This window comes from Juglans regia, chromosome 6 (genome assembly GCF_001411555.2).
Source record: "Juglans regia cultivar Chandler chromosome 6, Walnut 2.0, whole genome shotgun sequence".
Lineage (NCBI taxonomy): Eukaryota > Viridiplantae > Streptophyta > Magnoliopsida > Fagales > Juglandaceae > Juglans > Juglans regia.
Window position 1 is genome coordinate 33547716 of NC_049906.1, and position 71722 is coordinate 33619437.

Sequence of the window (71722 nt, forward strand, 5' to 3'; positions counted from 1 at the left end):
GTGTATATATAGCCATAAGAGTAATGTTATTTATTATAATAAATGTTATCATTTTAGTTTGGGTATTATCAGGTATTTTCATAATACTTCACTACTATTCATTATTTTATTATTATTTTTCACATACTATTTAATATTCTATAATTAATTTTTTACTACTATTTACAGAATATCTGAGAATATCTCACTACCCAAACACAAGTACTATCTATTGATATGACATATATATTTTGAGTATTGGTTTTATGTGTCAATCATATTCAGTACTTCACATTCATCACATATCAAGTAAGAATTATAAAATATAATATAAAGATCAACATTTAATCAGGTAAACATATTTAGTCTATATCATTATATACATGTTTAGTGAAAACAATATATATATATATATAATAACAATTAGGCCTTGTTTATGCAGTTCAGATGAGATGAAATATTTTGTTAAAAGTTAAATAAAATATTGTTAAAATATAATTTTTATTTTAGGATTTGAAAAAATTGAATTGTTTATTATATTTTGTGTGAGAGTTTGAAAAAGTTATAATGATAAGATGAGATGTTTTATGTATCCAAACCGGGCCTAAGATGTTATGTTGCATGTGTGGAAGATTTGTAAAGAACAATATTTCATTATATATATATATATATATATATATATATATATATATAAACACATAATAATGAACACAATTACAAAATTCACAAATAAGATATGAGGTTTGGTAAAGGGCCTATACCTAGCTGGGGATCATAGTATATATAAGGACATTGAGAAAAAACTTTTCGATGGAGATGATCATCAAGATCAGGGGTTCCACAAAATTAAATGGCTCCCACAACCATCTAATCTTTGCATAATTATTATCAAAAGGCTTTCTTCCATAAACTAAAAGATAAACCCAAGATTATTTGGGCATTAATTATATACATGCACATGCTCTTCTTGAAGATTTTTTAAATATGTTTTTTTTTTCCAATTTGACAATGAAATAAAAAAAAAATCTGGTGTAATCTATATTATTTACAACAAAAAATATTAGAAACTAAATTAAGGGCTACGTTACATATTATTTGTGAATGATTATTTGCGATAATAACGACAATTTATGATAAAAATATATTCATTAATTTAGTAAAAAATAATTATTTTTATTGAAAATAACTGATCACAAATAACAAATTTTCTTACAGTGGCACACCAAAACTTAGCTAGCTAGATGCTTGTTGCTTTATTGTAGGCTTCTTTTTCTTGTCATTCTTTTTCTTGCTAGAGGGTCCCCAAGGTGAGTTGGTACTTAGTTTCTGACGTATTTTTTTCTTTCAAAGATGAAATGGAGATTGGTCTATTCCTAGGAATTGTATACAAAATGAATAAATCAAAAGTGACAATTACAATTGGACAATGAATTTACAGTAGTACTACTTCCAAAGAAAAAAAAAAGTAGAGAACTAATTAACTATATCATCAATACCTAATTAATAGGTATATATATATATATATATTATATATATGGATCCCATTATATTCAATGCTGAGTCAAGTAAACTATTTTGAGATCAATGCACGCGATCTACCCAAACTTGACACGATAGTCCAATATTTGTCCTTCCGAAGATCATCAGCAAGCTGCCGGTGATCATATAGCTTATTATATATATATATATATATATATATATATATATATATTTTTATATATATGTCGAAGATTTACAAGTTTTGACAACGTAAGTACAACAAGATTAGTGCCAATTTCATGTATAGAAGTTACATCTATAGTTATATATGTTAATTGAAGTACATGACGTTAGTCGAAAAGCCATAAAAATCTTATATATATAGAAAACAAATACATGAAATCGATAACATAGTTGAAATCTTATAGGGCAGAAAGCTGAAATCCAAGAAAACAGAGGGTAAGAAATTAATTAAGAAACAATGAAATATGTGATTATTAGAGGTTAGTTATGGGGAAAGAGAAACAACGCATTGGAAAACAAAACAAGATCTCTGATAAATTATAGGGATGCTACCCGCATGGTGGGAGCGGGGGCAACCCCTCACTGCCCCCTTTTCAATCCAATGTCTAAATTTTTTTTTTTTGTCAAAATTTTCTTTTAGACCCAAATTATAATATAATTTAAATTATAAAATAAAATTTATACATTTGAAAAAAATATAAATTCATTAGAGTTGTATTTTGGATTGTCTTGACTTCCTAGACCAACCATTATATATGATGTTAAGGCAATACAATAGTCATATTTAATCAACGTATGACTTATGATGTGGAGCGGGGGGCAGGGGTGGGGCCCCGCTCGGGTCAACCCGCCCCCCTCCCCTGCATGGGGGACGGGATCCCGCTACCCACCCCTAATAAATTATATGATTTTTTCAAAGTTCTTGTGCACTTTATCTTAATTTGAGGCCTAATTAATAAATATGCCATGGCCTGAAAGTACTACTTATATTCTTGCTCCAATATTTCTGGAAACTTTTCTGTAAATCTAAGGTTTCGTTTGGTTGCGCAGTTCAAATGAGATGAGATGAAGTGTTTTGTTGAATGTTAAATAAAATATTGTTATAATATAATTTTTTAATATTTTTTCTATATGAAAAAATTGAATTATTTATTATATTTTGTGTGAGAGTTTGAAAAAGTTATAATGATTATATAAGATGAGATAAGATGAGATAGTTTGATTTTGTGTAACCAAACCAGCCATAAGTACTTCTAAACTTTTCATAATTTTGTGCTTAATTTCATGAAATGGATACATATTTGAAACTCAAGTACTTTTTATATAAATAATTTTGTTATGTACAAGCAAATTTGCGTACTAATCTGTGTACTAATGTTGTTGTCTTCATATTCTAAATTTAAATTAGTATTGTTTTTAATAAAATCTACTTTCTGACCAATCATATTGAATAGGTGCGCAGAATCGCTTACAATTAGATTTTTCCTTATATAAAAGTCATGCATGAAATTATATATATATATATAGAGAGAGAGAGAGAGAGAGAGTGATTATTTAAGTTAGAATTCTTCATAGTGATTCTCCCTGCTGCTGACTGCTTAGCTAGTTACATATACATACATATTACATATATATATATATAATATATATTTATATATATATATATAAAGGCAACATAAATTCATCTACCACATAGACCGATCTATACACGTAATATTACAAATACACGCACAACCTTTTTTATAATTGTCTATATAATTATTTTGAAATTGATATATAATGATAAAATTTATATAAATTATTTATAAAAATGCCCCACATTTAAAACAGGTCAAGTGGTATAAAGAGTTGTTGTGAAATGTATATGTATATCATTTTCTATATATATATATATATATGAGAAATAAACACATGTAAGAGATTTTATAAAATTAAATTCATAAACTAGTTAGTATGAATAAATTTATATATCAATTTATAAATTTATTTTTATAATATCTTTTTATAATTAAAATATTTTACTTTCATATATATATATATATAAATAGAGTGGATGAGATGACGTAGTAATACTGTAGTAGTGCTGTACATGATATAAGCATAGCATGCTATCATAATTCCATGAGCTGCAGGTTATAATTCAATGAGAAATTATTGAAACTTGTAATTAATTAATTAATATGCAATGGGTGGGTAGTACGGACTGATCTCTTTGTACAACTTAATTTATATCTTCATTAATATATGTTTGCAAATTTAAACAATCGGATCCCAAAATTCCTCAGGCTATACTTATTATACGTACGTACGTATATTAACGTACTTCTTGGCTTGCAGATCAAGTAGCAGTACTGATTCCTAGCTCCATGATGAATGCTGGGCTGCGGCAATATCAGGCTGTATTAATATTATATATATATATATATATATTGCCATAAATATCATTACAAGAAAAATAAATTTTTATAATTATTTAATTGTGAAAAAAAAAATTATTTATAATTAAAACAGTAAATAATCATTTTGTTAAAATTAATTGACTATATATAAATAAACAATTTTTTTTATAGTGTATTAATATTAATGTTGATGATCGATCAAAGTGATGACATGATCATCATGACCAGCTGAAGAATCTAAGATCGATATACGATGGAGATAAAGAAATTAAACGTCACCCGGCCGACGACATTACTTCAAAAATATTCTGGGGGCCTCCTCCATCCAGTTTGGTGGCTGCCGGATTCAAAAAAGAAAAAAAAGAACGTGATGGGGGCCCCCTTACCATAATTTTCACCACCCTTATAATTATATATAATGATCTAATTTATATATTTTTTTTGGGATTAATTAAGATGAAAGCTAGCGCTATATTTGACGATCGATCTGCAGCCTGGCCCCATGCAATATTTATGGATATTGTATAATTATTTTAAATATATTGAATAAATATGAGATTTATATAAAAAGAAATTAATATTTTAATATTATATTCTTTTTAAGTGATTATATATAATACTTGCATACTTTATGATCGTATGTAATATTATTCGATATATATATATTATATGAGAAATGATAGTTATAATCATAAATATGTAAATATTACATAATTATTTAAAAAAATAAATAAATATAAAATTTAAATAAACATACTTACATAATCAATAACTATACGTAACATAGCATTATTCATATTTTAAATATATATTAATATATATATATATGTTTGATAGGTTTTGATGCAGTTAGGTACTTGATGATCATCATCATGATCAGATCATAATAAAAGGTTATAATTATATGTCGAAGTTATTAGATCAAGTTTGAAGACAGAAGTAGTACTTGGAGAAGATGATGGTGATGGCAAAGGACATATGTTCATTAATTAATTCACATGATGATCAGATGTTGTGTTTGAGAATCCGACTGATCCCATCATCCCCGGCCGGCCCCTATATTCTTGCTACAATTAATTAACAAATTAATACCAACTTAATTAATTGACTAGGCAGCTGGTTTTGCTTTTTTTTTTCGCTTTTTTTTTATCTCTTAATATTTTAATTTTTTTAAATATTCATTGTTCTTTTTAATTAGTTCAGATATATATAATATCTCCCTCCGTGCGCTGTTAGAGTATAAAAATAATGGCTTAGAATTAAGCTGACAATTAAGTACATGTCAAGCCCCTTAAAATATGTTTTATCATAGTTAGGGCTTCACGTGATCCGTGAATCTAAAATGAACATGACACAAAATTAATAAATTTAAGTTTGATATAAATAAGTTCGACTCAAAATAAGCTGATCTGTTAATATACGATCAATAAATTGATCAATAACAGATCAATCCGTTTAAATTTTATTTCAAAATTATAATATTATTATTGTCAGATTCTAATTTTGGTATTCATTTATATACTTATATTTTTATTGTTGGGATCATAATTTTCAATCTATGCTCATATTTGTTATTGTTAGATTTGTAATATTAATTTTATTATAGGTTAAAATCTGAAAAATACTGATATTTTTTTATTAGTAAATAGTCTTTTTTTTATAGATATTTTGGCTACTAATAAACATATATTTTAACTTTGAGAAAAGATACTTACAATCGTGAATTGCGTAACCGCTATGTAATCGCTTTGAAAAAAATGAATAAAACATGGGACCCACATGAAAAAAATTAATTTTTTAATAGTGGACTCCACTCTTTTTCAAAACGATTACGCGGCGGTTACGCACTTCACGATTGTATGTAAAATTACTCTTTAACTTTTATGTGAAATTATGTTAATCACTTCAAGTTGCTTAAGCGAGTCAGTTCAACTCATTTAAATAAAAATAGTTGAAATGTATGGGTCGTGTCATGTTGACCAATTTCTTAAATCATTAAACAAGTCAAAATAGGTCGTGTCGTGTCACCCGTTATTTAAATTGGTCGTGTTAGGGTTTGAAAGCCTGACCCGTTTATCTTAAAGATCAGTTTAGTACGCATTGAGTGTTCTGAACAGTGAAATTTTGTCTCAAAATGTATTTTTGTGATTCTTCAATATAATAAAATCCTCTGCAATTTTATGGACGTAGGCATATTGTCGAAGTATGTTAATTTTGTGTTGTATGCATGATTGATTTGCATGTGTTTTTGCTTTCACTTGTTTATCATCGTTGTTGCATATATACGTACCTTGGTTCAAATAATTTACAAGTAATGCGGGAAGAGTACTAATATCCTGACAGAATATTGACATTAGTTCCATTAGTATATACATATCATTGTACATATTATATAGTTGGGATCGATCAGTGCTAACAAAATATAGAATGATTACAACGATTTTTCTGGTTCTAAAAAATTAAACCAGAAAAATCGATCGGTACATATATATTGTATTGGTTTTTATATTTAAATAATAATTAGGTAATAATTAAATTAAAAAATTAAAAATTAAAAATTAAAAAATGTTATATATAATGTATTTGTGTGCTGTTGGAGAATAAAATTATAAAAAATTTAAAAAAATTTGACATACTTTCATGTTTGCCAAACATACCCTTATTTTAAAATCGTATAACACCTAATCCTTTTTCGATCATGTTTGCTGTGTGTATTTATATATATACATATATATATATATATATATATATGCAGTACTTAATGTGACTGGTAAAGCTTTCCAGCACTCAAGCTGATACTGATCTATCTGATCTTCAACACATATGTCAAGGATCTTTATATATATAGTTGTCATGCATGCAATATTTGATAATTTATAAGTTCGACCTATCGATGATGATGATGATCACGAGGACGTCGAGGAGATGGAGCTAGCTAGCAGCTTCTGACGATCCTCTCTTAAATAAAAGTACGTAGAGTTTTGATCCGACAGATCAAGACTGCATGCAGCCGCGTTTTTTCAAATTGATTGACTATACCCATGTTTTATATAAATAAATATATATTTATATAAATAGAAAAATGATATACATTTATAATGTTAGAGTGTGTAAGTTTCATTTATTTAAAAAAAAAAAAAAAATTAAGATCCATATAAAAGAATCATTATTTTTTTAACGGTAGACTTAACTTCTTTTTTTAAAAAAAAATAGATTTGTAAATTTTAAAATTGTATCTAGAATTATTCTTATAAATTATAATATATATAAATATTATATATTTTTTTTATATATAAATATTAATATATAATATGGGCTAGCTACTCATGGATGATCAGATATACGGATATGGAGATAGGGTATGAATGTTGGGTGAATAATGGTATTTCTGGCAGCCAAATAATTTCATGATGCAGGCAGGATAGGGCAGAGGTAATGGGCCCCCAGCATTGACATGCACACTATTCCCCGATGCCCTTGTCCATGTCTTTTATTTATTTATTTTAATTTTGTTTTTTTATATTCGTATATATTTATATGGCTCATATATAGCTAGCTATCTGAAACAAACAAACAAATATCATACTGCACGGAACCTCTCTCCTTGTCTCTTTCTAACATGAATGATTTAGAAAAAAAAAAAAACATTACTACACACGAGTAGTCTAATTAGTCAAGGTAAGAAAATTAAAAAATAAAAATAAAAATAGAGGCATTTGTTTGATGATAGGAACGTATATAGTAGTAGTACTGTACATGATTTAGATATATATAGATGTATGTATACATGTGTTTACATCGAAAAACTATATATATAATATATATGTATAATATACACATGATGACGACCGGAAGATCATATCATGTCGACAAATATTTATTAATTATGAAGGCCACACGAGGATGCATGTTAGGTGGAATAATAGACATGTTTTTGGTCCAAGAAAATTATAAAAATATCAACCCAATTATATTCTATATATCTAGTCGGTGAAATATTATTGCAGCTGGATCCATCTGCATCGTCGCGGCCTCCAGTTCGTCGGCAGGCCGATCGAGCTGGATCGATCGATGATGAATATCATAAAGAAGATCAAAATATATATCAAACACGTTCTCACACACACACACACAGAGATATATATATATATATATATATATATATGTTTTCGATTACATGCATGCAAAGCTTAACATGATTTTATTGATTTTCAGGTCTAATATTATTATTCTGATGATCTTCTATTACCTGGGCTTATATAATTCCTAACTAATTAAATTATAACCTGTTAAGATTTTCAATAGTACTTGTGCAGCTAGCTAGCTCTGATGATCACACAAAAATAAATAAAAGAAAATTATCTATATATATATATATATATATATGTCTATATGCATATTGCAGCGGGTCTGCATCCCGCTACCCCGTATGGTGGGGCGGGCCACACGGAAAAGATGCGGGGGTGCAAACCCTAGCTACCCCTCATGAGCGGGGGCGAGATGCAGGTAAGGGTCGACTTTGTCCCGCCGGTAGCACTCCTAATACTAATAAAAAATACTCTAGTCATAAAGTGATTATACAAAAATAATCTCACAAATAGATGTGGTTTGTCAGATTGTAAATTTACTTTTATTATAAAACAGATCTGATAGATCATATGAAGTCACATCAATTTATAAAATTATTTTTATATAATTCATTTATGATTGTAGCACTCTTCATACTTAATTGTGGTACCACATCAAGAAAAAAACAAAGAAAAAAGAAAGGCAAAATAAACAAGAAAAATTGTGGTACTAGTAGTACTCGATAGAAGCTTATAGGGAGCTCGCATGCATATATGGACTGGGTTTTCATTGTCCTGGCGTCGCCCTTTTTCATCATTCCATGAATATATAATATGAAAATTAAGAAAAAGAAAAAGAAAAAGGAGAGACAAAACTCGAATCTTCCAAACATATATACAAGGTATTAATAATGTTGCAGCTTTAATTTGTCCGGCTGTGGACAACAATATATTTAGACAGAGTCACAGTCTGTAAAAGTAGCTATGTTTTGACATCTTTTGACATTGTTATTATAAGTTAGGAGGAGCTTGCATTTACGATCCGATCGACTCGTTATCAATGATCTCTATATATCTGTGTGCAGTGTGATCTCCAAAAGCTAGCTGTTTTCACATTAATTAAGTACTTGTAATTAATAAAAAATGAAAATTCTTTTTTTTTAATTAATTAATTAATTAATGTCACACGTGAGACTGTAGCTTGGATTACCGACACCATTAATGGATCTTTTTTAAGGGTGCATGGAAACTGGGGGAGGGGTGTGGGGATATTTGAGCTTTCCCACCTTACTTTTTCTCACACCTTCTCAGACCACTTGATCCCAAAAAAGTTGCAGTCTGCATATTATTATCCTTATTATTATTATAGACATATATACATATACATATACATATATATATATATATAGAGAGAGAGAGAGAGAGAGCCTCGTGTGAAAATCATTACATCACGCTACCTAGCTAGCTAGCCACCAGCCATATATATATATATATATTATCACAAATATTTATTGCTTTTGCTGTATTATAAGCTAAGCAGATAGCAGAAGTACTGCTTGCTTTTTTCATCCTCCTTCAAATATATATATATATATATATATTTATATATAGCATTAATAATCTGGTTTTGCTAACCATATAACATGAGATCTTCAAATCTTTGCTTTTTATAACTTGTTTATATCATGTAGTGTGACGTCTTCTGCATTAAATATTAGTATAGAAAGTGTATTAATTATTCATGTCTTGAATTTTCTTTTGCAGTCATATACGATAAATTATCATGCGTTTATCTGCAGAACTTTTCTGCAGAAAAAAAAGTATATATAAATATATATATATATATATATATATTAAGTAGGGGTTAAGATCATTCTGATCTCTCGATTGAAAGTTTTCATAGTTGGTGCATGTCATGTGCAGAAAAATTGATGAAATGAGTGAATGATCTGAAGATAGAATGAAATATCGCAGATCAAAATTAAGAAGGTTTTTGAGTCCGTTCAAGTGAATATCAAATCTCACAGAAGATCAATACCCATTTTTTATTTTTTCTTTTGAAAATAATAATAATAATTATGCACTTTTGTTGTGATGCTACAGGTGCCAGAGTCCCACATGCTTTGAATCTATCATGGCTTTGACTAGTGTTGGGGGAAGGACAACATGATCGATGAAATATTAGATCCTTGGAAACTAGAGAGATCGATCAGATATATGTGCATATATGATCAACAATATATAATTTTAATTAGTTAGCTAATTTATATATTGGCCTATCAACATATTAATGAGACTTCATAACAATTGTTCAAATAAAATTATTTTTCATTATTCTTGAGTGCATGTAGTCTTAATGCAAGCCATGATCAAGAACAAAATGACTCTTATATTAAGATGTGATTTAAAAAATGATTTTTTTTTTTTTTTATATATTGAGATATATCTAATTATTTCTAAATTAAAAAGACCTATCTTATTTGTTGGCCTTAATTAAGTTACAAAACATAATCACGAGACACTTTAAGTAGGAACTCCAATTATAACTTTGACTAGTTCTTTTGGTATACGAAGCTCGCTCACATATGACTGAAGCACGCTTTTTCTTAAAGTATGGCTACATTATCATTGCGAGAAATTGATAACTTGATTACAATGATTTTTTTTTTTTTTTTTTTTAAGAAAAATGACAATATCCCAATTTTATCAATCATTTAGGTATATCAATTATATAGTACTTCCTAAATATTAATCAAGTGCATTCTTAAATATTGATCGATTAAGTGCACTTCCAATATGATCATGCTATGAATTATTCCTTTCTTATTATTACTTTTGGTTTTCATGTTAGTCCCATTGTTTATGTTGATCTCTTACATGCATGAGTGTTAGTCCATAGCCCTCTCATTTCTTTGTATCAAAAGCTCATAATTCAATATTTTCCCCCGAATTACATTCATATTATTTCGAGTTAATTGTGTGTTTTTCCCTCAATTATCTCAAATTTCTTTTGAGATTCATGATATATTAAAAGATAATATCTTGGATTATCTTGCAACAAAGTGTGTATATATATATGATTAAATAATCGAAATGCATGAAATATAATCACTATTGAATAGGACGTTATATTTTCACATAAAATAGTACTCCATATAGCTTCACATGATGACTACTTGTGTGATACACATATTCATGTACATGATTAATTAAAAAATTGACCAAATAAATCTCTAAATGATAAGGAGATCATCCGAATTAATTAGTAGTAATGAAAAACAAACTTAGATATGATTTAATTCGATCCATATTCAACTTAGATATGATTTAATAGACTGAATTTTGGTTCTTGACATCATGATCATGGACGAAAAGACTGTCATCATGGACTGATATTGTCCCATTTTCACTAGCATATATATATAGAGACAAAAGCCACTAGATTCCTTCCACGTACGTAACAGCCGTCAAAAACACTTGGCATCCAAACCACCATATACTTGGGACCCACATACAAGGGTTTGTCCAGCTGTCAGCATCATAGAGAAGGACATCTTGAGTAGTTCAAAGATCATTTGATCTCTCTCCCCTCTCTCTTGGTACGTAGGGTGATCCGATTAATCAAGTCCACATGCAAGAGTCTTCCAAGGACCCCACCCTCCGATTTCTTATATTTTCACTCACGAAACCTTTACTTCCTTGGCATTTTCTTGTGCATTTAGAAGTTTCCCTTGTCATTTTCGTCCTAACATTTTTTATTTGGCTTGGGATTAAACACATGACTGCATGCATGCATGAGTTCATGTTGATCCAACAAGACCAAAGGAAAAACTACAAAAATCATTGATTTGCTAAGAAAAGGATAGAGATTAAAACTAGTACTACTACTACGTGACATTGCATTATTATTTATTGCATATAATATGCTTTCAAGTACCCTCGGCCATTCCTTTACCCTCTTTTAATTCATTCGTTTCATTTGTCCTTGATCTACATTCTTTTGGCAATAATTTCTTGGCTGCCAATAGGGTTGATGAAGACTCTTGCTGAAGTGTAGCTTTCATTTTGGTAACAAACAAGGGTTAGAGGCTGGCCTAGCTAGTCATGATAATGCACGCAATTGGATCATGTGATTCCCTAACTTTGTGACCGACTTATAATGCTGGTTACTGTTATTCGGAAACCCTAAATAATGAATACTTTTTCAAGCTTTTTTGTGTAGTTCATCTCATTATAAAATAGGAGAGGTAGCCCCCCCATATATGGAAATCGCCCTATTACATATTATAAAGTCTATATATATATATATATATATATGGACATTGATCCTATGCTCATGAGTTAGAGAATAGATTAATTTAAGGATATTTTCATGGGTTATATATACGGCCCCCCATGTTTAAACTAATTGCTTCATTCTTTTCATTTCTTTTTTGGCTTCCTTTTTCTCCCCCACAACCAATTATTAGGAGCTAATGATCGATCGATGTTGGGAAATGGATATATTAATTTCACCTTAGCATGCACTTCTAAAGAGAGTTAATGGAATTTAGAGATCTATGGTAGGGTGATAGAACTAAGATATTGAAATAAAAAGACTCAAAAAGACTTGAATCCCTTCAGGGAAAGATGCATGGTCGCTGAAAGGAATATTACATATCCTCATGATCATCATGATATATAGATAAAGAATATGCAGATCAGATCTTCTTTTAAATTTACGCAATTAATTGAGAGTATCGTTGTATATTCTTGATCATCATATAAATATATATATAAATCACTGGCTGAAAGATAAGACCAGAAAATTATGTAAGCATGGAGAAATAAGGGGATGGGTGGGGTATGGAGTTGGGGGAGGTAGGGCCCGCGGGAGAGAGCTGGGGTCATCACAGAAGTTTGTGGAATATTGAGATAACAGTAGTAGTAGTCCAGAACATAAATATTCTTAAATTGTCTTGTCTCAAAGGGCCCTAGATCTACAAGAGTCTTTAACATTATTAATTCACGTATATATAATGTGTATGATATCATTGGTTTCTCTTGGAAGTATGTCCTGATGGAAGCCATATATATGTGTCTTTCTCATGTTGTCATGTTGATAAAATCCTCTCCCTGTTGGCCTTCTCCTAGCTTTTCCCTGCTCTTTGTTTGTATCTTAGTACTTGTATTATTAAATTATGGACAAATATAAGATCTCTCTCTCTCTCTCTCTATGATTATTTCTCTTGCCAATAGCCCTTCAACATATCAATGTCTTTGAACAGATTGTATTATATATTGCACAGGACAAACATCTCGTTCATTATTGTAGCGAATACAAACTGTGACAGTGGCTATAGGAAAGGAGGTGTGAGATGTTGGGTATGGCCATCATGTACTTGATCATGTTCTGTATAATATATATATATATATATATATATAATATATATGATGGTGAAATGAATTCCATCACTTGATGCCAGTACCTGCAGGTAGATCAATAGAATATATAGTAGTACTTATTCCACATTACAACCATGCACATGATGATGGAAAGCACGACAAAAGCTAGCTAATTAAGCTAACCTAGCTCCAGGTCTTAATTCCTAAAAGCCAATTAATAACTCATGTTACCCAAAATAAAAAATTCAATAAAGCAAAACTACTGATCACGAGTAGGGTTTGTTTCCCTTTAATTATAATATATAATTAGCTAGCCAGCAGCTTTCTTTTCCCTTTTTATTTTAATTATTTTTTGTACATGTTTTTTGTTTTTTACCCAGTAATTGTACATATATATAATATTTAATAATATTTCTTGAAGTATTTCTTTATTGAGTAGTGAAGGTGTACATGTGCATGTGTGTGTGTATATATATATATATATGTATAATAATATGTTCATATATATATATATATATGTATGATCAAGAGCAGATATATACTAGTTGGAAGTTGGAACATATATTATAATTCCTTGCAATATTGCACTCAACATCAGTACTATGCATGCAGGAAGGTTCGAGGAACTTTCATGTATTTCCCGGAGTGTGGAAACTAGTTGGCTAGCTGTTTTATTCAATTTTTTTTTTTCTTTTTTGTTCTCTTTCAAATGGAGAAATTAATATATATACCATTAATTAATTTCCTGGGAATTTGCCGAAGTTGACGTTAGGATATTTGGCATTTCATTTGAAATTGGACAATTAATACCCATTAATATTATTTAGCATAAAAAATGAGCTATTTGGGTTATTAAATTTCTAAGTACTAGATTGACATTAATATTTAAATAATCAAAATTGCATGTTTTGCATTCCATGAATAATATTATGAGATCACGATCCTTGATCCGATTTGAAAAGTATTTTAGTCACAGAGATATTAATTAATTAAAAATAAATTTATAAATTGATATGATTTAATATAATATATTAAATTATAAAATAAATTTAATATACCACTAAATCACATTAATTTATAAATTTATTTATAAGTAGCAGTACCAATACTCAATAGCTATATATTTAAATAAAAGGTGAACTGACAAATTAAAACAAAGTCCAAGAATATTAATTACCAGTACCACTAGGTACAAGGAAACGTACTAATTAGGAGATGAAAAGATATCATAATTATGTTGGTACTGATCTGAAGAAGATGGCGTGCCCCATTTTACAATCCACATCATGATCTTCAAAACTTATAGCCCAAATATTAATATATATTGATCTATATCGGACAGTTTTCACTACAAAATATTGCATGTATGTATGTACTTTGATAGGAACCCCGCGCGAATGTACGCACGTATTAGAAGAAAATTATTTATTTATAATCAGTTATTTTTTGTTAAAATGAATCTATTCTTATCATAAACAGTATGATGATGAGCGGAAACTGTCCAAGCCCTAACTAATTATATTTATTTGTCTTCCCCTGCACGAATTATATATATATCAAATTAAACTGCATGCAGTTCTGGAAATATTTTAATTGTCCACAATAAACGAAATAATCACTACAAGAAAATTACTTATTACGACCAGTTAATTCAGCGAAATGACTATTTATAACTAAAATTTATTACAAATAATATTTTAGTTGCAATAAATTAGTCACAAAAATTTTTTTTTCTTATAGTGAATTTTTCTTTGATGAGAAAAAACAATATAATTAATTAATGTTCTCAACGCAATGCAAAAAGGGTCATTATGGTATGAAAGTTGTTTAAGGGGTTTCTGGTAGTGGTAGGTACTTTGAATATGCACCAATATCCCAGCCATAACATGCATGAAGTCACGTACCATGCATGACCAACATTAATTAATCATCTACAAAAAATTTAAAAAAAAAAAAAAGTTGTTTTTCAAAGTGGCATTTTGTGAATAACTCTCATTTAATAAGAACTTGAACACACACACACACACAAAAAAAAAAAAAAGATTTATATATAATTCTTAAATATATATATATATATATGCTAGTAGTGCATACATAATTAGTAGGCCATATTGATTCTAAAATGTTATGTTCTGTTATGTTCCCCAGCCAAGACCCACATACTCTCAGTATAAAGCACTAATTGCAGGGAACTGGCATGGGGCATGCAGACAAGCAGAAGGGAGATCGAGTGCAAACAGATCATCCATATAGGTATAAAACACACACTAGGGTTACAAAGATAAGCTTATATATATAAAAATATATGATCAGTAAATTCACCCAGCTTAATGATGGAGATGAGCCAAACAAGAAAGAGACACAGAGATATGATCATCAATCAAAAAGATTTAGTGAATTCTTTGGAAAGGTTTGTCATTTCCTAACCTAACCAGATGATAAATCATGCATATATATGAAGTGCATGGTTTTGGTAATGAGCTAATTGGTTCGTTAAAAACCATGCCAAAGCCGGTATATAAACATGAAAGCCCATGATCTCTTTGATTATCTTGAATGCTGTTGATCTCTCACACACCCGGCCACTAGATTCCCGGCCTATATTATATTGATCATCTTCTCCAAAGAGGAACACTAAAAAAATAAACGTTGGGACCTTAAAGTACTACATGAATTATATATATAGTAGGACAGGGCAGCGTGGGTGTTGTTCTCTGCTTTATTTTCCTCTCTCTCTCTTCTTTTCATCTCTTTTCTCTTTATCTTTTTGGAACCCTTTTACGGGAGAGAGATGACGACCTTTTTAGTCTCCATGTGCCTCTCCATCACCTTCATAACACAAGGTAGTGGATCATCTCACATGAAAGACAAACAGTACCTAAAAAGTATGGAGATAACTTCCCCAAGGAGTGCATGAAATACTCAGATAAAATGGAGGTTGAGAGAATATGTACATCTCCTTGAGATCAGTACGTGTCGCTCCCCAGTGCCAAAAGCATAAAACTTGCATGCTTTCTATGGTCGTGAAGCATTTTTAAGAAAGTAAAAAACAAAAAGAGTCCAAAAAGAAAGCCATAAGTGCTAACATGTCACATACGCTAGAAAGAATAAAGATAATACAGGTGTTATTTACAACAAAAAAGCTTCCATGAATTGACACATGCTTTGCAGGCGAAGGATCTATAAAGAGCTTGGATCAACTGATCATCATGTTATATATATATATATATATATATATATATATGTTAATTAATGAGAAAAAGTTATATAGTCCAGCAAACCCTAATCATCAATTGGGATGTTGGGCACGGCTATCTTTTATCCACAGCCCTCATAATAATTTTCTCAGCTTCCAAAGTAGAATAGTGATATCTCAAGAAACAAACCATGTGAGTGGGGGAGACTTATCTTTAAATCCAAAAAGAGAAGTTTGCATGCCCTGTGCAAAGACCGAAAGTCAAAGCATCAAATTCAAAAGATCAAAAAGCCCATCTTTTTTTTAAAAAAAAAAAAAAAGAAAAAAGAAACAAGCATATATCGATCCAATTAAACATTGCAGCCTTCGTCGCACGTAAACAGTAAAAAAACTAGGAAACAGGCATGAACAGCTTGGTTCTCAGGGTCATAAACGTGGGAGATTTTGGTCGTTTCTTTATATTCATTGCAGTAACATGTATTTATTCTTTGACATCCCCAAACAGGGATTGATTTCAAAGTTTAGCTTCATGTACTAGCTACATGGCAGCTTTGAGCATGCATCATGCATGCATGAACAACATATATACAGCATATCCATGATAATTGATAAATGCATACGATCTCTCTCTCTCTCTCTCTCTCTCTCTCTCTCTCTCTATATATATATATATATATATATAACTGCATGTTAAAGATGAAACACTAGTTTGCCAATCATGTCCCGAGTGTATTGCATATATTGTCACTCATCACTGGAGATATGTACAGATAATTCATGAAACGGGTATTTTTTGCGTATAGTACTGATCGTAAACTACTTTATTTGATTTGGGGAGAGGTGATAGGTACCAGAGATATTATAGCAATATGCTGCAATACTTCCCCACACATGATATGAATCATGAGGCCCTGATTTAAACCTTTGTCCCACCTCCTGGCCTTCTAATTACCCCTCATTTTAAGGACCACTACTTCAGCAAACAGCTTGTTGGCCAATAACTTTCACAAGCTGCTCTCTCTTTCTCTCTCTATCTCTCTCTCTCTAATCTATAAATGTGGTCATAAGAAAAATAAAAAAGATATGCTCAAGATCAAACAAAGAGCAAATTATAAAGATCTCTGCGGCATAGTCTTTCATGATCTGACCATCTCGATGCTTCTTAATATGATAACGTGATAATATATATCAATAGATCATTGCCCACCAACAAAAACAAAAACTGGTAGGACCTTAATTTACACTACCCTTACACTTTTTTTTTTTTTTTTTTTTTAGGCTCAGAAGGAACGGAAGAAACTGAGATATGGACATTAATATGCGTTTACTTGTTCATGTTGAAGTAGTAAATAATATGGTTCTAATATTAGATAATATTAATGTCTCCTAGCTAGCTAGCTAGCTTATACTTTTATTAATGTTAGATGGCAAAGGAATTAATTATATATATGGAAGTGGATCATTTAATAGAAATATATATGATTTTCTTGTCCTAATTATATTGGACTCGTACTCATCTCGATCGATTGGTTCATGTTCAGTACTTTGATGGAGAGAACAGGCGCAAGAACTGTACTCTGTACGTCCAAAGAGAGTACTGCGATTCTACTTTGTTCAGTGAAACACGTCTTCCAAGCTGCAGCCTTGTGGACAACATTTAAAACGAGCTGAGGGAGAGAGAAAGCAAAAGAAAAGAAAAAGATCGAAGTTTCGTGCCCAACTTTTTGTTCTAGTACTCTCTCGTGTTACATGATGCATGCACCTCTCAACATCTCATATGATCCCTAGCTAGCTAGCTAGCTAGCTCGCTCCCTTAAGGATCCGTACGTACTTAATTGGGTTAGGATCGGTCAGGAGGACCTGTTCATAAAAGAAGAAAAAAATAGACTAGTGGGTATGCATTAAACTGGACGGCATACAAGCACTACTCTTTTCTTAATTTGCTCCAACACTGTCCTATTTCCTTACGTACGTAGTAAAGTAAATGGAAACAAAAATGCTATGATCTCTAAGTTTTAATTTATTGTACGACGTACAGTTAACCCTGGCTAAATGATATTGCTTCTGTCTGTGATGATTTTGCTTGCTGATCAACCTGTTTGAATTAATTAATGGTTAAGTACTAGTCATGTGTTGATTCTCTTTTAGTTCATCATGTGGGGGGGAGTATTTCTTTAATTGATCTTGAAAAAGAACAGTCATGGCCGATAGGTATAGCTATTAGAATTGATGAGCAATAGTGGCTGGCCCGATCTATATATATTCTGCCAAAACACGATTGAACAATTTAATTTTCAAGGGTCTATATATTGGGCGCTTATGCGTATACCTTTTGCTGTCATCTTCATCAATCCAAACTGGCTCTTGCACGCAATACACAGGCATATCTCTAGCTGCTCTTTCCTGCAGGGTGCCTATTTCTAGTGCAACTGATCTCAATGCATGCATTTATGGGACTAGTCACCCCAAATCTCATGTTGCTTATTGTCAGTCAAGCTGGCAAAATAAGATATAGGGCTTTCATCTAAAGTTGGGAGGGAGGATCATGCATGTAGTATCGATGCTTACACTAGACCTCATATTGCATGGATGAGAAACCAAACCTAATGGAAAAATCCCAACCTTTCTTTACCATCTTATTCACTACCTTGTTTGAATAGAGCACTTAATCCAGATGAGCCGAGCTTTACTGTATAGAGGCCCAAATGAAAGGAGAGCATACTACTTATAATAATTTCAGATACCCAAGAAAAGGCTGCTTGCTGTATGGCTGGCTTACTCCTAGAGTGTGAGAAGGTATGAGATTGTTCACAGGGTCCACGGGTCCATCCCCTTTGTGACCGTCTTGGCTGGCAGGCCTTAAAACTGGACCATACCTAACCTTGACAGATGGCTTTGTAGTCTCAGTGCACTTTTACCCTATGGCCTTCAACCAAAACTTCAGTTTTAAAGAGTGAATGAATACATGCTTCTGCTAAAATCAGGATTCAGGCATCTTCCCCTGGAGTTGTTGGCCATATTACGAACGATTAGTGGACATATTCAGATCCCTCTAATTCAAGAGAATCATTTATGTCACATTCCACTAAGATAATGAAGCTTGATGAAAACCATTGAAGAGGTATGATAGATACCCTTGATCTGGTTGCAAGAGAGATTTGATAACTTCATGTTGGAAGAAAGGTACCAAAAATAGTTGGGGATGGTGTTTGAGATTCCTACATTTTTTTTATAGAATAAAATTACGTAATTTGGCATAGTCCAAGTACACAGGAAGTATACAAGTGGACCTAAGTGCATTAGACATATCGAGATGTGACGGTCTGGTTTTGAAGCCATCAAGCAAAAGTTGGCCACCATGTGCAAGAGCAGACCATAAAAAATGGGAATTCAGAGTTCATTTGCACCATATAATAATAGTCTGAAGCCGCAGTGATGGATCTAAGTCTAACAATATATACACAGTTTCAAACTTATGGACAAATATCCAAAAAGCTGGTTGTCATGCAGTGAATTAGTTGCCAAGCCAAACCAAACCAGAATATACCTTCATTTTAAAGCAGCTCAAAGACCAACCTAAGCTCTCAATCTACCATCTGAAAATAGTAAAAATGCAACTTTCCAAAAACCTAAATTCTTCGGTCAGCCTCAGATGGTAATCCATATGTGCGGGTGATGCGGATCTGGAGCAAAACAATGATTTAATAGTTGTTAGAAGACCAAAACCAAAAAGATTCTCTAAGCTTTCTTTTTTCTTGTTTGGCTTCACGCCAATTTGCAAGCCAGAAATCAATTCTAAGCAAAATAAAATGTTTTGACACTAATGATATTCATTTATAAAAATGCTTTTCTTTTTCTGTTGCAGTATAAACCTGATTGCACTCAATTTGGGTTCAACACCATCACAGAGATCTTGCAACTTATATACCAAAGAGCCTGCAACTGAAGTTAAGAGCATGCTGACAGCCCAAACACTAACAAACTAGATAATCCAAGTCCATAACTAAGGAATGAAGATGATCTAATAATAACATATTACCTGTGCAAAAGCATAAATTGCTCGCAAGATTCTAGCATAATCAGTTCCAAGCATTTGAATGACAACGTCTGCCAGAAATGTCCCCCAAAGCCTGCATAAGACATCAATGAGATAAAATTTTATGACAATATCCCTAAAGAAAAGAGAATGATGGGGGGGGGGGACTTCAAAAGCAGAGCACTATTTTAACCCAAGAAGGTAGCAGGTTTAGTTCTCTTTTGTTAAAGAACATGTTGAATACTTGAGCAGATAAGCAACTTTAACCATACAGAATATTTTTTTATAGGTAAAAATAACTTTATTAATGAGAATGAAATAGGTGTTGCCCAAGCATACAGGGAGTATGCAAAAGAAAATACCTAAATACAGAATATTGTACTCATTGTTTAGTTGTTTAATTACATGGCATGCACTTCTTTAGCACAAGCACAAGGCTCTCAACAAGTTCAACAAGTTGAGTTCATAGTCTAACTATTAAAAAAAAAATTAAACCTTTTTTCTTATATATTATGTATCTCTTTAGAATATATTGTACCTATATTTAAAAAATGTGCATTTTATTTCCGTCAGGCCCATGCATTGCACTTTGTGCCTCGGCTCTAGGCAGCCTTCATACTTAAATGAGTTAAATGGGCCTAGTTCATATTATAATAACACTGCTAGAGTCTCTTAAAGAATTAATAAATATAACAAAATAAAGGGAAAACCATACTAGCCCCAAAAAAAAAAAACAACCTCCCCTCCAAAAGTACCACCTCTTTTTCAATGCGACCTTCGAATTATCAGTTTCAACACTTCACACCCCAATTTGAAACTTCAGTTGCAATGACTCTTGCATGTTCTTTGAAGTAACCAAATCTCCCTCATTAAAGAAACAAAATAATAATAATAATTAAGCAACACGTGAGGACAATTTATCAAAGAAGTCAGAGCAGAAAGAGTCAATACACTGGGCCAAGTAAAGCCATCATGCTTCTAAAACCCAGATATCTTGATGCAGCACCAGAAAGGCCCTGTCCACAGATACAGAGAGAAGTTCTGATTCGGGAAAAAAAAAATGCAAAATGCGACGCATATAATTGTCCTATATATAAACATACACATAAAAGACATAAATTACCATGATTATTTTTTCAAATTGAGCTGCTATAATTATCATCTAAAAATTACTACAATTTTTTCTAAAATTTGTTGTCGATGATTAAAAAAAAGTATTGACCTGTTTTGCTGCGAGCAAGGCTGCTCTTGACTCTAGGTTAATCACGGCTAATTGTCCACCCTAAAAACAAAGAAGAAGATCATCTAGTAATCTCCATAAATTGATTACTCCAGAATTCAGGCATGTAGAAGAGTCATAGAAAAGTTAAACAGAGCCAATTGGATCAGTAGCATGCCAAAGTAAATTATAGTCCAAATGACTGAAGGAACACAATAAATGAGTATAATTGAAAAAATTGTATTAGCGCATGAAGTTTCTCACATTTAAGTAAAGTTGAGAGAGACCACTGAATCATATTTGCAGCAGAAACAGAACTGGATCATCAATCAAAATAAACAGACGTATTGGTTCTATCCACACATATCAATATCGGACAAAACTTTAATATGGTTGCTTGCACAACTACATATCTATGATGTCAAATTTGTACCTTTTTAATGAATTCCTTTTTAATCTGATAGTTGGCAGCTTCTACAAACAACTTCCCCGATAATCTCCTTGCTAACTATCAAAAAGAGAAAACCAGTTCAGAGATTCAACCAAGAGACCCAACTAAATAAACTGAGATATCCTTTACTTACCAATTCATAGATCTTTGCCAAAGTAAGCATACCACCACCCTTCACAATAAAAAAGGGCAAAAGGGGATCAACATCAAATAGACAGAGAGTTCAACAAATGAGGCAGTCTACTAAATCAGACAGTACCTTAAAAATCATTGACCAAAGCTCTTTCACTGCATCAAGGGTGTGTACCTTCCCTCGATTAAGTCCAAATTCTAGACTTCCTTGATCATTAGATGTCTTAGAGGGTTCCAATGAGCTCGGAAAAGATCCCAGTTCTTCACTACAAGAGGGCAATTAAAAGTTTTAAATTATGAAAGAACGGTACAAAAATTAATTTAAGTAACTAGTTTTTTATTGTAAGAATGCCGGTGGTCTTGAACCCACAACCTCGACCTCCTCCTGTTCTTACAGGTGGAGGAATCTCTTCACCTATAAAACATGATGGAGGGGAGATACTATTTGAGTTAGAGCTCACTTGAAACTTTCTTAGAACTAATTGTCCTCTAATACTTCATAATATCATGACGAATGGCAGAGAAACAAGCTCCATTCATGAAATCATAGAACTGAAACAAAAATACAACATAAGGTTAACTAAAGACTATCAGCACAGTGCTAGTTTGAACTGGAAAATCTATACAAAGCATTGTTTCAGCAGTCATGAAGACTAGCATGTCAAATTGGTCTGAATACCTTTTCCATAGGGTTTCCTTTCATTATATAGAAGAGATTTACATAATTAATGCCAGATTTCCAGCCCCTAAATGCTATACAAGGTAAGTATTTCCAACTTATTTACAGCCCAATTATCTGCTATATACAATCTAGATATCAAGGAAAACATCCCTAGAATATTACAAATCAAATCCCATAATATCCTAAATTATCTCCGTAACATCCCCCCTCAAATTGATGTTGGTAGATCAAGAAGCATCAATTTGTCAACCAATAACTGATGCTGGTACCGAGAAAGAGCTTTAGTGAATATGTCTGCAGTTTGATGTTCGGTGGAAATGTAAGGAAGAGTAATCACATGTCTGTCAAAGGATTCACGTATGGAATGGCAATCGACTTCGATATGTTTTGTACGATCATAGAAGATAAGATTAGCAGCGATCTGAATAGCATTGGTATTATTAGCATGAAGACGAGTGGAATGAAGCTGAGGAAAACCAAGTTCACCCAATAACCCACGAAGTCATGCGATCTCAGAGCATGCGGAAGACATAGCACGATACTCAGACTCAGTGGAAGACTTGGAAACTCTTTCTTGCTTCTTACTCTTCCAAGAAATGAGTGCATTGCCTAAAAATATGCACCAGCTAATAACAGAGCGATGAGCATCTGCACATCTGGCCCAATTAGCATCACTATACCCCACCAACTATAAGGAAGATTCCTTGGAAAAGAACAACCTGCGTGTAGAGGTGCCCTTCAGATATCGGATAATGCGGCGAACAGCGGCTAAGTGAAGATGTCGGAGGGCCTACATAAATTGACTGACCTACTGCACAGCAAAAGAAACGTCAGAACTAGTAATCGTCAAGTAGTTCAAACTCCCAACAAGTTGCCGATACAAGGATGGATCTGATAGAAGCTCTTCTTCCTCCTAACGAAACTTAAGATTTACCTCCAAGGGAATAAGAACAGAGTTACCAATTGGAGACCAGCCAATGAAATCACTTACTGCTTGTATTTGTACTGGTGTAACAATGTATTAGTCGGAGTAATCTGCACCTTAAGGCCAAGAAAGTACTGCAGGGGACCAAGATCTTTCATGTGAAAAGAGGCCTTGAAATGCTGTTGTAATTGCTTAATTAACTCAGTATCAGAGCCAGTAATCACAATGTCGTCAACATATACCAGAAGCAATACAATTACTGCAGAAGTCTTGCAAAGAAACAGAGAGGAATCAAATTGACTTTGAGTAAAGTGAAAAACAAGCAGAGTAGAGCGAAATTTATCAAAACCATGCACGCGAAGCCTGTTTCAATCCATACAAGGATCGACGTAGCCGACAAACCTCTAAGCAAGGTGTAGCAAACAAGCTGGGAGGTGGAGACATAGATTTCTTCCTTCAAATCCCCATGTAGAAAAGCATTCTTCACGTCCATCTGCCGGAGAGACCACCCCTGTGACGCAACAAGTGCCAAGATAGTCCGTACAGTATTCATTTTGGCAACAGATGCAAATGTCTCTTCATAATCAATATCATACTCCTGCCGGTTCCCAAGAGCCATGAGACAGGTCCTTATATATGTCCAGTGAGCCATCAGATCGAAACTTGACTGAGTACACCCATTACAATCAATAGGTTTGACACCAGAGAGACAAGTCACAAGATCCCAAGTGTGATTGTCTTGAAGAGCTTGGATTATACTCAGGTAGCCACCCAACATGCTTGGGTGGCAACCTGAGTATAAGAGTGAGGAACAGACACAGTGTCGAGAGTGGCAATAAGCGAGGTATGAGGAAAACCATATCTATCTGGTGGATGTGTAACCCGGGTGGAGCGCCGAGGTATAGGAACCACAGAATCAGATGACGGATTAATGTCTGGAAATGGCATTGAAGAAGGACGAAGACATCGATGATACACCAACCCTGGTTTAAATCGCTCAATAAAAGAAGACATCATAAAAAGCGGATAGAAGAGGAGGATCATAAATAATCTGAGACTGAAAGAAATATTGATTTTCGAAGAAAATCACATTCCGGGAGATCCGGATTTTGTTTGCATGAGCATCATAAAAAACAAATCATTTCTGAGTAGAACTATATCCCATAAAGGCACACATGACAAATTGGACAGCAAGCTTGTGACGCTTAACAAGTGACAGATGAACAAAACAAACACACTCAAAAGTATAAAAGGATTTATACTCAGGAGATATGTCAAATAAGCAAAGATAGGGAGAGTCATAATTTAAAGTAGCAATAGATAAACGATTGATCAAATAGACAGCAGTAGATAAAGCTTCTACCCAAAACTTAGAAGGTACAGAAGAATCAATCAACAAAGTACAAACGACATATAAGAGATGGCGATTCTTACGCTCAACAACTCCATTTTGTTGAGGCGTATAAGGACAAGAACGCTAGGAAATGATCCCCTCTCGCTGAAGAAAAGTTTGAAAAGAGTGAGACATGTACTCCCCCCGAGTCGGAACGTAAAGTTTTGATACAAGTACTGAACTGTGTCTCGACAAGCGTAACAAATTTTTGGAAGACAGAAAACACGTCAGCTTTAGAACAGAGAAAATATATCCAAGTGAACCGACTATAATAATCGATAAACATCACAAAATAAAGATACTGACTATAAGAAATAACAGGACTCACACCCTAAACATCAGTATGCACAATCTCAAAGCAAGTAGAAGCACGACTATCATGCACAGGAAAATCTAAAGTTTTACTTTTACCAAAACGACAAGTAGCACAATCAAAAGATATAGGAGAAGAAGAAAAAGAATCTTTATTGCCCAAAAAACCATGTCTTGGATGACCCAATTTCTTATGCTAGACTTCATTATTATTGGTAGTAACAGTACAAGAAAAAGAAACAACATTAGGAATAGAAAACTGTAAAGGAAATAAAGTCCCACTTTATGCCCCTTCGCAATCACCGTCCCAGACATCTGATCCTGCACAAGACAACCACCACTAGAAAAATGAACATCACAGTTATGATCTACCAATTGTCCAACAGAAATCAAATTAGTCGACAAGCCAGGAGAGACAAAAATATCGCGAAATGAAGTGCCCAAACTACCAACAGCAGTAATAGGTAGAGTAATGCCATCAGCAATCTGAATATTTTCCACGCCTCTATACTTACGAACATCATGGAGACTCGTCGTGTTACCAACCATATGATTAGAAGCACTAGAATCAATAATCCAAGAAGTTGAGTTAGTACCCGTACCTTGCAGGCCTAAGGCCATAAAAGCATACACAATCATCTGTTGGACCATTGCTGGTGTAAGAACATATGAATCAGAGCTTACAGTGGAGAGTGCAGAAGAAGACAAGGACTGAACAGAAGCCTAAAAAACTTGAGATTGGCGATTTTGAGGCCGCACTCGACAATCTTTGATAATATGGCATTCTTTCTTGCAATAGTTACAAACTTTCTTAGGGCAATTGCAGACAATGTAACCAAACTCCTTGCAGCTGAACACTACAACTTATTCCTCCCTCTCCCTTGTGCTGCATAGGCTATAGTAACAATTTCAGAAGTCATACCTATCTGAGTGGAGAGCCGTTGTTCTTCATGCAATAAGTCTCCCAAACAAATATCCAAAGAAGGAACTGGATTACGGTTCAATAAACCAGCCCGGACAGGCTCAAATTCAGGCCGCAACTTCATCAGGAATTGGTCGCTTTGATTTTCAGCATGAACCACTTGAAGAGCTGCTTGTGCCTCCAGTGGAACCTTAGCATGAATAATGGCAGAATACTCGCCCCAGAGATTAATAAAACCAGAATAAATTGTTCAATGGTCAAATTACCTTGACTGTAATTACTAATTTTCAACTCCAATTGGAACTTCTGAGCACTGTGATCTTGGTGATAAATACGGTGGAGATAGTCCCACATAGCCTGGGCCGTAGCAAAACAGCGAAGATTGGTCACAAGATGGGGCTCAATCGTCCCTAACAGCCAAGAGACCACCTTAGCATCGTTGACCTCCCATTGTGCAAATTCTTTTTCATCAGTGGGAACTTTAGCAGAACTATCAATATGATTTGATAATTCTTTCCCTTTCAAAAACATTTTAAATTGAAATTCCCATGTAGAAAAATTCTTTTCAATAAATCGAACAATAGTATTCTCAAGAGACATGATAAAAGGCACTAAAAAAATACCCAGCAGCAACCAAATAAACGACAAGCCTAACTCAAAACAGGTCCAAATTCAAATAATAAGAGGCCCAAACACACAACCAGATGACAAAAAAATTCACCAGCATAAATAAGACCCAGATCAAACATGGGAGGCCCAAACAAAATGCCCCACAATTCGAAATACCTACTTGCTGCCTTGTTTGAAAACGACACAGCAGAAGGAGAAATCGTGCACCTTCGTCGACCACACCAGAAAGAGCCCAGCCACCCATAGAGTCGCCAAATGCCACAGGGGACGCCGACCGGCACACAGCCACCCACAGAGAGCACTAACAACCACAGATACACCGGAATGGGGAGCCCACAACAAGAAGCAGGACTCACAATGCCGACAAAGCTCCAACAGCCAACGAAATGGCAAACTCAGAAGTAGGAATACCACAAAGAACTCTGACTCTCAACCAGGGACCAAAAAAACTTGCGGAAATAGGGGAAAAAAATTCTTCCTGCCAACAACTCACAAACTCTCATGAACAGCGATGGAAATCGCACACTAGAGATTAAGACCACAGAGACTAAAAACAGAGTAGGGGCTCTGGTACCATGTCAAATCATTCTAAATACCCTTTCCATAGGGTTTCCTTTCATTATATAGAAGAGATTTACATAATTAATGCCAGATTTCCAGCGCCTAAATGCTATACAAGGTAAGTATTTCCAACTTAGTTACAGCCCAATTATCTACTATATACAATCTAGATATCAAGGAAAACATCCCTAAAATATTACAAATCAAATCCCATAATATCCTAAATTATCTCCGTGACATGGCACACAGTGCATAATACATTACATTAGCCTGGAGCCATTTAACGGCGTACTATGTTACTTGAACAATCACTAATAAAAAAAATACTTGAACAATCAAGTATCTGTGAAGATACATTTCCCTTTAGTCGCTCTGGTTGGCAAACCTTGAAGCCTCCTCCTTTAGTGCACCTTCCAGCTGATCTAGAGAAGGGAAGGCACCACTTCTCCCCATGTATCAGCGTGGAGCCATTTAATGACGTGCAATGTTACTTGAACAATGAAATATCTATAAGGATACATTTCTCTCTAGTTGCTCTAGTTCGCAAACCGTGAAGCCTCCTCCTTCAGCACACTTTCCAGCTGCTCCAGGGAGAGAGATGAGCCTTTTCTCCCCCCTCCCCAACATCACTATCACCTCTCCTTCCTTTTCGACAACTCAGCATCTCTTGCTTTCCTCCATTTTCTCTCATTGTCATTTACAGGTCTAAGGTTCACCCACCTCCAAAGTGAGGCAACCACCTGACCTCCTAACCTCCCCCTCTTTTTTCTAATTATTTTATCTTGTTTTCCTCCGCCTCCTCACCTCAAATCTAACCATTTTGGTTCATTTCTAGAAGCCACATGCCACTCTACCTCTCCCCCATAAGCCAATCCTCCACCCCCTCCAATTTCACCACCATTTTGTTAGGTGTGTGGAGCTTATGCACAACCTCCTTTCCATGGCAATCACCAGTATATCTGGTTCTCTCACCTCCATTATTGATGATCTCCAGAGATAACCAATGGTCAGAAAATGTAGAAGTTCCAGATTGTAGCTTCAGTATTGCCTCATGAGCCAATCCTCCACCCCCTCCAATTTCACCACCATTTTGTTAGGTGTGTGGAGCTTATGCACAACCTCCTTTCCATGGCCATCACCAGTATATCTGGTTCTCTCACCTCCATTATTGATGATCTCCAGAGATAACAAATGGTCAGAAAATGTAGAAGTTCCGAATTGCAGCTTCAGTACTGCCTCAGGTGGTCCCTGTCTCCTTTCATAAAGATTTCCTAGTTCACTACCCAAGGAGGGGGAAAAAATATATAGAAGTCATAATTACTCTAGGCCGACATGCAGCATTTTTAATTTTAGCACCTCCATGTTTTCTCACAAACTTGAAAGTTCTGCATATCATTTTATACATACACACCACATTTGACATCAAGGAACAAGCCTTCGAGCTTCCACCCTACAGTGACCCTCATCCTAATTTCTCCAAACAACAAGTAACTCCACAACCCTTTGGGGAATCACCCAAGCAACGTTGAAAATATTGAACACTAAGGCAAAGGGTGTATGTTTGATTAAGAGAGATTTTGGAATCATTGATAATTTTTTAGAGTTGTTTTTTTTTTTAAGATGCGTTGTTTATTGGGATTTGTGAAAGTAGATAGGAAAATCTGAATAAAAAAATTGAAATATGTTTTGCATTGGGGTTTGTGAAAGTGGTTCTTGAATATAATTTTTTAGGGTAGATTTTCTTTTTCTTTTGGGTTAATTACTATTTTAGTCCCCGTGTTTTTCTGTTTAGACAAATTAATCCCTGAACTTTAATTTTGAACTTTATAATCCCCGAACTGTTAAGTTCAATCAAATAGATCCCTCCATTAAAAAACTGTTACAAATCCATCAAAATTCCACGCCATCACCAGTGTGGACTACCACGTGACACTTCATCTAAAAATTAAAAAATATTTTAATACTAAAATTTAAAATATGTGACATTCTAGGTTTTTTACAATCACAAGTCACTTGAGAGCATATTTCACAATCCACTTGCTCAAGTTCCATCCATAAAGTTTTTTTCAATCTACCTCCTTAAGATAAATGGGATTGAGATATCAAGTGGGCTAATCATTCTACTTCAATTATGATTTTGAAAGGCTGGAGAATTAAGTAGGAAAATTACCTTGAGTAATTCTGCAAAAGATGAAGAAAAATTTCGATTTCAAGGTCTTCAGTTGACAATTTGCTTGAGCACCGAATGCCTAACTTTTTTCTCACAGAAAGCAAGACATTTCTGTATGATGGTCTCCACCCCCTACACAATAGCACCATATGAAATGAAATCAAGCAGATACTCAAAATGAAGCTCCTCCGCAATAATTATGTACAGTAAGATTTTAACTACAAGCATATAGAGTCAATGACCACTTTTCACAACCATGACCAAGCAAAAGTTCAGCATCTTAGATCATATCAACACAAACTGCAAATGACTCCAATAAGTTAGCCAACTCGTTGAGTTTTTAACTATCAATGCTAGCAACACACCAATATAGGCAACTTCAGGTACCAGCACCAAATTACCTTAATGTAGAACGGGCATCAGCAGCAAGGAATAAAAATCGCGTCTCCAGTTCTGCTATAAAGTCTTCTCGCTCTTCAAGATCTTCTTCAATCATGACATGGTCCACATCAGCTCTACTTGTTATTGATTTTATTAAAGGGCTGAAGTAGCTGACCGTCAACAATATTCAAAACCATTAAAGACTTAATGTATCAGCATCATATGGTGATTTCAGATTGTTAAAACATAACTCTATGTTTGTTCACTAAGAAAATGAGTGAAAATTACTTTTATTTCCATTATTTAAAATTCTGGAAGCAAATAACAGCACCTAAAAATAGACTAGCGCAAAGTCTTTGATTCAATTGAAATATACCTTCATTTATGGAAGGGTGGAAATTAACACTTATAACATTAAAAAAAGAATGTTTTCATCTTTCTCAAACTATTTCTCAGTAGCCAAACAGAGCGTACTCACAGGTGAAAAACGGATTTACCTGGGGCCAAAAAGGATCCTTTCAAGCTCATATAACTCAGAGTCCGAGGCAAGTTCAAGAACTCTCCGAAGCTCTGGGTCAGATGCACCTGTATACTTCACCGCGCAGTTTTAGAATAACAAAATCCAAAGTGGACAACAAAACCCCGAGAGAGAGAGAGAGAGAGAGAGAACCACCTTGCCCTCTTCTTGAAATGGCAGTATAAGCACAAGCCACAAGTCTCAGACCATTTCTCTGTCTGGGTGAACCAAAACCCTGAAAAATCAAAGATCCCATTTGGCTGCTAAGAAAACGTACGAAAGTTTTAAAACTATGGCACTTGTGGTGCTTGAGATTGCACATTATATAGGACCCAAAAAAAAAAAAAAAAAAAAAACAGAGAGAATCTCTCCACTAGGCCGAAACCAAACCAACAGCTATACGTGATCAAGAAAGAATTATGAGAAGCAAAAGAAGCTTACTGGGTATGTGAATTTCGCGGTGGTGTTTGTAATTGGAGAAGCGGAGGAGAAAATGAGTGGCAGAACTGCTGCTGCTGCTGCACTAGTCATTCGCCTTCCCGAAGTGCTCGTAATTGATAGCTCAGATACTCCCTATTTTTTCACTGTCGAAAAATGACGATTGAAGAAGACCGGAAACGAGCTCGGTGGCGGTATGAAATCGAGATGCAAGTTTTGGGTTTTTGATTTCGCTGTGTTTCGCCCGGTGAATCAAGTTATGTATTCTGTATGAAATCCCGTATGCTAGGCTTTTGTATGTATTCTGCTCCGAGTCAGCTGGCCACTAAATTAGATCGCAGTGCAGCTTTATAGATAAATCTGCTCTCTCTCTCTCTCTCTCATTATTATTGAAATGTAAAATAATTAAAAAACTCTCTAAAATATTATTTTAATGGGCAATAAGCCCGATATAATTTAAGTTGCAAATTAAATCCATAGCAATAATTTATGGAAAACTCTTCTTTCAGGCGCTTTTGCGCACCGATGCGCACCGAATCTGACAAGGCGTGCTGCCACATCAGTATTTTTTTATTAAAAAAAATAGAAAAAGAGGAACTCATGAAGAGAAGAAGAAGAAATATTGGCTCCCCTTTGTCTCTGTTCCAGACTTCCAGTGCAAAGACCCAGATCCATTTTTGTCTTCCCTTCATCTCCCCTCTCCAAAATCCCACCTTCGCACACCATTTTCGCCGTTTGTGGGTGTTGCTCTATCGTTCCTCCCTCTGCCGCAAATTGGTCGGTCTCTTACACTCCTCCGCGACTGCCACCTCCTAAGCGTCAGATCCTGAAAGTCGGCCGCACTCCTCCGCCACTCACGTGAACTCCTTTGCGTCGTATCTGGTAGGTGCTTTCATTTCCCCACTAGTTTGTTCTTGTATGGTTTTGAGCTTTCATGGTACCGATTTTACTAGGAATCTCCCCAGCCCAAGCTGTGAATATTTCTTCAACCTTTTCTTCCAAAAAAAATTGGCCTTGCTCCGCCTAGAAATTTATTTAATTAAAAAAAATAGTTTAAAAGCAAATGTTTTCGTTTTCAATGAATTATCAAGGGAAATCAAAGTAGTATCCTATTGATAAGGAAGGGTGATGGCAAAGTTTCACTGCATTTTGCTTTCGATTCCCAATTTATTTTATTCCTGGAGATGCAGCGTTTATTTAGCTTTTTATTGAACAGATTTGGTTGATTTTATACCTTTGTTTTCGTTTTATTTTTGTCCATTCAGTCATATATGCCCTCTTGCCCAAGTTTTATGCCCGTTTCTTTGACTTCGTATGTGATCTGATCTATGCTCATTTATCCCGATAGATGATTGTGGCTGAAGCTGCAATGTAGAGACCTGCTTCAAACAATTTGCTTAAAATCTGTTGTTTTCATTTAGTCTGGTTTTCTTGAATTTGACCTGTCTTTTAATTTTCTATCACCAAGCAACCATTAGTTTGGTTGTTTGTGGTTTCTTTTTCTAGGTTTTAAATAATTTGGTTGATCTGAAACTATTTAATTTTCCATTGTCGGCATCTGTAATGTTCATTAGGTCGATCATTTCACGAGTTCAATATGATATATTTGTGTGTATGGGTTATAATTAAGTAAATTGATATAGTCCGTGATTTGCTTTACAAATTCAAATGGATATATATAATGTGCATAAATCTCCATCAATGTATTTACTATTGTCCTTAACAACAAAAACAGAAGGATACATGTGTTGCGATATGTATCTTTAGAAATATACTTAAAATGTATAAAGTTATTCATTTAAGTTTGAAGTTGATTTATTTGGTCATCCAATTTTACTAATTGCAATATCTTAACCCTGCAGATTAAGGTACAAGTGTTAGTGAAATTACAAGTACAACAACCAAGAGCCAAGCAAAGCATTCAGGGATATAGACCTATTAATTTCTGTAAAAATCCTTCACGGGCTGTAAAAAATATTTATTGGTTTTCCCATGTTGTGTGTGATTTGGACTTTACATTTGTTTCATGGGTTGTAAAAAATATTTGTGAATTTATTTTAATAGATGTGGGTTTGATTTTATATTAGTATCAGGTTGATAGATGTGGATGTGCTTCTGTACTTGACAGCTTCTAATCGTGAATGGCTGATCTACGTTGGAGTGGACATGAGATTGTCTATTTTGCTTACCATTCAGACATTGTTGATGTGAAAATTGTAAATTTGTCATATAGTTAATTATCAGTTGTAACATGAATTTGTATTCACTTTGCAGGTTTCTTACTTGGGTGAAGGTTGCACATGATACATATTGGAGGTTTTATTTTTTAGCAAGTTCAATCTCGTCAACAGTCACCCAAATCCACAATCTTGGGGTCGGAAGGAAGCTGTTTTTTTGTTAGAGAAACTAGGCTTTTTGAGACATGTAATATTTGCTGTGATATTTGTTTACTTTGTGTTTCATTTGCTGTAATATTTGCTTACTTTGTGTTACATTTGCTGTAATATTTGCCAGTTATGAACTCAATTCAAGAACTAATGTTTCTCATTTCAATGGAATCTCTACAAAACCATGTGCACAAGTTGTTTTCATTACACAACTTTTCATTACAAAGGTTAATTTAATGAACCTACAAATACCCATTTTGTACATCATAACCAAAACACTTAAGAAGTGCCATTACAGTTGAAACATTAAAAAATGATCTACTCCATACACTTGAGATAGACAATATTGTCGACTATGATCTGAGGTGGATGAACATTTGCTTTCTCAGAATATTCTTGTGCAGCTGAATCCAGCACAAACTGCACCAAGTGAAGATCATCTTCACGGCAACGCGGCAAAACAGTAGGCTCTTTCAGCCTGAGCAAACTCTGACCAAATGCTAAGGTGGACTGAGCATAACAACTACTCGAATGATGATACATCAAACAGCTTCCAAAAAGTCAGGACCTAAATGGAGGAACAACCAAAACTCCTCTAACAATCTAATCTAATTCATCATAACTGCAACATTGAGCTACTGCCTTCAGCATATAGAAGATTAAAGAAAAGATTCCTTTTTGCAGCTCCAAACAAGTATGGATTGTTTTAAGCACCACCAACAACCATTCAGCTGAACAGACCATTTAGAGATTCTAATCAACATCAAAATAATGCATTTGTTAGTGAAGATAACAAGTAAATAACTATCAAGCTAAAACTTCAACTGGCAACTAGATGCATGTATATATTATTTTCAAGTCGCTCCACATGAAATAAGTGCCTATTGAAGGTATATATGACAAAAAACCAAATGAGTGCTTATATTTTATTTTATAACTTTGTGGATTAATTCAGAAAGGGGCTTCTAATTAATGGGCGTAAAAATGGATAGGGCATTGACTGACCCTAGAGTTTGGGTTATGTATTTATGCATGAAAAAATAAAAGTGAATCCCCAATTGTTTGTTACTTTTTTTTTTTTTTTCGTAAAAAAACTAGAAGCATGTTATGTTAGTTGGACACCAACCCTGGCTATAAAAGAAGGCTGGCCTTCATTTTAGGAATAGCAATTGGGACCGCTCTAATCAGTTTTATTTTCAACCCGCATAATCAGTTTTGTAATCCCGTCTTATTTTATTCAACATGTCTTGGAATTTTTATCAAACATCTAGAGTGCATTTAAGCTTTATATGTGTATTTCCATGGAAAAGGACACACACCACCCAGTGATAAAACTAACAGAACTCACAAGTAGTCAACTATGCAGGGGAACACCCAGTGATAGGGATAAAAGGAGTGGACAGCAGTAGAGATCGATGAGGGAAATGAACATAAGTGATCAAAGAAAGAAAACACAACACCTTGCGTACCCTTGAGACTGTGGTTCTTCAAAAGATGACGGTAAAGACTTGACGACAGGCATCTCGAATGTGGGTCACGCGGGGAAGAGATTGGCCAAGCTGCAGTAAAGGGAGGAACGAGAGAGCACTACCACCGAATCTTGGGATTTGCACGAAGGGGAAGTCTTCTTCGGAAGGGGTAGTATTCTTTTCATTTTTTTTCTTTCTTTTTTAATTTTATTTTTTAATTTTTTAAATAACTCTGACAGCAGCAGTTCCACGTGAGATTCGTCCGCCGATTCGTCCACCGATTCGCTTGTACTTAGAAGAATTGATAATTTATTTCTATAAACCACAATTGGAGATTTTGAAAGTCCATTTGTTTTCTTTTTGCTAAAGTTTGGCAAGTGAGAGTACTTGAGGTACTCTCACTACTATTTTTTATTTTATTATTATTTTTTATCTATTTTTTTATTATTCATTACTTTTTATCTACTTTTTATTACTATTTAATATTTTATTATTACTTTTTCATTACTTTTTTACTACTATTCACAAATATTTTCAACACTTCTCACTACCCAAACGTACCCTAAATCTTCAATGCAGAAATGCTTGGTTTTTTATTTTTTTCTTGCTGTAAATATGATGGTGGGATAGATAGGAGAAGGTTTGAATAGTTAGTTGAGATGAGTTTAAATTCAAGTTGAATAAAATATTATTTTTTAATATTATTATTAATTTAGAATTTGAAAAAATTAAATTATTTATTATATTTTATCTAAAAAATTAAAATAATTATAATAATTAAATAAAATAAATTAAGATGAATTAGAGATACATTTTTATCCAAACCGGGATATGTTATTAGCCCATTTGGAAAATAGGATGGAAAAAAGCTCACCACTTGAGAATATCGATCGAAGTACCACTTCTCAAGAAATTGAGTATGCAAGAAAAAGTCTCTTTTCCCTTTTACTCACTTCATCAGATTTATCTGTGAATTCTCACTGCCTTAATCATCAGAATATTCTCCTTTAAATCTAGCAAATTTCAATGATCATCATCTTCCTATTTGAGACTTGTACAAATCATTTCTCTTTGTACAATGAATTGAAGTCAATCCAAAGGTTCAAGACAACAATAACCAATGTGTGTGCGGTGAGAGGGATAGGAAGAAAATACTGGGATCAGGCATGAAAAAGGGAAGGGACAGAAAATGTATCTCATTGATGGAAATTCCACAACAATATTCATCAACCCCAATAGAGATCCTCTTCAATTTGCAGATCAAATTGCATGGTCCAATTCTAGAGAGAAAATAAGCATATCGTGTGATCTCTACAATATTTAAAGTTATTCGTATCGAATTTTCGGACAATTTAGAACTACATGAGCATTTAATGTATCACTTCTACATTAAGGCCCCGTTTGGATTGAAAAACCATCTCAACTCATCTTATCATTACAATTTTTTTAAATTCTCACACAAAATACAATAAACAATTCAATTTTTTCAAATCTCAATTTAACTTTTTCAAATCTCAAAATAATAATAATATTAAAAAATAATATTCTAACAATATTTTATTTAACTTTTATCTAAATCTATCTCATCTTATCTCACTATCTAAACGGGGGCTAAACCATCCAATTTGATTAAGAAGTTGAAGAGAATCGACATTGGTAATCGATAAAAGTGTGCACAACAAACGCTGCCTCTAGATCATTTCCACAGGCACACACTGGCAGATTAATAGAATAAAGAAAAACCATAGAAGATACTGAAGAATGTATTTAAGTTTTGATTTGAGAATGATACAAACTTTTTCACCGCACTGTTGAGCATATCATTTTTTTAACATGCTGCTCTTGAAGCAAGATATCTGATGAACCCTGCTCCTGTTTTCAGTACAGGCACTACAAAATTACGGTTGATAACTTCTCTACACAACACCTATGAAAAAGGAGAAAGAAAGGAAATACCAGATGACACTTGACAAGGGGATCAACTAACTACTCGCACTTGATCGACTGATAAATGTGGCGGACAAACAGCAACGCTGCTCGAAAACCTACAGTTCCAAGCATGAGGAAGAAACCACAGCAGATACAAGCCATGTAACCAAAGAAAAATGAGGTTTGCATAAACCCGGACATATCGGAGCGTGCATAGTAGTAATATAGGCAATAGGCATAGATAAATATGCCAGTTGATCCACCGCATAGAAAAGATCTGTAACAAAATCAAGCATTAAAAAGATCAATCTTGGAAACAATGTATCAGAGTCTCCACTCTAGGCATACAAAATCCTTAATTTTAATGAAGGCATGGAAGAACTTTATATTTTCATTCAAGCAAGGCCAACTCTATTCACAGGAAAATTCAGAAAAAAAAAATATGGAAGATAAATTATCCAACTACCATGAGATCCATATCTCAAAATTCAAGTCAAGAGTCAAGACTTAAATGAATTATGAAAGCACTGTTGTTCACATAAACCTTTACAGATTGACCAATAGCTATACAAGCCAATCAAAAATCAACGAGACTGGAAAATTATCATGCCTACATGTATATATAACTCAAAACAACTTCAGCAAACATGACGTGCTCAGCAATTTTTTGCCACTACCAATCTAAATAGAAACTTTGACCTCTTATCTTCAATTGCTATAAAATTTTGGAAATTCAAAAACTTGCAGAGCTCTAATGAGGTTTCACATAGTAATAAATTAAACAATATTGACACAGCAAAAAAATTAATTATAAAATTAGCAGAACTTCAACAGGGTTTCACATAGTAATTTTTCATAAGCAATTTGCTTTTGAGCTTCGATGCACCACCTACATTACAACTGCGAACACTTCTTCCTTCAAAACCTACATTTCAAATCTATTTTACTAGCTCTCTAAATCTCAGGAAGTGTTACGCATCCTTACAATTTAAAACTAAATCCCTGATTGAAAAAGATATTGCAGTTGTAACACCCAACACCAAGTAAGTTGCTCAAAAGTGAGTACAGGGAGGAAGAAATAATTAATAAGCAATGGCAAAGTCCTTCCATATTAACTACCCAAGCTTAACAAAAGAAAAACAATCCAAAGTCCAAAGAAACGTTAAGATTTTCTTGAAAAGTAGAGAGGAGATTAGCAGGGTGGAAGAGAATGTATTTGTCGAAAGGGGGTCGGACTACTTTAATCAAAAGTACACTTTCCAACCTACCCACCTACTTTTTATCCTTATTCCCTTTACCGGCAAGTGTGGCGGGTCGACTTGAGAAGTTACAGAGAGATTTTCTGTGGGGGGGGCTTGGAAGATGAGTTTAAATTCTACTTAGTTAAGTGGGAGATGGTATGTCGGCCTATCTCCAATGGCGGTTTGGGTGTCAGAAATTTGAGAGTTTTTAATCGGGTTTTACTTGGCAAATGGTTGTGGAGATATACCAAGGAACCAGAGGCCTTATGGAAGACTGTGATCGAAAGCAAATATGGTGATCTAGGGGAGGGGAGGGGTGGTGTACCAGAGAAGTTAGAGGAACAGCGGGAATGGGGTTATGGAAACACATTAGAAGAGGATGGGAGGTTTTCCATCGATACACTAGATTGCATTTGGGGACAAGTGCCAAGATCAGATTATTTTAGAATGATGCATGGTGTAGTACCAGTGTTCTACTAGATCTGTTTCCGCCTCTTTTCTTGATTGCAAGCAACAAAGATGCCACAGTGGCGGAGCTTATGGAAGTCTCAGTCTCAGGTAGGAACATTCACTGGAACATCAATTTCAACCGGGCGGCACAAGATTGGGAGATGGAAAGTTTTGTAGAATTTTATAGTCTCTTATATTCTGTTCGTCCAAACATTCAGCAGGAAGATGAGTTGTGGTGGCATCCTGCAGGGAAATGGGTGTTCTCTGCTCGCTCTTTCTATAAGGTTCTCACACAAGTTCTAGAGATACAGTTTCCTTGGAGAAAGCTTTTGCGCCATAAGGCTTCTCCCAAAGCCTCTTTCTTTGTGTGGACAGCGTCTTTGGGTAAGATCCTCACTACGGATAATCTAAGAAAGAGGAGGAGGATAATTATTGCAGATTGGTGTTGTATGTGCAAAAGCGGGGGTGAGTCGGTAAATCATCTACTTTTACACTGTAAGATAGCCAAGACTAATTGGGACGAGGTGTTTAAAAGAATGGATATGGCGTGGGTTATGCCGGAAACAGTTTTGGATGTATTGGCATGCTGGAATTCTATCCGTGGGGTGAGACAGATTAAAGCAGTGTGGAAAATGATCTCTATCTATATTATGTGGTGTTTATGGCAGGAACGAAATGAGAGGACTTTTGAAGACAAAGAGAGATCTGTGGAGGAGCTAAAATTGTTATTTTTTAGAACTCTTTGTACTTGGGTCATTGCTGTAGACTTAAATGGCATGGACCTTCATGAATTCCTAGTTTCCAACATGCCTACATAAATAGGGCATTTTCTCTGTATCTTGACACTTTGGTGATCTAATAAAGTCTTATTTTACTTATCAAAAGAAAAGATTTTCTTGAAGTCAAGAACAGCTTAGAAATTCAAAAGTGATGAGAAACAACTGGAAAAAAAAAGTATTAAGAAAAAAAAACGCAACATATTTCATTACCAAGTGCTCTTGATGGGGAGAAACCAGCCACAAAGGTATTTTCCAATATTACTCCATAAAGATTTGGGCACTTGAGAGATGGTGAATTGTGATTATATTTACCACTTGCATCTTTTGGAAAATCTGAATTTATTGACGATAATTAAGTGCTGAAAAAGGTGTAGAAAAAGTCATCCAAATGTACATTTCTCGGCCTTTTGGCTAAGATCAAGTGTAGGAAAAGTTATCCAAATTTTTCCAGCCATACTTATCTAATCAGTCTCTACATAATTGCAAAACACCAGCATATGGAGCTGCTTGATTATTCAATTTCATCACGATATTATTTCATGAAATTTTGAGCAAACATCACAAATCAATGCTTCATTTTCAGGCTTCAAAATGCATAATGAGCAAGAAGAAGAATACAGTCATGTGATCATATGAAATGCCATTAAAACAATAATAAAAATAGTAAATAAAGTAGTAACGGTAAGAACTCAAGATAGAGTCGTGAGCAAAATCAAATGGATCCAAAACTCGAAGACTCTGCTGACAAGATTCTTAAAGTCAGCAAAACATCAATACAGAAAAACGACAACGGATGCTTACCTCCACCACCACTCGTGATCCTCAGCAGCAAGTTGGAAGTATGTCAGTGCCACGGTAATGAAAGCAGTAACTATTAGGAGAATAATAAAGACAATAAACAAGATGCTGTAAATAGTATATATCCTGTGACCCCAGACACTGGCAAATATATAGTAAAGTTCTATGTATATAGCACTGAAAGGCAGAAAGCCTGCCATTGCCATCTGTGGAATTGCTCCCCGGTACCATGGCAAAGGTGGAATCTCTCTGGGATATTTGGTGGTGCGGCAAGGAGCTTGGAATTCAGCCTTGCTATTCTTCCCAGCAATCCCACCCAATACCAGCAAAGGTGATGTTACTAGTGTCCATATAAGAACTATCACCACAATCGTGCCAAATGGAAGAGCAGCAGTAGCATTATAAGCAATTGCAACAGTGTTCAGAAAGCAGAACATTAGAAACAGAGGTCCGCAAAAGAGGCATCCAGTCAGTAATAGGTTCCTAACCTGTCATGCCAGAAGATTGAATATCGGATTAATGAATTGCATAAAATTTATTGAATTTCAGCTCATAATCAAATTGTTTGAAGAACGAGTTCATGCACATACCCAGTTTGTTCCCTCTAGCTGACAATAAAAGGAGGTTGCAACATAGCCTGCAATTCCTGATGTGAGTGCATATATGACAACCAGTGCCGTAAATAGAGCCCCACGGTTGTAGGGATAAAATACACCAACAAGTGCCAGAATAAAAATGAACACCGTACTGCATGGGAAGCAAAAACACCAAACTAAATAAATATTACACAGCAAGAATATGTTTATTCGTATGAGGAACGTCCTAAAAATTAGCTTTGGTGCCACAAAACAGTAAGATCAAAAGATAACTTACAGGGTAAATAGTTGGGTACCAGAACCCAGGGCAGCTGCAAATAGAGACTTGTACTTGGGGTACCTGAATACATCTCCATGGATGTATTTCCATCCAGTCTCCTCCTGGTCTTCAGCTGATTCCTCATCATGGGCATATCTTTTATAGAGAAGCAAAAGTATAGTTTAGCAATGAGTCGACAAAGACAAGATACAACCTAGTAGGCTAGTACACTCGAAGCAAACAGGCAGATCCAATACAGAGATCAATTATAAAATTATTCTTACTTGACAAAATCATTCTTAAGGACTCGCATGAGAATTGTGGCAAGAAACCCAGTTAGAAGAAGCACTGTTACACATGAATTTATAATGGAGAACCAATGGATCTCCAGATGATGAGGAAGCGAAGAAGACTGTGAGTACTTATCCATCCTCTTGTCAAACGGCGTATTTGTTTCCTTCCATTTCACAGTATACAAAAATTCCACGTCAACTGCTTTATCCTCTGTAAGGTCTACAAGGGCACGTGGGTCCGTTCGGACATTGATTTCAATCACACGGTCCTTGTTATAAAAGATATCAAAATGGATATGCTTATAAAGATAATATCTGTACTCGCTTGGGTCTTTGCCTTCCTTGTCAACCTTCCCTATGAAACCCCAAATGGGTAAGTCATCATAATACATCTGAAAGTAGTAATCCTTGATAACGGCAGCTCGGAACTGGGCAACATCTTCCTTTTTGAGTTTTTTAGTGCAAACAACTTCAGAATCTTTCTCACTCCGGAAATCAAGTTTGTAGGGGGCACCAACTAAACGATCACCATTTAGCACTTCACCGAGAGCTTCCTTTTTCTCTTTCAGATGATCTGCAATTGGATCCAGTTAATTAAACAAGTTTCTCCGGGAAAAATGAAATTATGTGCCACCGGAACAAAAATACCATACGAACCTGGTACACAGAATGGAAGATCAAAATAGCGGTATGTTTCACTGCAAGAAGAAAATAAAAAAGATATTATTAGCCAATTTGGAACAGCAACTTCCCCACGTTCAAAGAATCTAACATTAAACTAGCCACAGTTCAATTCAACAGATTCTACCATGAACGGGCTGTGGAAAACTTATAATTCCTATTCAATGAATGCAAAACACAATTGAACTTCTGAATTTACATCAGAAAAGATGAAAAAAACAGTTTATCTTATTATAATTCTCTGCTGCTTTGTTCCTCTTGAACTGTAAATGAAAATGAAAATACCAATAGCTTATTTTAGGATCAGGCTATCTTCTTCACCGAAGTAAGATCAGGAGCAGGGTTATATTCGCTTTTCCCATCTATACAGGAGAAAACCTATATAGTTCTCGAAAACAAAACAAAGGATGTCATTTGTGCAAAGAAAAACAGAGGCTTCTCTGAAATGTGTAGAAGTATTACAAATTGTTAAAGACTAGATCCAGTTTTGGATCAAATAAAAGACAAACATTATTGTAAAAAAAAAAAAAGGAAACCCGCGTTCCACATCAACATTCCCAAGCCCACAATGTATCCCCATCTGACATTATACTCCGTTTGGTAGCCCACAAAAATGTATTTTACCAGAAGAAACTAATTCAAATCTCAAACATTGTTGGAGCTAAAGCATTATAGTAAGACTAAGCTTCGAAAACCATATCTTAATGTCATAAAGCATTAAAAACAAAACACTTTTTTTCTCACGTTACAACTTGGTTTCTTTTCCCTCTCGAAAAAATGGATTCCAGGTGACAATTCGCGGTGAAACAGTGCCAGTAATAATCAGCTCAGATCCAACTGAAACAACAGCAAGAATGTACGAGTCCATGAGATCGAGCTCGTAAGGCTTTGCAAAGAAGAGCTTACCTGGGATTGTGAAAAGGGCCGACCTTATTGGCGTAGAGAGGCACTGGGTCTCCTTCCTTATACCGGTGATCAGATGCATCAGACCTGACCTGATCCGCAGCAAACAACACGAGCAAGGCGATGACCACCACCATCGCCAGATTCTTCTCCATTTCTCCCCGAACCCAAACCCTAAAAACCGAATCTAAAGAGAAAACCAGAGAGAGTGAGAGATCTGGGTTTGGAAATTGGTAGTTGGGACACCTGTTCTGAAGCGAAGAGAAACAAACGGTAGGACATAAATAATAAAGCGTTCGGAAAAAAGAAAAAGAAAAATGAGTCTTTGAAAACACACTGAAAGACACGTAGTGCCTCACTCGGACGTGTGATGTCTCACCTAAACGGGGCCGTTTCTATGTTTTCACTTTCACCTGCCCACCGTCTATACTGTGCGTTTTGAGATAGTTAGTTATTATTGAATAATTTTACTTGTTTTAGAAATAATACGATTTTTATTTTACATTTTACCCTTTTTTTTATATTTCCTGACGTGGATATGTTTAAATTTTTCATATATTAATGATAAAATTATAAAATTACTTAAGATATAGTGTAAGTAGATACGATAAGATCTAAAATATTAAAAATAATATTATTCATTGCTATTCACGAGGTAAATCATTTATTATTCATTTTATCACTACATTTTTAAGAGTGATGCTAGGTTGGGCAAATTCTTCATTTTTATTTATTTCATTTTTCATTTTTTATTTTCACTTTTTTTTAACATCTTTAGATATTTTAAAAAAATATATTAATATACTAATAATCACTTTTTTAATTAATAAATAAAAAAATTAAATACAGTCAAAATAAAAGAACATACAAGCATTATTCTTTTTCTGACCAATCAATGCACAATTTTCACGTATTTATTCCTATGCATATTATTACTCAAATATGATTATTTATCTTTTTAGGGATTTAGATTTTTAAAATTCACATTAGAATATCAAGACTCAAGTTGAAATATAGATAGATGGATAAATTATATTTATAACAATTAGTGGAAAATTTATATTATTGACAAATTAATCAGAAAATTATAAATATTATAAGAATGAAGTAATAATAGGTTTCAAGATATGCTTAGTCTGTAAATGTAAGTTTATAAATTGATATAATTTGATATGATACGTTAAATTATAAACATTAATTCGTTAACTTATTTTCATAATGTCTTTATCAATCTAACACTTTTTTTAAACTTATTTTCTAATGTTTTTTCTATATAAGAAGTGCTATAGTCATAAAAAAAAAAATTATAAAAATAAATCTACAAATTAACACATTATATTTATTTTACATTAATCTAATATATCATATCAATACACGTTAATTTGTTTTTAATTTTGTAAAAAAATTTTACTACTAAAATATTTATCATTATGTATACGTGGAGCCACGTGATTGGTGGCGACATTGTGAGATCCGGTGGTATGGCAGTCAAACGCATTGGAGGGATGATCGCTACCTTCCATCTTTCCGACGTGGATCGGAATTTGATGGCTAACTGCAAAGATTTGAATTTAATGGACAACCCAAATCCAATTTATATATATACATATATATATATATATATATATACTAACAGTGATACACGTGCAAACCACATTTATCAAATTGAAGAAAAAAATAAAATATAATTTTAAATATTAAAATAATCTAATATATAAGAATAAAATTATTATTTATTTATATTCATAATTTATTATGAAATTTAAATTATATTAAAAATTCAAATTAATTAGGTAATTTTGTTCTCCTAAAAATATACTGTAAAATTTAATCATTTATTTAATAATAAAAAATTAATATTTTATAAATTAAAGTTAATTTTTAGTGTATAATATAATATTATTCTCTTAAAAATGTTCAGTAAAATTTTATCTTTTATTTAATGATGAAAAATTAATATTTTATGAATTGAAGTTAATTTTAAGTGTATGATAGAATATTTATATTTTAATTATCTATTTTATGTTAGTTTAAATTAATATTTAAACTTTTACTATTTGATTACATCTGAAAATTAAAGATGAAGAGTTGGAATTTAAAATCTAAAAACTAATATTTTTTTTCACTTTTCCTTTCTCTCTCTCATTCTCCACGCACGATTGTGGTAGTACGTCGCACATTGGCATTCACATAAACGAACCCAAAAAGAAATAGAAAAACAAAAAAAAAAATCTTTTTAATATTTATTACTATTCATCATTACTGTTGATGAAGAATAGTAATAATGATATGCGAAAAAAATTGTAATTAAAATGAGAGAATTTCAATTCAATTCCTCATTCTTTTAAAGATTATGCAGTTGGAAAATGTCAATCAAATATGACTAATGCAGTGTATATATGACCAGAAAGAAAGAGTATTGACTTAACATTTAATAATATTTTAATAGTGCCTTTTTGCAAAGTCTACTTGCAATCCTTTTTTCTATTTTTTTTGTCTTTTGTCAAAAAAATTTATTTTTATTTTTTTAAAAATATGTTTTTAATATTCTTAATCAATAAAAAAATAAAAATAGATAATTTTATTAATAATTACTTTTTTAATTATTAAGTAAAATAAAATTTAAAAAATAAAATAAAATACATGAACTATAAGATTGAGACTACAAACTCATGATATCATTAAGCATTAATTGGTTTTTTCAGACTTTGATGATCAATATTGTCCTTGTCATTAAAAAAAAAAAAGAAGAAGAAGAAGAAGAAAAAGAGGTCATATATAAATTCAAATCCAATTTGGTTCGTTTATTGGGGTTTTTTTATTTATTGTAAATGGCCTTTCCACTCTCCAAACTAGTTAGGCTGCCATAAATGTATAGGTAAAATTGAAAATTGCATTGTTATGTTGTGTTCCTCTAATTTTTACAATTAAATTTTTGGGAGGTTGAGACGTGATACATCTCACAAAATAAAATTTACAAATTGATATAATTTGGTGTAGTTAGTACATCAAATTACAAAAAAATTTTATGATAAAATAAATTTAATGTATTACATCTAACCATGTTAATTAGTGAATTTTTACTTTTGTAAAATCTTATTATGAATTTTAACACTCCTCATTGTGGCCTTCATCTTGGTTTAATTAAAATAACTACTTAGTATTTAACTCTGTTGATGCAACTTTTTGGTGTGACCGAAGCCCAACAATTCAAAAAAGGTAGAGATGAATATTTACGCGGTTCAATATAAAAGTCTACATCATCGGATTATTTCAGGTGAAATCTATTATGCTTGGTGATTTTACAATCTTTCGTGGCATTGACCTCCTATACTCTCAAAACAATAGAGAAAATATGGTTGATAAGAGGTTGAAGAAATGACATCCCTGTAAAAATCTGGATAGAGAGAATCTCAAGAGAGTCTAGAGAAGTGCTTAAATTTGTAGAGATCCCCCCTTTTTATAGAGGTCTCTTTCATTTTTTAGATTAGCTAAATCATACTTGCGTTATGTCACTTTCACATTTTTGTATGTTAGTCAACTTTTTTTAGCTGTATTAATACATTGTCGCATCCTTTCATTTTATTTATGGCAATAGGCTTCTATTGAGCTGGACTCTAGTTCATTTTATATCCAACAGAAACTCGAAATTTTTAAGATCAACTTGTCCAACAAGAAAATTTTGAGAATTTTTTATATAAAAATTAACCATAATAGAAAAATTCTACTAGAACAAATTGAACAATAGAAAAATAAATTATGGGGATTTGCCCTTGATTTTTTGTTGGTGTGCGATGCAACTTAAATCTCTAATGGTGGACCTTAGGGAGACTTGAATTCCTTGTAAGGGCCTTTGAAAATGGGCCCCTAGGAAGTTTGTTTGCGTGAATGTATATGTTAGCCGAGCTTATGTCTAATAGTCAAGCGTATTATTGATGATTGTGTGTGATTGTTTATCAATAACGAATAGTGTATATTTCATATTTAGTGATTGTTTATGTTTTTGTTGGCTCTAGTAGATTTCTTAACCTATGAGGTGATTTCAAGGTTGTGTTGTTGTTTTGGCGTTAAGTTAGACTTTGTTTATTGTAACCTGCGCTAAGTGGTCAAGGAGCATGTCAACCCTTTAGGTCCACCTCAAGCAATTGTCGGGCTTGTCAACTCATTTTCGATCGCAGCCTACACAAAACGGTTATGGAGCTTAGAGGCCCATTCCTGGAGGTGACCCATTGGCAATGATTATGGCAAGAGAGTTAGCCATGGTCACATGTGCGTGCACTAACATTTCTCACTAAGGCAGCGGGAGCATTGCTTGGCTGCTTTGTCGAGGTAACAGAAGGCGGCCACTTTGGTCGCCTCTTTTCAAGAGGGCTCGAGGTGAGCTCAATGCTCAACCTTGCATGTTGTGTGCATGGACATGCAATGCTTGTGTGTGCAGTGCATGTCATAGTGCTCGTCACTTGAAATTTTAAATCATAAAATATACAAAGAATGAAAAGGGACTTATCTTCGTAGATGTCTTAGCATGGTTTTGTTGGACGGCTCCCTTTTGATTTAGAACTATATTTATTCACTCTTGATGTAATCCTCTGTTGAGTGCATTGCCTCTTTTGTGAGTAACTGGCATTTGTTGGATCATGCAACCTTTTATTTGGAGAGCAAAAAGTTGACCCCATATACGGCGCCAACTGTTGATGCAAATTTTCGGAGTGGTTGGAGTCCAACAATACAATCAAAAGGCCCATTATGATGACATGGGCTTTGATACAATTCTTGGGTGCTCATCCATGAAATAAATAAGAAAATAAAGCATATCAAATATAAATAGAGAGAAATAAATATTTATGTGGTTCAGCATAAAAGTCCATCACCGCGGGTAGTTGAGTGTGAAATCTATTATATTTGGTGATTTTATAGTCTTTCATGACCTTCGATATCTCCTAATACAATAGAAAAAGTAGGATTAAAAAGAGATTGAAGAATATGTTGTCCTTGTAGTAATGTGGATAGAGAATCTCAATAAAGTGTAGAGAAGTACCTATATTTGTAGAAATATCCTTATTTTATAGAGGTTTCTTTCATTCTTTTGAGTGGCTGAGTCCTACTTATTTTATATCACTTTCACATTTTTTGTATGTCAATCAACCTCTTTTAGCTTTATCTCTTACTAGTCTTATCTTTTCCTTTTACTTTTGGCAAAAGGGCAATGAGTTTTCAATAAGTTGCACTCTAGTTCATTAAGTCCAATAATATCTATATATTTTTCTCATGGTTATATTTAATTTCAGAGTGGATACTTAAGTTAAATTACAAGAATTTATCAAAATTCATTCTATACATTTAAAAATAACACTAACCACTAGATTTAAAATTATGTAATAATTGATTTTGCTTAAACTTTATTTGGTAAAAAATATCTTACAATGCCATTCATTTTCGTTCTGATGAAATAATGGAATTGGCAATGAGATAATCTGTATGATTCCCTTAAATTACCCATTTTATGCAATTAACATAATAATTCATAATTAATTTTCTGATGTTTTGGATCTAATTTGATAATAGTCTACCATTTTTAAAGTAAGGGTGTCATTGATGCATTCTAGACTATAATTAAATGAGAAAGAAAAACATAAAGATTTGTTGATTGGCTGATGAAGTTCATCAAAGGAAAAACAAGGGAAAATATTTATGATTTGAAAAAATGGGACTCAATTGAAAAAATCTGCTTTTACATGATGCTTCTCACTTTTATTCATAGGGCATACATGAGGTTTACATGATATCCTATGTCTATATCTAACATTACTCTTAATACTAAAGCCTCTGTTTACAACTAACTTGACAATGGAGATCATCATAACGCATCCGCAGTGAGTTTGTCAACCCAAATGCACCTTGAAAAAATGACTTGGATCAAATCTCTTGCAAGAAATCATTGGGAAACCCTTACAGAGAAAATCTCTGGTTTTGTTTCTCTTTTCTCTTTTTCTTTCTACTACACAATACACTACCTCTTAGCTTGTATACTCCACAAAGTGAAACACATCTCTAACGAACCACTCTAATGGTTTATATCTTTAAGTGACACATTCTCGAAAACATCCATTCATAAAGAAACAGATATACAATCCAAGTGTAGAGAAGTAATAAACATGTGAGTTTATATCACATATTTCCCTCATTCGTCTTGAAAGAATAAATTCAGAACATTCTCCTCTTTTAGCATCTACTATTTTGACCAATGTTTTTAATTTCGTACCGTACCGGCCGGTACGGCCGAAATTTTTCGTTTCGGCCGTCCGGCCGGTACAGGTACTATATATGTTCCGTACCGGCCAAAATAAAATTTCGGCCTGTACAGGCTTGGCCGATATTTCGGCCTGTGTTTTTTTTTTTTTTTTTTCGTTTTTCAAACTACAAGTTCATTTTTTGACCCCCAATTTAGACTAGACTATTTATAATTTATATGTATGTATGTATTTATATATAATTTATTCATATATAAACTATTATTTTAGAATATAATTGTTATATATATAATTTATTCATATATCGACTATCCCGAAACGGTACCGGTACCGAAATATTTCGTTCCAGTGTCTTGACCGGTACGCCATCCGGTACGGTATTCAAAACATTAATTTTGACATTCAAAAGAAAATGACTGGTACGAAGATTGCATTTGGGTGCTAAGCTGATATTAGATGATTTGAGTTAATATGTAAATAGTAGTGTTTTGTAAATCCTATTGAGATGCATTTGAATGTATGAAATATGTTGAGATATGTATTTGAATGTATAAAATAGGTTGAAGTGTATTTAACTTTTTTATGAAAACTTGAAAAAGTAGTGGGTCCTCAATGATTAATTTCAGAAAGATTGAGACGGGTTTGACACCCAAACATACCCTTAAACTCATTCTAATTAATTTAGAACTGCTTCTTTGCCTCTTCATATTTTTTTCCTGTTTTAAATCCCCTGGAAAAGTTATGGATAAAATTCATAGGGCATTTTCACAACTTACATTGAGCATAAATATATGAGGCATGCTATTGATTAACCAAATATGGAAGTTAAACCCTATCATTCTTTTTTCTGCAATAAATCCTCACTTTTTTTTTTTTTTAGAAAATCATATTTGGATTCATTAGTCTTTTGTTTGAAAATAGGTTGGGGATAGATTCCAATTGGTTTGCAAATTTTTATTTATCTTATTTTTCTAAAACTTTTGGAACACACATCTCCACTTAACCAATATGTGATTTATCATTTTTATCATTATATTTAAACACAGACATATTTAATAATTAAGATAGAATGATAAAATTGATAAATCACGTTGATGCTGCTTGAGTTTTGTTTGATAACACGAGGCAGATGAATGAGATTAGGAGAGCAGGGTGCATGCTTGATGGTGTGACCTCGAATGTTGCTCTTTAGGCTTGCAACCATACTGGAATGGTTGAGAAGGGTATCTCATACTTCAATGAAACGAGGGATTGCTCCTAGAGCGGAACATTATGCTTGCATGGTTGACCTCTTGGGTCATGCCGATCGCTTGGATGAACCCTAAGACTTAGGCTACGTTTAGATGTTGAGCTGAACTGAGTTGATCTGAATTCTTTATAAATAATAGTGAGTTGAAATGGTTGAGTGAATTTTATGAGACCCACTTAAGATGAGTTTAAAATATGTTTGGATGTTAAGATGAGTTTAGATATATTTATGAGAAGTTGTAAAATTATTGAGACCCACCATAAATATCTACTGTTTACTGATATTATTGTTTACCCATAGTGCGCCGAACCTACAAAAAAAAGAAAAAGTTTTATACACTTCATTCTAGCAGAAGGATTAAGGAACAAATGTCATACTGTGAGTTTGAGTTGTGGAGCCCAATAACACACTCCAATGAGTAATGCACTTGAAATGCACTGTCCAGCTGATGTCAATTGTCAGCTCATGTCTGGAGAACTATAAAATCCCTTTTAGTAGTTGCCGGCGCTATTTACGTGGGGCCCAATCAACGAGTTCAACTTGAACTGCATTTATTTGTGTGTTTGGATGTCCAAAGCAGCTTAAAAATGAAGTGCACTCAACTGCTTTGTACATCCAAACGGAGCTAATAGGCATGCCTAAGGAACCAACCCTGATACTGTGGGCGGCATTGCTTAGTGCTTGTAGGACCCATTCAAATGTTAAACTTGGAGAACATACTGCAAAGCGATTGTCAGAATTGGAATACGAGAATGATGGGTCTTTGCTTTCAAACATATACGCCAATGCCAAAAGTTGGAAAGATGTGGCCAGAATCAGATCTCTAATAAAACATACAGGGATCAGGAAAAATGCCAGGCTGCAGTTGGGTCCAAGGAAAGAAAGGCACCTCAACATTCTTTGTGAGAGCCAGGTCTCATCCACTGTCTCATCAACTATATGAGATCCTTGCAGACCCTAATTCAACGCATCAAAACCATGGTGTATATTCCTAAGACGAGCTATGCTCTTCATAATGTTGACAATGAGGAGAATGGTGACCTTTTTGAACACACTGAGAAGTTGACGCTTGCCTATGAAATCCTAACATCACCAGAAGCACCTATCCGAATCACAAAGGCAAAGGCAACCTAGTAGAACGGTAAAAATAAAATTATAAGTTCTTCTCAATTTCTAGAATTCCACAATTCTCACTGACTTGATCAGATCTCTTATTATGATACAAAAAATCTTGATTCAACTCTGATGCACAGAAGAGGAATTTGGAACAAAATAGCTCCCGTTGATAATTGCAGCAATATGTAGTTTAATGGCTAGAGCCACCCGATCATTCACTTGTGACCTGAGTAACATAGAAGTCGGCACCAATACACCAAGGTAAGTCCCATATGCTACTTCGGCCTGCCAATTCATCGCATAGTAAACTTCTTGCACGATCTAAGTTAGGACCATAAACACCTACAAAGGCCCGCTGATATCCATCCACAACATTCATGAACGAGCAAGCCACCATAAAATCTCCCATATCTTCTAACTTTTCCACCACTCTTTTATCCCACATCATTAAGATGCCTACCCCTCATCTAGTGATGTCCAACAGCCTAAATGAATGACTAAACCAACATTGAACTACAAAAGCCACCATCAGTGGACCAAAGCTGCTGCCACCAAAATCTTCCTGTGAGTCGTTTCATTTTCTTGGTTTCAAAATCACAATGTTGATCTGCTGATACATTGTGGTTGGCTCATTTATCAGCCACGACTTGTTGCATGCATTACTTCTGAGCAACATCACCGATATGCCCATATCACCCCTAGTCAACTTCATAATAAAAGGAAATGATGAAAATGTAAAGAAATGAATAATCACTCCAACAATGAAATTAATGAATATAAGGTTTAGGTATGCAGCATGGAAATGGAAAGGCAAATTCAGAACAATATGAAATAAAGAGGAATATAAAAGGAGTCAAAAAGAAGAAAGCCACTGACTTATCACCCCTAATACTACTGATTGGCTCCAATGTATACATGCTAGAAGATAAGACGGCAATGGTTGTCCAAAGATGCTTGAGGACCATTACAGTTGCCATCAACATTAATTTCCCCATCCACAATGCTTTCTTAATTACGGCTTGTAAGGTACAAACCACAAGAACACATTAATTTGGTGTGAATTGATTAAGAGAACATTTATTGAAGTTTTTGTTTAAAAAGTCTAAAGAATAATGCCCAGTTGCTTCTTGACGTCGATCAATTATGACATTGGAACTAATAGAATAAAATGCCACCTCCAGGATAGCTTTGGCCTCATGACCAAATGTTTTGCAAAGAATCTCATAACACTTCTCAACTCCTATATGCACAAAATAGCACAAACAACCTCAATTTTTTTAAAAATAAACAAATAAATAAGAAAGGCAACATAATGTAATGGATTGATAATTCCATACCAATGGATCAACTCTTGATGGTGAAACAGCTGATATTACGTATCTATTCACCAATTCTAGCAAGAAAATGTCAAGCAGAAATGGAAAAATTAATTGTGGATATGGTATCAAGGCAAATAATGAAACCCTAAACTAAACTTGGCATGATGAGAAAAAAAATTATTTCCACATTCCACAAACACCAGTTTCTTTCTAATGATTATATTCGAGGCTCCCAATGACCAGATTGTCTTTTAGATGTCATATGTTAGTCCACCTATATGGCCTCTTCTATGTACAGGCTAGTTGTCCAAACCAGCGACACATGGACCAGAAATTTGATGACATTGACAGATTGGTCTATTGAATGTCACGGTTCTTTTATTTAGTAATCCTAACTTTACTCAAGAAAAATGAGAAAGATAAATGTCTCTCACTAGTTTAGAGGCTAAAAACCATTTCTTCACTTTCTAATTGTGTCTACATGTTTCTGTATGTGCGTAAATTCATAAAACAAGAGTAAAGAGACCATTCAGATGCCACATTCTCATTTATAGATCAAGTGAGTAACCTGCTCTGAAAGCACTCATGCATTTCTAAGGATAGACGTTGTGAATTGACTTGAACAGCATTAGTTACTCTTTGTCCAAGTCTCAAACATTTAGACCACTGATTTTTCTTTTCTTTTCCTGGTGGGTAAACTACAGCAGAAGGCAAAATAAGCAGCTAAGCCTTAGAAAAAGAATGCCATCAAGTTTCTTCTATGTTTGTTTCTTGTGGCGTGAAACATGAAGGAGTGGTGTTAAGTGTCTATTATGTGAGGAAAGAATTGAGTGGACTTTCATGAGGTAGTAATTATCTTCCTTGCAATAAGGATCAACATGTCTCCTGAGAAGTGGATGCTTATATAATAAAGCTAAAATTTACCTCAACTTGTTTAGATAGAAATTCATTGTTTTTTGAAAAATTAGGATCACAACACCCATGCGATTCTGCAAAAGATGAAAATGCTAATTAATGACAATAAGCAAGGCAATGGTAAATTCATAAGTTTGTAGAGAAAAATACTTAAGACACCACATTGATGCTGGAAAAGTTAATGGGAACTCCAACATGAAAATATGTGAACATAAACAGTATTAGAAAAAAGAAAGTTCTTTGGAGTGTCATATGACGACGACTTTCAAATATTACTGCACAGGGTACTGTTTTATTCAAAGTATTATTCAAATCATCAACATAAATAGATTATAAGCATAATTCAGCACCTTCTGAGCAATAAGCTCAATTAGTTGCATTAGAAATTTCCCCAGCCCCTTCACTTGGACACGAGGCTCAAGCTGTAGTTCATATACATAAAGAATAGGTATCTCCTCCTCTAGAGTAAAGCGGTAGTATACAAATCCAACCATGTGATCCTTATCTTCTATGCAACTCGTATAAGTTCGTTCCCTTTCTGTCTTATAGGAACATTCATTTGGAATCTCATGCACAAATATATAGCGTGCTTTCGGGACAACCATTTCTCTGCGCTTGACTTTTTGTTCTGTTGGCCAATCAGATCCATATGACTCCTCCATATTGTCCTGAAGATTTTGAAAGGTTAGTCAATTGTGCTAATGCAGAAACAAAAATGTAATAATACATTAATATATAGATACATAAAAACATATGTATCTTTCTCATTCGACATGGTTAAGTTATATATGAAATAGTCAGCCTTCTATTACCTTAAGGAGGCTCATAATGTACTGCTTGATAAGCAAGGAGAGCTTATCCCTGCACTCCGCTTTCAAGTGTACAGATAGTCCAAGAAAACAAATTAACATGGACCTTACAAGAAATATTCAAATTCAAACAACAATACCATAAGATTAACTTGGACAAAAAACGAGGAAAGACAATACAAAAATCCTCAAAGATCACAAGCTCATTGCTCTTATAGTAAAAAAAAAATTAAGAAGACGATCTAAATGATAAACTTTTTCCATTTTTTGTAGTCATGTATAAAATGATACCAGAGTCCAAAAACATACAAAGATAAGAAAACATGCAGACTGCAAACATCATAAAAGACTGGAAGTATCCATTTAAAATGTTAACCGTGAGTCTGGGTTTTTTCTCTCCGTACATTTGAGATAAAATGTTGTTCCTTTCGTTGCGATTTACAGTGGTCGAGTTCAGTCGTGATTAGCTTAGTATTTCTTCATTGCGTTATGAGTGTTTGTGCCATGGGGTCGAGTAGGAAGGGTGGTGGAGTTTATGAAGGTTAATGAAGGGTGGTGGAGAATCACAGAGAGTAGTTGTCGTGCGGTAAATCATATTTCCATTGATCAAGCATCGTTGGGGTGGTTGGCTGCCATGATGAAGGAAGGTGTAGCTTTTGGGGATCCTTCTGTGTTTCTTATGAAGAAATGGGTCTCAAGTTTGGGGGTGCAAATGCAGCAAAACTCTCATGGGAGCTTTTTCACCTTATCGGAGTTTGGCCAAGCAAGACTGCGTGGGATGCTAGTGATACCGGAAGGGAGGAAGGGGTTAGGATGGAGAAATTTTGGAGATTTGTTGGAGGAGCTCTTTGCAAAATCCTCTGTTTTGGGAGGGAATAACAGAGGGACTTATCCACTTATGCCCTCTCCTTTGTCACAGTACCACCAAGCCTCCTCATCTTCCTACAGGGAGGTCTTGTCTCGAGCCTCAAAACATGAAAAGAGGCTAGCCATTTCTTCCTCTTTGGTGAAAGCGCAGTTCTGTGAAGGGAATGGCAAGATGGTGTCAAGGACAAATGTGGCATCTCTGTTGCATGCCTTGACTGAAATGGAGAAGCAAGTGGGTTGCTTGCAGATTAATATGGTGACAATGAAACGCTGCGTTGAAGAGGGGATGAAGGACTGGGGTATGGGCCAGGATGAAGGCCCACGTAATGGGCCGGGTAAGGAAAGGAAATGGCCATTGATGGCTCAGTGGCATTGATGGGATTTCAAGAGGGCCAGTGGCCTTCTATGCAGGCCCGGGTGGACCACCAGGCCCAATCCCAGGCAAAGAAGCATGTCTGGAGGAAGAAGCCGCTACAGCCTGGTGGCCTGTCGATGTCTCGGCCCTCATCACCGTCGTTAGCGATACCACGGATGACATCATCGAAGACCGTAGAAGCTCCGACGGAGGTCCCGGCGCCGGAGTTTGTTGTAATCAAAGATGGTGGAGGGCTTAACGCTGCATCTCGGGGTCACGATGTTGTGATTTCTGCCAAATCACTTCGTCGGAGCATTCCGGTGCACAGACAATGGCGAAGAAAGTGTTAGAAGCTCCGACAGAGATCCTGATGACGGAGTTTGTTCTTTTCGAAGCTAGTGAAGGGATTAACGCCGCTTCACGAGGCCACGATGATCTGAGTTTTGCTCAGATCACTTCGTCGGAGCATTCCGGTGCACAGAAAACGGCAAAGAAGCCAGAGTAGGTGTCTGAGAGCAACGGCAAGGCTGTTGTCCTCAAGTTTGTCACGACCTATCCCTGCGATGAGATTTTGGTCACTTTTCTTGAGTTTTTTACCTCACCTCAGGCACAAGAAACTCCGACAGTTTCTGGGGAAGACTCGGGTGGATTAGAGATGGTGTCCTATGCGCCGGCGATGGAGGTAGGGGATACAGTGGGCAAAGTAAGGTTCGTGGAGGAGGGGTTACCGTGGAACCAGTCTTTGATTTTTGAAGATAGTGAGGAGGAGGAGATGGGTAGTCTGTCACCTCTACAGACACTTCCCCTCAAATCGCACCTAGAGCATCAGATTGGGTGTTAAAAAAAGTCGGGAAACTGCAAGGTTGGGTGGGATTAACATGTGATGGATACGAAGAACAATTTATGGCTCTCCTAATAGCCATGGAAGTAGGTTGTCCCACGGCCATGAAGTCAGCTGTTAGAAATGAGAGAGAGCTGAAACGATTAGAATGTTCTATCAATTATAATAACAAGGAGGGAACTTCGGGAAGGGATAGATCAAAAGGGAGGGACTCCATTTTTGTTAATGAAACCTAAAATATTGTCTTGGAACGTAAGAGGGATCAATGATGTGAATAAACGCATTCGCATTAGAACTCTTTTACGAAGTTGGAAAGTTGATATTGTTTATTTGCAAGAGACTAAATTGTGTGGTGTTGATAGAAGTATAATTTGCAGTTTGTGGGGTTGTTCCTTTGTGGGGTGGTGCTATTTAGCTTCGTCGGGGGATTCAGGAGGTGTGTTGGTGATGTGGGATAGGAGAGTGGTGGAGATGGTAGAGGACTGTATCGGGTCCTTTTCCATGGCTGTATCTTTTAGGAATACTGAGGATGGGTGGAGGTGGGCTCTTGCGGGTGTGTATGGGCCCAATGTGGATAGTGTGATAGAAGCTTATTGTGGGAGGAATTGGCGGGTCTAAATTCTTTATGGGATTTACCTTGGATTTTTTGTGGTGATTTCAACGTTGTCTGGTTCCCTAGTGAGAGGGCGGGGACATCTACGTCGACAAGAGCAATGAGAAATTTTTCTGAGTTGATTTTTGAGTTAAATCTCTTGTGGATCTTCCTTTGGTGGTGGGGGAGGGGGGGGGGGGGCTTTACTTGGTCCAACAGCCAAGGGTGGTCAAGGTTGGATAGATTTCTAGTATCCCCTTCATGGGAGACGCACTTTTCGGAACTATGTCAGAAAAGGTTGACACAGGTATGTTCTAATCATTTTTCAATTTTACTTGATTGTGGTGCCATTCATGGGGGTAGGAGCCCATTCAAATTTGAGAATATGTGGTTGAAAGTTGATGGATTTGTGGATAAGGTAAGAGCTTGGTGGGAAGCGTATTCATTTGATGGAACACCTAGTTCATAATGGCGGGCAAACTCAACGCTCTAAAGGCTGACTTAAAGAAGTGGAATGAAGAAGTATTTCGACATATGGAATTGCAGAAAAATATCATTTGGGATGAGTTGCAAGTATTGGAGGAAGGTGAGGTGAATGAAGATTCTTTGTCAAGACAGAAAGTGGTGGTAATCGAAATAGAGAAAGTGTTGTTGATGGAGGAAATAACTTGGAGGCATAAATCAATGACGCTTTGGTTGAAGGAGGGAGATAAATGCACTAAGTTCTTTCACAAGGTGGCCAATTCCCATAGGCGCTCCAATGCTATTGAAGTCCTTCATTCAGGCTCAAATGTATTACAATCTCTCGAAGAGATCCAAGACCATATAGTGCAGTATTAATCAATAACAAGGTGACCAATTCCCATAGGCGCCACAATCGCCAAAGCGGACCAGTAATGACTCTTTCTCCCATTCAGGCCTGTTGTGCCGTTTTTAGTCAATAACAACTATTATACCCCTAATTTATATTACTCATTTTATCTCCTTAATGTGGCAGGATAATGTAGTGGCACGTGATTTATTAAAAAAAAATTAAAAACACAAACATAAAAGGCTAGAAAGAATTTAAGATTTTAGTATTCCTATTTTTGTGTGTTTCTAACGTCATTTTGTTTTAAATATATATTTTTAAAATTTTTATAATAAGTGACGTGACACTACAATGAGACAAAATAGATGGTACAAATTAAGAGGTATAATAATATTACTTTATTAAATAATGTAGAAGTGGGTAGAGACTTGACAAACAAGCCAATACATTATATAGAGTGCAAAAATTAAAAGCTCCATAAAGAAATGGTACTAAAAATTGGTCCGGTCCATGATCAGGCATTGTGAAGATGTTTGTTAGAGCAATCCATTAATCGAAGTGCTTGAAACATTCATTGTGATAAGATCCCACAAGAAGATTATTTTAAATTAAACCTTCTAATTCAATCAAATAATTAAAAAGCACCTCTATCCATAAAAGCATAATAGGTACAACTTTTTTTCCAATTTCAAAATATAAAATATATATATATATATTCTCCTCATAATTAATGTGAAATTAGTAAATGATGCAACGATAGTATGGGATTGGGATTGGGATTGGGATTGGGATTGGAGCTCTCATTATAATGAAACTTTTCTTTCTTTCTTTCTTTTTGGGTTTATGTAAAGTCAATATCTATGTTGACAATTTGGATGTTATTAATCTACATACAGGCAAGTAAAGCAGGTAATCCTTCAATAGTTGCCGCATATTCACGGAATAGTTTTGCTACATAATTTCCATCACACTTCATACTCTATATTTTTTTAAATTTTTAAATTTTAAATTTTAATTTTTTTTTACTTTATTCTTTTTAAATTATTTCAAATTTTCTATTCATTATTCATATAATAAATATTTGATAAAAGAAAAAAATAATAAAAATTAAAAAAAAAAATATGAAGTGTGGAGTATGAAGAAGTTGTGAAGATTTATTCATTCACAGAAATGAATCGATCTTCCATCTTGATATAGATATAGAAGTAAATCAACTTGGACAACAGCGTGTAAAGAAATTTAACGTCTTGTTCATCAATCCCGGCATCTTTACACGTCTTGTCCATCAATCCCGGCAATGAAACATGGCATAAAGTCCTTAAAATTTATTCTCATCAAACTTCCCAGCATTGTAAATTGTAATTATATAATTAGATAAAACACTAACATTTGGTTGACAAAACTGTTACTTAAATTTCTATAGTTTGCTTATCCACCAAACTTGTTTGGATCTGTCACTTCTCTCAATTTTATATTAGGTTTATTTTAACTTGTATAAATCTATGATTTGTTTTAACTTTGTATAAATTTAAATTCTTATTTTGTTGTTCATTGTGGAGTGACAAGTAGCTAAGTAAGATCTAATTTACTATCATATCTGTAAGTTTGTCCAATATCAGCACTTATTACATATCATAATTATATTTATTAATATGTTTTTTCTTATTATTTGTTTTTACAGGAAATTTTGATTTTTAAGAATATTTTTCATATTTTTACAACTGGATACACATGCATTGCACGTTGTGCCCTTACTAATGTGTGTGTCTATATATATATATATATATATATATATATATATATATATATATAGCAAAACCTTAATTAGCGGGTCAGCTCGGTTGAAAAGCTAAATCGGATCTAAATATTGGCCCAAGCCTGTGTTTCATGGTCCAAGTATTGTTAAAAATCTAAACAAAAAAAAAATATATAACAAATTCTTATCAAGCCAAATCATTAATTTAACCATCACGAGATAAAATCACATTTTGTACAAAAAGCCCAACAATATAATCAACAAAAAAAATAAGGAAAATGATAAGATTACTTCCCATTTATTACTAATTTACTTCTCTTTTTATATTTAAGTTTTTTTAATTTTTTTTATTTAATAGTTAAGAAAGTGACTATTAATAAAATTATATATTTTTTAATTTTTTTTAATAATTAAGAATGTTAAAAAAATACTAAAAAAAATGATAAAAAAATAAAAAATTTGAAATATAGCATAAGTGGTAAAGGAGGAATAAGCCGATTGGAAGGGTATCATTACCCAAAAAATAAACTTTGGTCTTGTTTTTTTTTATAATCATTCTCATCATTATAATTTTTTTAATTTTTTATATAAAATAAAATAAATAATTTAATTTTTTTAAATTTTAAAATAAATATACTTTTAAAAAATTATATTTTAATATTATTTTATTTAATTTTTAAAACAAACATGATTCTTTTCCTCCCCCAAGTGTTCGAACTGCTTTGTCCGAAATTACAGAACATATGACATACTGATGGCAATGCGTATATACATACATATATGCATTATTATGGGTCCACCGCATCATCCGACGAGCAAGTTGCGCGGCCGCCTGCAATCAATTGCATTCCATCGATTTTGGTATGCTCCTTCATCGTCAAGCTGTATCCTATTCACCACATAATGGCGATTTTGATTTTGTTTTTGATTTTCCGAGTAGAAATGAAGGAAAACTCGTTTCCTAGTGGCATGAATGAACCGACGTCGTTTCGAAACAAGATGGTCTCTCAAAACGGCATGGTGGTCATTCAGAATTTTTGTCGCTAAAATGCCGATTCAAGTTATGGGATCGTCGTGACTGCATATTATTGTTGGTTAACTGCTGTTGTTTGGTTGCAGCAGTTGTGCATTCCATCTATACTAGATGGCATGGATGTTGATTGTTGGTTCTCTGCTTCTGGCCTGGATAGCATCTCTGTGCAAAATTTTCCGTGGATCAAGCTCATCTTTCAGGAACTCCTTCTTGAATACTGGTGGGGCATTTATAGAAGCGTTAATTCTTTCTTGTTGGAATCTTTGGACGAGTTCAATTCGATAGTATTAGTAAGTCTTATGCGTTGAAGAATGCTTTTCTGTAATTGAAATTTAGGTGGAGCTCTTCGCAAGAGAAATGTCTTGCTGGTTGTCGCCCACCCAGATGATGAGTCTATGTAAGCTTTAATGGAGTTTTAATTATTTGATAATTTTTTTATGATTATATACAACTAGTTTCAGCTTTGAAGTACCGTTTTTGCCTTGCTATGTTGCTGTATGAAGGTGTGATTTTAGTTTTTGCCTTGCTATGTTGCTGTATGAAGATATGATTTCAAGTAAGAAGCCATCGATTGAACTGATGGTTCGAATTGGTTATGTGATTTTATCTTTCGTTGAATTATGCAGGTTCTTTTCTCCGACAATAAGCTTTCTTACTTCAAAAGGGCATAATCTGCACGTATTGTGCTTGTCAATGGGTAACACACATTAACCTACAAGTGATTCTTTCATATCATTCTTTCACATTCAGATACATGTACTTGTGTATCAACTTTGTGGTTTTAGAATTCACCTGCCATATCTGTAGAAAAGAAAGCGATCAACGTTCTAGCTATTTAAAAATTGTCTTGAAATTATATTGCTCCATCCATCCCATAATTGATTATGTACATATTTTTAGACTGTTCTAAAATTGATGATAGTTTCCAAAAATGAAGGTCTCATCCATTTTACTACCTATATCACTGTCAAATCTGAAACTACCTTATTTCAAAATTGAACTCACCCTTGTTTCAAACCTGCATCCAACTTTTCTTCGCCCATCCAAGGGAATTTTAGGAAGATTATTTGTTTCATTAAAATGTTTACTGTTGTTACTTTCATCTTTTATGGAGAGAGATTAAGAAATTGCCCCTTGATATAGTTGTCATACCATATCCAACTAGTTTGTCAATAAGTTTGGCATTTACATGCTGGAAGTAGGTGAAGGTCGAGCTCTCACAAAATGTATGGGTCTCTTATACTTTATATGATTCTTTATCGTTCATTAGATTAGTTTAATCAGTTGCAAATAGTAGTGGACTTGGTTTTAGTTGCTATTAAAGTATCATTCTTTGTAACTGATGACTCTCCTTTCTTGTTTCACCGTCTTCTGTTTTAATGTACAAGAGGTTCTTCATAAAAGGGGACTGTTTTGGGGCTTGGTGACTGTTATGAGGTGGCTTGAATCAGATGGAACAGTGCATGTGTCGTAGGTTCGCTCGAGCGAAGGTTCACTTGGCTCGAGCGAAGTAAGTCAGAGAGTGTTCGCTCGACCCTCGCTCGACACCCAGCTCGAGCGAGATCAAGTCAGAGAGTTTCGAGAGCTTCGCTCAACCCCCGCTCGACACCCAGCTCGAGCGAGATCAAGTCAGAGAGTTTCGAGAGCTTCGCTCAACCCTCGCTCGACATGCAGCTCGAGCGAGATCAAGTCAGAGAGTGTTCGCTCGACCCTCGCTCGACACCCAGCTCGAGCGAGATCAAGTCAGAGAGTTTCGAGAGCTTCGCTCGACCCTCGCTCGAGTGTTAGCTCGAGCGAAGTACAGAAAACCTACATTCGCTCGACACTCGCTCGAGTGTTCGCTCGAGCCAATGTTCACAGAAGTGAACATTTCTGTTCCTATAAATACCAAACGGCGCCCACTTCTTAGATAACTTCAGAAATCACTTTTTTGTCTTGTTTTTAGTGTTTTCTTGAGAGAGAAGTTATAGAGTGAGTTTTGAGAGATAACTTCCTTGTGAAGTTTTGTTGTATTCATCTGTACTCCATCTCTGTTGATAGTGAAATCTTCGATACCGACCCCACCAGTGGACGTAGGCTCATTTTGAGTCGAACCACTTAATTCTTGGTGTTCTTTCTGTGTGATTGTCATCTTTTCTTTCGTTTAGTTCCGCTACTATACTTCGAGTTAGTCTTAGATATACAGTTATTCCCAACAGTGACTTTCTCCTAATTACAAGAAGTTTATGGTGTAGCCCATGGATCTTAATTGCAAATTCTGCTCAGAATGTTGTTTGAATTCCAATTTATGGATGGTTGTGGCCCATGAACTCTGCCTCAATTAATACTTCTTCTCCCCACAAACCAGGGGTAGAGGTGGTTATGGATTCATGAGTCATTACCTGTGTTTGAGACTTGTTAATATGTCCTACGCATACCTGAACTTTCCGATCAATCCATTCCCTATTTCAGGGGCATCTCTTTGTTAGGTAGGACCTGGGATCACTAATCAGTCGAATGAGTCCATCCCTAAATAAAATAAGTTAAAGAATCAATGTTCCAAGCTGCTTTCTCATTATATCTAAATTAATGTAGGCTAGTCTATTCCTTGATGGATAAGAATTCATCTATGGTACTTTCCTTTTTCTAGTTCTTTTTGTTGTTTGTCTTGTTTACTTTACCATGTGGAAATTTTAATTGTGAATGTTTGTACTACAGCGTGTGTGTGTGTGTGTGTGTGTGTGTGTGTGTGTGTGTATTGTTTTGTAAATTATCTGGAGACTTTTAGGGTGGGGAGCATGGGATCTTGTCCAATGATAGTTATCCTTTAACGTACTTTCCTGGTTATATCTCTTTTGCTTAGTTTCATTTATTTTGTAGGTGATGCTGATAGCAAGGGCAATATCAGAAAGGACGAACTCTATCAGGCTTGTGCAATTCTCAAGGTGATGTGCTGTGTATCACAAAAGCGATGCTATTTTCAAATTCACTTAGAATTTAATATAAAATTCTAGTTCCAGAAAAGAGTAGAGTGTTAATATAATGTTTAGAGCTAAACCCCAATCTCCCATCACATGCATGTCAAGCTAATATTTAATTTACTTTGATGGTGCCAACTTACTGTGGTATTCCTATAAGTCAGTCATATCAAGGATTATTAAGCAGAAAAAGTGAGGATTATTTTCTTCTATATCTAGCAAAAATATTTCATTCCCTCTTCAATAACCTTTTATCTTGAGGATGGCAAATAAAGCAACGAATTATCAAAACAAAAGAGAATGTTGCCAGTCAAAGAATTTCATCTAGGCATTGGTTTTGATTGCATATCCTCTAAAACTTCAAATGCAGGTTCCACTTCAACAAGTGAAGATTATGGACCATCCAGATTTGCAGGTTGGTTATATTTCAATAACATTTTGGAAGAACCTTTAAGTCTCTGTCATGTTTGAAATATTGTTTGAGTCACAGCTATAATCTGACATGGTGTCATTTTTAGGATGGTTTTGGCAGGGTTTGGAACCATACTTTACTGGCTAAGATTATTGAAGGGGAAATTATGAGTTATGGCATTGACTCGGTGAGATTGTTATCCCTATTACTGGTTAACTTTCTCCTTTCTTCATTTCTTATTTATTTATGGATGAGTTCCTTTCTTCATTTAATTTTTTATCTCAAAGATTTTTCTTTTTAATTCTTGTCACAAATTAGTGTTTATGTACACTAAGATCCCATTTTTCACGTGGGCTTTTCTCAGATTATTACTTTCGATAACTATGGTGTGTCGGGTCATTGTAATCATCGTGATGTGCATTATGGGGTATGGTAAGTTGAATTAAGATTGTCGTATTTACAGTATATCAACTTTTCCGTAACCGCAAGAAATTTCCAAATTGTAGCCTTTATATCTTAGAAAAAATTATCGTAGTTTCTTGTGAGTCCTATTAGGTACCAGTTCCTAAATACATTTTCTGTAAGTCCGTTTGTCTACCTATTTTAATGAGTCATTGTGTGCCCACCCTAAATTTAGGCTTTATTTGGATGTTGAGCTAAGTTTAGCTGAATTGAGTTTTTTATAAATAGTAATAAGTTGAGTAGTTGAGGGAGTTATGTGGAACCCATCTAAACTGAGTTAAAGTGTGTTTGGATGTTAAGATGAGTTTAGTATTTTTTATGGGAAATTGAAAAAGATTGTGGGTCCCACGTATAAAAATGTTTTAAGTTGAAAAAAATTATAGGTCCCATGTGTAAGAAGGTTTTGAGTTGGAATGAGTTTACTAGTTTAGTAATTTAAGAGTTTGGTCATTGGTGTTTGGATATTAGACTCAGATTAAAGTTAGACTAAACTCAACTGAGCTGAGTTTGGGAACCAAACGCAGCAAGCCCTTGTTTGGATTCGAAACTCACCTTAACTCATCTCATCTTATCTTATAATTACAACTTTCTCAAATTCCCACACAAAATATAATAAACAATTCAACTTTTTCAAATCTCAAAATAATAATGATATTAAAAATAATATTCTAATAATATTTTATTCAACTCATCTCAACGCATCTCTGAATCCAAACGGGGTTAGTATTAGCAAAGTACCATTTACAGTAGGGCAGTGTTGATGCTTATGTTACTGTCACGTTTTTACAATATATTTTGAGATTTTTTTTCTTCATTGTGTCAGCAAGTTCTTGCATAATGGTCCAGGAAATAAAATCGATGCCTGGGAACTTGTATGTTTTCTTCCTTCACCTTTATTCTCTGGTATAATGTTTGATATCATTTTAAAAAACAACTTACTTTTTTCAGGCATCTTGTTCAGAACATCACAATTCTTGTGGTTTTTTAATTCATTGTCCTCAGGTCAGTACCAACATTTTGCGCAAGTATAGTGGACCACTTGATATCTGGTTGTCGATCATCCATGTCATGCAACACTCGGGTGAAGTGATGCATTTCTTGCTAAATGAACAACCCCAGAAGAGCTTCCTCGCAATGGCACAACACTCAAGCCAATGGGTTTGGTATTTATTCTGTCCCTTTTCTTCCATTGAAAGTAAGAGAAGACCTTTCTTGTTAGGAGATGCACTTGTGTGCTATTTCAAATATACTGCCTTGCCTTTGATGTGAAACCGATGCCATTTTTATCAATCATAAGAAAATCCATATCTTGAATTTCTGTCTACTTTAACTGAACATATTTTAAGTTAAATATGCCAATGAACATGTTTTATTTCTCTCAAAAGATGTTCTGTCTACTTTAACTGAACATATTTTAAGTTAAATATGCCAATGAACATTTTTTATTTCTCTCAAAAGATGATCTTCTTCTACTCTGCAGGTTTCGCAAGCTTTTTGTAGCGTTTTCCAGTTACACCTATGTGAACACGCTTAGAAAGATCAAATATATGTGACATAATTGCCTCCACCAGAACGAGATTCCTACTAGATTGCATACAATTCGCTTTCAGGATACAACAAAATCACCAATTGCAGACAACAATTCTGAAAGTTTTCCTTCAAAGTTTATTTACAAAATTGTGTATGTGGCTGAAAATAATGGGAGAATATAATGTTTAAATTAATGGGTTACATCTTCTATTTATGGAGAATGAAGTGGCACATTGTACAAATCACAACCCATAACTTGAGACTTTTCAATAGATAATTATAACGTTTCATTTAAAGAAGGGATATGCTTGATCAAGTGGATATGTGCCTCTCTTCCCAAGGGAGGTCACCGGTCCAACGTCACTTTCAGTTGAATTAATTTTTAAAGCATTGCTCCCAATCAAGTGCCTCTTCGGACGGGTCTAAGCCCATTGGCAGGATCTGTTCCATCCAAATCTAGCTCATGCCCTCAAAGTCAGCATACCTCTATCACTAAGCCATGCATCTGACTAGGCATAATAAAGGCACAAGAATGTATAATAAATCACATTCAATAAACCCACATATTTAATCTCATAATCTACCATAGATATAGCAATGTATAGAAGGTGTGGTGTGGTGTGGTGTGTTGGATGGGGTGTGCAAGAGAGGGAATGTGTAATGAGTCATATATTCAATAAATCCACATATTTAATCTCACAATCTAGCATAATAAATATAACAATTTATGGAAGGTATGGTATGTTGGATGAGCCGTGCCAGACATGGATAGGTGATGTGGTTTTGTGGAATTTGATTGGGGCTTCTTATGATCAAGGCGACAACACCAAAGAATGCACTAAAATTTATAATTGAATGATTGCAGATACTAGAATTTGTCCGGATGCAATTAGCTTTGTAAATACTCTTCTAGCGTGTGCTTCAGTGGACGCTTGGTCTCGGGGTAAGGTTGTTCAGAGTAGGTTCGGCGGAGGATGCTTTTGTTCTGTTTGAGAAGATGCGGGAGGAGAAGAGCAAGTTGAATGTGGTAACATGGAGTGCGGCGATTGCCGGGTATGCTCAGAGGTATATGGACCATATTCCTGAGATGAGCTATGCTCTTCGTGATGTTGACGATGAGGAGAAGGGTGACTCCTTTTTTAACACAGCGAGATGTTGGTGCTTGCCTATGATAGGCATCCTAAAATTTCGAGCACCTATCAGAATCACCAAGAACTTGCTGGTCTGTGGTGATTGCCACACTGCCATTACATATAAATCTCAATTGCTAGTATTCCACAATTCTCACTGACTTCTTATTATGATACAAAAATTCTTGACTAAACTCTGACGCACCAGATGAGGAAGTTGGAATGAAATAGCAGGCTCAGGTTTTGGGTGAGGTATCTATTCAGGCTATTTAATGGCAGCAAAATGTGGTTTAATGGACAACTGCCTCCTCTAGTGATGATATCCAACAGACTAAATGAATGATTAAACCAACATTGAACTGCAAAAGCCACCATCAGTGGACCATAGCTGCTGCCACCAAGATCGTTCTCTGAGTCGTTCCGTCGTCTTGGTTTCAAAATCACAATGTTGATCTGCTGATACATTGTGGTTGGCTCATTTATTAGCCACAATTTGTTGCATGCTTTACTTCTGAACAATGTCACCGATCTGCCCATACATTATGATTACCCCAAGTCAACTTCAGAATAAAAAGGAAAGTATGAAAATGTAAACAAATGAATAATCACCCCAACAATGAAATTAATGAATATAAGGTTTGGTATGCAGCAAGGAAAAGGAAAGGCAAATTCAGAACAATATGAAATAAAGAGGAATATAAAAGAGAAAAGCTTGTCAAAAAGAATAAAGCCACATGACTTATCACCCCTAATACTGCTGATCAGCTCCAAAGTATACATGCTAGAAGACGAGACAGCAATGATTGTCCAAAGATGCTTGAGGATCATTACAGATGTATCGACATTAATTTCCCCACCCACAATGCTTTCTTGATTAGAGTGTGTAAGGTACACGCCACAAGAACCCACTATTTTGGTGTAAATTGATTAAGAGAACGTTTATTGAAGTTTTTGTTTAAAAATTACAAAGAATAACGCCCAGTTACTTCATGATAGAGATCAGTTATAACGTTGGAACAAATAGAATAAAATGTCACCTCCAGGATTGCTTTGGCTTCATGATCAAATGTTTTGCAAAGAATTTCATAACTCTTCTCAACTCCTATCTGCACAAAACAGCACAAGCCTCCTCAAATTTTTTTAAGATAAACAAATAAATAAGAAAGGTAACATAATGTAATGGAATGATAATTCCATACCAATGGATCAACTCTTGATGGTGAAACAGCTGCTATTACGTATCTGCTCACCAATTCTAGCAAGAAAATGTCAAGCAGAAATAGAAAAAAATCGATTGTGGATATGGCATTAAGGCAAATAATGAAATCATAAACTAAACTTGTCATGATGAGAAAAAAATGATTTCCATGTTCCGCAAACGCAAGTTGGTTTCTAACGATTATATTTGAGGTTCTCAATCACCACATTGTCTTCTAATATCCTATGTTAGTCCACCTCTATGGCCTCTTCTATGTACAAGCTATTTGTCCAAACCGGCAATACATGGACCAGAAATTTGATGACATTGACAGATTGATCTACTAAATGTCTCATTTCTTTTATTAAGTAATACAAACTTTACCGAAGAAAAAGGAGAAAGTTAAATGTCTCTCACTAGTTCGGAGGCTAGAAACCATTTTTCCAGTTCCTAACTGTGTCTGCATGTGTGCAGATTCATAAAGCACGTACAAAGAGAACATTCAGATGCCACATCCTCGCTTATAGATCAAGCGAATAATAGCCTGCTCTGAAAGCACTCATGCATTTCTAAGGATAGACGTAGTGATTTGACTCAAACGGCATTAGTTACTCTTTGTCCAAGTCACAAACATTTACACCACAGATTTTTTTTTTTCTTTCCCTCATGGGTAAACTACATCAGAATACAAAATAAGCAGGTAAGCCTTAGAAAAAGAAGGCCATCAAGTTTCTTCTGTGTTTGTTTCTTGTGCAGAGAAGCATGGAGTGATGCTAAGTGTCTATTATGTGAAGAAAGAAGTGAGTGGACTTTCATGAGGTACAAATTATCTTCCTTACATTAAGATTCAGCATGTCTCCTGAGAAGTGGATGCTTGTATAATGAAGCTAAGATTTACCTCAGCTTATTTAGATAGAAGTTCATAGCTAATGAGTTTGCTTTTTGAACAGTTAGCATCACAGCACCCATGCGATTCTGTAAAAGATGAAAATGCTAATTAATGACAATAAGCAAGGCAATGATAAATTCATAAGATCGTAGAGAAAAATATTTAAGATGCCACATTGATGGTGGAAAAGTTAGTGGGAACTCCAACATGAGAATATGTCAACATAAAAGGTAAAAGAAAAAAAAAAGTTATTTTGTGCGTCATATGACAGCTTTCCAATATTACTGCACAGGGTACTGTTTTATTCAGAGGATTTTTCAAATCATTGGCATAAAAATAGATTGTAAACATAATTCAGCACCTTGTGAGCAACAAGCTCAATTAGTTGCATTAGAAATTTCCCCAGCCCCTTCGCTTGGACACGGGGCTCAAGCTGTAATTCATATACATAAAGAACAGGTATCTCCTCCTCTAGAGTAAAGCGGTAGTGTACAAACCCAACAATGTGTCCCTTATCTTCTATGCAATTCGTATAAGTCCGTTCCCTTTCTGTCCTATAGGAACATTCATTTGGGGTCTCATGCACAAATATATAGCGTGCTTCTGGGACAACCATTTCCCTGCGCTTGACCTTCTCTTCTGTTGGCCAATCAGATCCATATGGCTCCTCCATATTGTCCTGAAGATTTTGAAAGCTTAGTCAACTGTGGTAATGCAGAAACAAATAATGTAATACTACATTAACAGATTGATACATAAAAACATATGTATCTTCATCATTCCACATGGTTAAGTTATATATGAAATAAACTATAGTCAACCTTCTATTACCTTAAGGAGGCTCATAATGTACTGCTTGATAGGAAAGGAGAGCTTATCCCCACACTCCGCTTTCAAGTGTACAGATAGTCCTAGAAAACAATTAACATGGACGTTACAAGACCACAAACTCATCGCTCTTACAGGAAAAAAAAAAATAAGAACATAGTCCAGATGATCAACCCAATTTTTTGCAGTAATGTAAAATGATACCAGAGTCCAGAAACATACAAAGATAAGAAAAGATGCAGACTGCAAATATAACAAAAGACTGGATGTAACCATTAAAGAAATTTAATTTCCCAATTTTCACTCTTGGGATGCTAGATTATCAAAAAAACATATGGCAAAATCACGCTGGAGAAAACAGAGAAAGTAACCCAATGCCAGTGACCCACAAAAGTACGATGCTTGTATTAAAAAAATAATGAAAAACCCTTTATCAAAATATGTTGAATACAAGCTGGAGAATAAGTGTGACACCATTTCTGTCATAGCTGCGGAAGGGCAGGAAAGAAGCAAGAGGGTCTTTATCAGCAGAGGCTGATTTGATACACTCATCGATTGCCTTCTTCTTCTCGAGAATCTACAAGTATGATACCCATATCTTAATCATATAGAAGTGGCTCACACTTATGTAATTCATAGCTTTAACAGAAGCCTGGCAAATTTAATTTACCTCTTTACGCTTAACTCTCTTTTCTCTGTTGTTGTTGGAATGTTTGCTGGGAAGCCTCTTCGACTCCATTGCTGCTGAAGAGCACGCTCTATTCATGAAACACCAATTGTGATGGATTCAATTCTATGAACAAATTTGACGATACAATTAAAAAGAAAAAGGATAGATACATGGTATTTATATCATTTTTGGCAAGGTAATTTCATTATTAAATAACAAAATACATGAGGAAGGCGGCAGAAACCGAAACAACCCAATACATTAGATACAATGCAAAATTAAAAACCTCGTGGAGTAATGGCATCAAATAACTGGTCCAGTATCATGGTTGGCATTGTGAAGATGGTTGTTATAAGCAATCTATTGATCGAAATACTTGAAACATCTATTGTGATAAGATCCCACAAGAAGAAAGTGTGCTCTTGACTCTAAATGTCTCAATGGACAATTAAAAATCTCCAATATCGGACAGTGTAGGTAGACAAAAACCACTTCCCAGCAAAAAAAAAAAAAAGCACCAATGAGCTTTCAGAAAGTGAGGGGAGGGCTGGAAATTATGAAGATAAAGATATCTGAGCTTCCAAACACTTGCACCAAAATACAAACAAATAAACAAAAAGTAAATTTATTTTTTATTTTTTATCAGTAA

At 34.5% G+C, this 71722-nt stretch overlaps 6 protein-coding genes and 2 long non-coding RNA genes across 15 annotated transcripts in view; 3 read left to right on the top strand and 5 right to left on the bottom strand.

The window, feature by feature from the left end:
- Positions 1–19905: 19905 nt before the first annotated feature.
- Positions 19906–31648, bottom strand: LOC109012098. Of its 3 annotated transcripts, XM_018993587.2 has the most exons (13): positions 31302–31643; positions 31017–31095; positions 30841–30928; positions 30364–30513; positions 29963–30094; positions 22495–22633; positions 22369–22407; positions 22218–22292; positions 21788–21847; positions 21517–21581; positions 20569–20659; positions 20402–20471; positions 19906–20212 (listed from the first exon to the last, which is right to left on the bottom strand). In XM_018993587.2, the coding sequence occupies exons 1-12, from the start codon at positions 31389–31391 to the stop codon at positions 20412–20414; spliced, it is 1068 nt and encodes a 355-aa protein (XP_018849132.1). In that variant the 5' UTR covers positions 31392–31643; the 3' UTR covers positions 19906–20212; positions 20402–20411. The 3 variants fall into 3 exon arrangements, with proteins under 3 accessions (XP_018849132.1, XP_035546781.1, XP_035546780.1); XM_035690888.1 differs by lacking the exon at positions 21788–21847 and having other exon boundaries at positions 31302–31648; XM_035690887.1 differs by lacking the exon at positions 20402–20471 and having other exon boundaries at positions 31302–31639.
- Positions 31649–31918: 270 nt separating this feature from the next.
- LOC118348582 lies at positions 31919–33748 on the top strand. The gene is made up of 3 exons (XR_004801659.1): positions 31919–32180; positions 33161–33245; positions 33573–33748. It is a non-coding gene; the product is annotated as an uncharacterized LOC118348582 (long non-coding RNA).
- A 76-nt stretch (positions 33749–33824) lies between these two features.
- LOC118348583 lies at positions 33825–35416 on the bottom strand. Its single transcript, XR_004801660.1, has 2 exons — positions 35146–35416; positions 33825–34438 (listed from the first exon to the last, which is right to left on the bottom strand). It is a non-coding gene; the product is annotated as an uncharacterized LOC118348583 (long non-coding RNA).
- Positions 35417–36881: 1465 nt separating this feature from the next.
- LOC109012097 (transmembrane 9 superfamily member 3) lies at positions 36882–43372 on the bottom strand. The gene is made up of 7 exons (XM_018993583.2): positions 43087–43372; positions 42157–42197; positions 41491–42073; positions 41225–41362; positions 40942–41098; positions 40355–40839; positions 36882–37360 (listed from the first exon to the last, which is right to left on the bottom strand). Exons 1-7 carry the CDS (start codon positions 43236–43238, stop codon positions 37141–37143), a joined length of 1776 nt encoding a protein of 591 aa, XP_018849128.1. The 5' UTR covers positions 43239–43372; the 3' UTR covers positions 36882–37140.
- Positions 43373–51217: 7845 nt separating this feature from the next.
- On the top strand, positions 51218–51717 carry LOC109012104 (pentatricopeptide repeat-containing protein At5g16860-like). The gene is made up of 2 exons (XM_018993595.2): positions 51218–51496; positions 51538–51717. The coding sequence occupies exons 1-2, from the start codon at positions 51218–51220 to the stop codon at positions 51715–51717; spliced, it is 459 nt and encodes a 152-aa protein (XP_018849140.1).
- A 102-nt stretch (positions 51718–51819) lies between these two features.
- On the bottom strand, positions 51820–54844 carry LOC109012103 (N-alpha-acetyltransferase 40-like). The gene is made up of 6 exons (XM_035690771.1): positions 54746–54844; positions 54284–54601; positions 53943–54007; positions 53037–53079; positions 52875–52943; positions 51820–51984 (listed from the first exon to the last, which is right to left on the bottom strand). Exons 1-6 carry the CDS (start codon positions 54842–54844, stop codon positions 51820–51822), a joined length of 759 nt encoding a protein of 252 aa, XP_035546664.1.
- A 5946-nt stretch (positions 54845–60790) lies between these two features.
- LOC109012096 (N-acetylglucosaminyl-phosphatidylinositol de-N-acetylase-like) lies at positions 60791–66652 on the top strand. The gene is made up of 11 exons (XM_035691003.1): positions 60791–60825; positions 60905–61217; positions 61334–61394; positions 61624–61694; positions 63857–63921; positions 64325–64369; positions 64473–64553; positions 64731–64798; positions 65652–65700; positions 65831–65991; positions 66309–66652. Exons 2-11 carry the CDS (start codon positions 61109–61111, stop codon positions 66379–66381), a joined length of 783 nt encoding a protein of 260 aa, XP_035546896.1. The 5' UTR covers positions 60791–60825; positions 60905–61108; the 3' UTR covers positions 66382–66652.
- Positions 66653–67578: 926 nt separating this feature from the next.
- LOC109012095 (N-alpha-acetyltransferase 40-like) overlaps positions 67579–71722 on the bottom strand; it is a 7216-nt gene continuing 3072 nt past the window's right edge. For 2 of the 6 annotated variants that reach the window (XM_035691000.1, XM_035691001.1), the window contains exons 3-10: positions 71074–71161; positions 70878–70980; positions 70407–70486; positions 69937–70254; positions 69585–69661; positions 68688–68730; positions 68526–68590; positions 67579–68017 (exon numbers count right to left, since the gene is read on the bottom strand). In XM_035691000.1, coding sequence (XP_035546893.1) covers positions 67678–68017; positions 68526–68590; positions 68688–68730; positions 69585–69661; positions 69937–70254; positions 70407–70486; positions 70878–70980; positions 71074–71142 — 1095 coding nt within the window. In that variant the 5' untranslated portion in view covers positions 71143–71161 and the 3' untranslated portion in view covers positions 67579–67677. Of the gene's footprint in view, positions 68018–68525; positions 68595–68687; positions 68744–69584; positions 69662–69936; positions 70255–70406; positions 70487–70877; positions 70981–71073; positions 71162–71722 lie in introns of those variants that run through there. The other 4 variants (XM_018993570.2, XM_018993571.2, XR_001999405.2 and 1 more) reach the window with 3 other exon arrangements.

Excerpts from the sequence above, each read along its gene's own strand:
- LOC109012097 (XM_018993583.2), bottom strand. The coding sequence starts at position 43,238 with ATGGAGAAGAATCTGGCGATGGTGGTGGTCATCGCCTTGCTCGTGTTG. Across the intron at positions 42,198-43,086 it reads GGCCCTTTTCACAATCCCAG|TGAAACATACCGCTATTTTG; the intron begins GTAAGCTCTTCT and ends TTCTTCTTGCAG. Across the intron at positions 41,099-41,224 it reads GGTACCCAACTATTTACCCT|TACGGTGTTCATTTTTATTC; the intron begins GTAAGTTATCTT and ends CTTCCCATGCAG.
- LOC109012104 (XM_018993595.2), top strand. The coding sequence starts at position 51,218 with ATGCCTAAGGAACCAACCCTGATACTGTGGGCGGCATTGCTTAGTGCT. Across the intron at positions 51,497-51,537 it reads ACATTCTTTGTGAGAGCCAG|ACCCTAATTCAACGCATCAA; the intron begins GTCTCATCCACT and ends AGATCCTTGCAG.
- LOC109012098 (XM_018993587.2), bottom strand. The coding sequence starts at position 31,391 with ATGACTAGTGCAGCAGCAGCAGCAGTTCTGCCACTCATTTTCTCCTCC. Across the intron at positions 30,929-31,016 it reads CATTTCAAGAAGAGGGCAAG|GTGCATCTGACCCAGAGCTT; the intron begins GTGGTTCTCTCT and ends TGAAGTATACAG. Across the intron at positions 22,634-29,962 it reads CTTTTGCAGAATTACTCAAG|TGAAGAACTGGGATCTTTTC; the intron begins GTAATTTTCCTA and ends GCCCTCTTGTAG.
- LOC109012103 (XM_035690771.1), bottom strand. The coding sequence starts at position 54,844 with ATGTTAATTTGTTTTCTTGGACTATCTGTACACTTGAAAGCGGAGTGC. Across the intron at positions 54,602-54,745 it reads ACATTATGAGCCTCCTTAAG|GACAATATGGAGGAGTCATA; the intron begins GTAATAGAAGGC and ends CAAAATCTTCAG. Across the intron at positions 52,944-53,036 it reads CATCAAGAGTTGATCCATTG|ATAGGAGTTGAGAAGTGTTA; the intron begins GTATGGAATTAT and ends TATTTTGTGCAT.
- LOC109012096 (XM_035691003.1), top strand. The coding sequence starts at position 61,109 with ATGGCATGGATGTTGATTGTTGGTTCTCTGCTTCTGGCCTGGATAGCA. Across the intron at positions 64,370-64,472 it reads TGGACCATCCAGATTTGCAG|GATGGTTTTGGCAGGGTTTG; the intron begins GTTGGTTATATT and ends TGTCATTTTTAG. Across the intron at positions 64,554-64,730 it reads TGAGTTATGGCATTGACTCG|ATTATTACTTTCGATAACTA; the intron begins GTGAGATTGTTA and ends GGCTTTTCTCAG.